Source organism: Triticum aestivum, chromosome 7A (genome assembly GCF_018294505.1).
Source record: "Triticum aestivum cultivar Chinese Spring chromosome 7A, IWGSC CS RefSeq v2.1, whole genome shotgun sequence".
NCBI classification, from domain to species: domain Eukaryota; kingdom Viridiplantae; phylum Streptophyta; class Magnoliopsida; order Poales; family Poaceae; genus Triticum; species Triticum aestivum.
In genome coordinates, this window is record NC_057812.1 from 66,048,529 (window position 1) to 66,109,476 (window position 60,948).

The window sequence follows — 60,948 nt, forward strand, 5'->3', positions numbered from 1 at the left end:
GAGGTCACCACGGAGCCATAGTCCATTGTGGTGAAGCTTCGTGGTTTTGTTGGGAGCCTCCGATTAAGTTGTGGAGATTGCCCCAACCTTGTTTGTAAAGGTTCGGTCGCCGCCTTCAAGGGCACCAATAGTGGAATCACGGCATCTCGCATTGTGTGAGGGCGTGAGGAGAATACGGTGGCCCTAGTGGCTTCTTGGGGAGCATCGTGCCTCCACACCGCTCCAACGGAGACGTACTTCCCCTCAAAGGGAAGGAACTTCGGTAACACATGCTCATCTTCATCGGATCCACTCTTGGTTATCTCTTACCTTTACTTGTGCAAGCTCTTTAGTGTTACTTCTCTTACTTGCTTGTTTGCTTGTTGGTATTGCATCATATAGGTTGCTCACCTAGTTGCACATCTAGACAACCTACTTTGATGCAAAGTTTAATTTGATAAAGAAAAGTTAAAAATTGGTAGTTGCCTATTCACCCCCCCTCTAGTCAACCATATCGATCCTTTCAATTGGTATCAGAGCCTCGTCTCTTTATTAAGGACTTTACCGTCCAAAGAGTATGGTTGATACCATAGACGGTGTGGAGGAACACTCCGATGTGAATCCGATCTCATCTACGGGCGATGGGGGAACCTCGGTCTCTCGTGAGGAGTTCAATGTGGCCTTGGAGACATTGAAAACCTCCATGATGACCGAGGTTGAAAGCATGTTTACTAAATTTCTTGAGGGGCTTAAACTTTCCACCGCACCGTTGAAAGTGGGTGATCCCACCAACAAGGTGACGGATGCTATCCCCGACAAGGGGGAAGCTAGTAGTGAAAAGGCTCCATCTTCTAGTGGTAAAAATGGCACCGGCATCTTTGCTCATGTGGAACCACCACTTGTTTATGGTGGACCGGTTCCTTCTACTCATTTGAATCATGCCAGTCCTCCCCCTAAGATTGTGAAAAATGAGGACTTTGATTCTTGGGTTTACCGCTTTAAACGTCATTTAAATCATGTGAACACTAACCTTTGGAGAATCATTGAAGAAGGTTTTTATCCGCATGATCCAAGCAACTTCACTCCTCGAGAAGCCGCGGATAATCAATTCAATGAGAATGCTCTCTTCATCATTCAAGATGCAATTCCACCCGAAGACCTACCTCATCTTCGTCCCTTCGCCTTGGCCAAAGATGCATGGCATTGTGTTGTCTCTCTCTACCGGGGAAGCGCAAGCATTCAACGCTCCAACTATGAAGTGGTGCAAGATGAGGCCGATGAGTTTGCTATGAAAGAAGATGAAGAACCTCGTGAGCTTTATCGGAGAGTAACCAAACTCGCGGTCTCACTACGAGATCACGGGAGCAAGGACACGGATGACAATTGGATCAAGCGCAAATTCCTCAAGGCAATGATGCCCTACCACAAGGCCATGTCCTCCGTCATTCGTCAAAGACCGGACTTCCACACTTTGACCTCAAGCGAAGTGTTGGATGAGTTTGTGGCCATGAACATTTTGGACAAGACCGCCGACAATGCGGTGCTCCGTTCTCAACGGGCAAAGAAGCCTAACCTTGCATTGAAGGCCAAGCTCACCGTTGAAGAAGAAGAAGAGGAAGAAGAGGAGAGCAACCCCGAAGATACGAAGTATGCATATCATGAACACATGGCACTTGCTTCAAGGCAATTTTGGAGCAAGAAAAACTCGAGGCCAAACTTTAGCAAAAACAACTCGAGTGGCACGAGGGGCAAGCAACGTGTAAGGACTTGCTACAATTGCGGCAACGTGAGTCATTTTGTTGCGGAATGCCCGTATGAGAAGAGGGAAGACAATGGTGGCAAGCTCATCCGAAAGGACAAGGCCAAGTCGTTCCCCAACAAGAACAACTTCACCAAGAAGACTCCTCCCAAGGCATTGGTTGTACAAGAAGAGTACAATGAGGATGATGACGATGATGAAGATGATGAGTCGGTTGCCATGGCCTCCGTTGCCATTGCGACGACTTCACGGGTGTCTCTCTTCGACTCACCCAATGAGAGCATCACCGCCAAGTGCCTCATGGCTAAAGCCACCAACAAGGTAACCCCCAATATCAAAACTACCATCATTAATCATCCTTCTCCGACGGATAGCATTAATGAACTTGAGGGAGCTAATGTGGAGGCTAACGAGTTTGAGGCCTTTATGGGCAAACTCAAGGGAAAATCCAAGAAGCACTTTGTTGCTCTCTTGGAACAACTTGGTGAAGCCAATGACATGATCGAGGCTCACGAAGACACCATCACTAAGATGGAAGGGCATAGTCGTGACTATGCCGATGAGATTTCGGATCTTTCCAATGCTCTTGAGGAAGAGCGTGGTCTTCGTTTGGCTCTTGAGGAGTCACACAACGTTGATCATGCTAAGTTAAAGAAAGATTATGATCATGTCCTCATAGTTTCTCATGTGCTAAACTCCGAGAAGGCCGAACTTGAGGTTGATCTTGCTAGACTCAAAGAGGAGTTTGATCTACTTGACAAGGCTCACAAGGTCTTGAAGGGTGCTCATGCTAGCCTCAAAGAGTCTCATGATCAACTTCAAGTAAAGCTAACCAAGGAAAAAGCCACTTTCCCTCGTATGATGTTAATTGATAATGCAAATGCTACTAACCCGTGTTGTGAGCATGTGCATCTCGTTGAGGAGAACGCTAAGCTAAAGGGGCAACTTGAGAGAGGTCTTGCGACTTGCATACAAGGCAAGAAGAACCTCAACGATCTCTTGATCAACCAAAAGGGAGTTGTGGCCAAGGAAGGGGTTGGGTACGTGCCCGACTCCAAGAACAAGAAGAAGAATGACAAGACCAAACGACCTCCTCCTCTCATGCAAACCTTTGTGAAGGAGGGAGAGAGTGCCTCCGAGGAGAAGAAGAAGAACAATGTCAAGAAGGGCAATGTCACCCCTCCCAACAAAGCCGGCGATTTTAATCCTTCTTATGTGTTATGCCGTGCTAGTGATGGGCATGTTTATGCCAAATTTGTTGGTTCTCCTCATGAATACATTGAATGGTCTATTTGGGTTCCAAAAACCCTTGTTACTAACATCAAAGGACCCATTACAAAATGGGTACCTAAAACCAAGCATTGATCTCTTGTAGGTGTTTGCTTCCGGTGGGGGATCATGGTTGCTCGATAGCGGAGCTACAAATCATATGACCGGAAGCAAGGACTTGGTGGTGGACGTGCACAAGGTTCCATCTATGCCCACCAATGTCGAGTGGGGTGACGCCTCATCTTCTAAGGTATTGGGACTTGGCAAGGTGGTCATCTCTCATGATCTCACGATCGAGAAGGTCATGCTTGTTGAGTCCCTTGCATACAATTTACTTTCCGTTCGTCAACTTGCAATCATGGGCTTTGCCACTTTCTTTGATATCGATACCGTGGCCCTCTTGTGGAGCAAGACTCTTAAAGTAGCTTTTGTTGGGCATGTCGAGAATGGTCTATATGTGATTAACTTTTCGGAGCGACCCACTAAGACCGCGACATGCCTAATGGCTAAAGTTGATGTGGGATGGCTTTGGCATCGCCGTTTAGCCCATGTCAATATGAGATCTTTGCAAAGTCTCCTCAAGGGGGACCATGTCTGTGGACTAACGAATGTTAGTTTTGCTAAAGATCGTGCTTGCAGTGCCTGTATCGAAGGAAAGCTACATGAGAAGGCTCACCCTCCCACGACTATCATTTATTCAAGAGGCCTTTGGAGCTCCTTCACATGGATCTCTTTGGGCCTCCATCCTTCGATAGTCTTGGAGGTAGGAAGTATTGCTTGGTGATTGTGGATGACTACTCAAGGTACACGTGGGTGTATTTCTTCAAGAGGAAGAGCGAGACCCAACAAACCGTCATTGACTTTGCAAATGAAGCACAACATCAACACAATGCAAAGATCTTGACAATAAGAAGTGACAACGGCACCGAGTTCAAGAACTACACCTTGGATGAGTTTCTTAGTGATGAGGGAATCAAGCATCAATATTCCGCACCCTACACCCCTCAACAAAACGGTGTTGCAGAGAGGAAGAACTGGACGTTGATGGATGCGGCAAGGACCATGATGCCGGAGTTCAAGTCTCCGTACAACTTTTGGGCCGAAGCCATCAACACCACGTGTCATGCATACAATCGGCTCTACCTCCGCAAGGGCTTGAACAAGACTCCATACGAGATACTCACCGGTAACAAGCCCAACCTCAAGTACTTCCGGGTATTCGGGTGTAAGTGTTTCATTCTCAAGAAAGGTGTTCGGTTGTCTAAATTTGAGGCTAGAGCTTATGAGAGCATATTTGTTGGCTATGCTACAAACTCTCATGCTTACCTTGTCCTCAATAAATCCACGGGACTTATTGAGGAGACGTGTAACATGGAGTTTGATGAGAATAACGGCTCGCAAGTGGAGCAAAGTGGCACTTGTGATGTATGTGATGAAATTCCTCCCCAAGCCATAAGAAGAATGGGTGTTGGCTTTATCCTACCCATTGAGGAACCCCTTTTGGCCGAAGGAGAAGGACAAAGCTCCACTCAAGTGGAGCCATCACCAACCCAAGGCCCACACGCTTCCGAAGTTCAACATGAAGGCCCTCATCTTCAAGAACATGACCAAGGGCAAGATCATGCTCAAGACGGTGTTGACACATCAAGTGATGCCCAAGGTCAAGTCCTCTCCTCCGAGCAAGTTCAAGAACAAGAACAAGCCCAAGACGATGCTCAAGATGATCAAGTGACCACTCCTCATCTCACCCTCGAGGAGGAATTAGAGCGTCGTGCCGCCAAGGTTGCTTCCAAGCTCTCCACCAAGGATCATCTCATGACGAATGTGCTTGGAAGCTAAAGAAAGGGGGTAAGCACTCGTAGACAATTAGCAAATTATTGTGAGCATCACGTGTTTGTCTCTTGTGTGGAACCCCACAAGGTCTATGAAGCGCTAGAAGATCCGGATTGGCTCAATGCCATGCATGAAGAACTCAACAACTTCAAGCGCAACAAAGTGTGGAGATTGGTGCCAAGACCGACCGGGAATCACAATGTCATAGGAACCAAGTGGATATTTAAGAACAAGCAAGATGCCCATGGGATTATTGATATGTCTCCAACGTATCTATAATTCTTGATTGCTCCATGCTATATTATCTACTGTTTTGGATGTTTATGGGCTTTATTATACACTTTTATATCATTTTTGGGACTAACCTATTAACCCAGAGCCCAGTGCCAGTTTCTGTTTTTACCCTATTTTAGGGTTTCGAAGAAAAGGAAAATCAAACGGAGTCCAATTGACCTGAAACTTCACGGAACTCATTTTTGGAAGGAAAGAAGCCTAGAAGACTTGGAGTGCACGTCGGGGGATCTGCAAGGAGGTCACGAGGCAGGGGGGCGCGCCCATCCCCCCTGGGCGCGCCCTCCACCCTCGTGAGCCCCTCGTGCCCCCCCTGACGTACTTCTTCCGCCTATATATCTCCATATACCCTAAAAACATCCGTGAACACAATAGATCGGGAGTTCCGCCTCCAGAAGCCTCTGTAGCCACCGAAAGCCAATCTAGACCCGTTCCGGCACCCTGCCGGAGGGGGCAATCCCTCTCCGGTGGCCATCTTCATCATCCCGGCGCTCTCCATGACGAGGAGGGAGTAGTTCACCCTCGGGGCTGAGGGTATGTACCAGTAGCTATGTGTTTGATCTCTCTCTCTCTCATGTTCATTGATTTGGCACGATCTTGATGTATCGCGAGCTTTGCTATTATATTTGGATCCTATGATGTTTCTTCCCCCCTCTACTCTCTTGTAATGGATTGATTTTCCCCTTTGAAGTTATCTTATCAGACTGAGTCTTTAAATATTTGAGAACACTTGATGTATGTCTTGCCGTGGATATCTGTGGTGACAATGGGATATCATGTGATTCACTTGATGTATGTTTTGGTGATCAACTTGCGGGCTCCGCCCATGAACCTATGCATAGGGGTTGGCACATGTTTTCGTCGTGATTCTCCGGTAGAAACTTTGGGGCACTCTTTGAGGTTCTATGTGTTGGTTGAATAGATGAATCTGAGATTGTGTGATGCATATCGTATAATCATACCCACGGATACTTGAGGTGACATTGGAGTATCTAGGTGACATTAGGGTTTTGGTTGATTTGTGTCTTAAGGTGTTATTCTGGTACGAACTCTAGGGCTGTTTGTGACACTTATAGGAATAGCCCAACGGATTGATTGGAAAGAATAACTTTGAGGTGGTTTCGTACCCTACCATAATCTCTTCGTTCGTTCTCCGCTATTAGTGACTTTGGAGTGACTCTTTGTTGCATGTTGAGGGATAGTTATGTGATCCAATTATGTTAGTATTGTTGAGGGAACTTACACTAGTGAAAGTATGAACCCTAGGCCTTGTTTCCTAGCATTGCAATACCGTTTACGCTCACTTTTATCATTAGTTACCTTGCTGTTTTTATATTTTCAGATTACAAATACCTATTATCTACTATCCATATACCACTTGTATCACCATCTCTTCGCCGAACTAGTGCACCTATACAATTTACCATTGTATTGGGTGTGTTGGGGACACAAGAGACTCTTTGTTATTTGGTTGCAGGGTTGCTTGAGAGAGACCATCTTCATCCTACGCCTCCTACGGATTGATAAACCTTAGGTCATCCACTTGAGGGAAATTTGCTACTGTCCTACAAACCTCTGCACTTGGAGGCCCAACAACGTCTACAAGAAGAAGGTTGTGTAGTAGACATCAAGCTCTTTTCTGGCGCCGTTGCCGGGGAGGTGAGTGCTTGAAGGTATATCTTTAGATCTTGCAATCGAGTCTTTTAGTTTCTTGTTTTATCACTAGTTTAGTTTATAAAAGAAAACTATAAAAAATGGAATTGAGTTTGTCTCATACGCTTCACCTTTTTAATATCTTTCGTGAGTATGATGGAAAGGATAATTGTGCTCAAGTGCTAGAAGAAGAAATCTATAAAATGTTTGGCACTAAGTATTTGAATGATGAGCATGATTGCAATGTTGTTAGTATGAATTCCTTGAATATCCATGATGCTAATGATATGCAAAGCCACAAGCTTGGGGAAGCTATGTTGGATGAAGATGATATTTTTTGCCCCCCAAGTTTTGATGAGCAAATTTATTATGATGAAAGCATGCCTCCTATCTATGATGATTATTGTGATGACACGTATGCTTTAAAGAATAATGATAACCATGAAACTTGTCATCTTGATCTTAATTTTCAATCACATGATAGTTATTTTTTTGAGTTTGCTCCCACTATTATTCATGAGAAGAATTTTGCTTGTGTGGAGAGTAGTAACTTTTCTATGCTTGTAGATCATGAAAAGAATGCTTTAGGTGCTGGTTATATTGTTGAATAAATTCATGATGCTACTGAAAATTATTATGAGGGAGGAACATATGCTTGTAGGAATTGCAATAATATCAAGTTTCCTCTCTATGTGCTTAAAATTTTGAAGTTATGCTTGTTTTACCTTCCTATGCAAGTTGATTATTGTTCCCATAAGTTGTTTGCTCACAAAATCCCTATGCATAGGAAGTGGGTTAGACTTAAATGTGCTAGTCATATTCTTCATGATGCTCTCTTTATGTTTCAATTCTTATCTTTTATGTGAGCATCATTAAAATCATCATGCCTAGCTAGGGGCGTTAAACGATAGCGCTTGTTGGGAGGCAACCCAACTTTATTTTTGTTCCTTACTTTTTGCTACTGTTTAGTAATAAATAATGCATCTAGCCTCTGTTTAGATGTAGTTTTATGTTTTAAATTAGTGTTTGTGCCAAGTAGAACCGTTGGGAAGACTTGGGGAAAGTCTTGTCGATCATGCTGTAAAAAACAGAAACTTGAGCGCTCACGAGAATTGCTGCCATTTTTTATTGGAGAGTGCTATTTAGTTAATTATTTTTTCATATGATTAATATATAAATTACTCAGTTCCAGCAATTTATTTGAGAATTTTATGAGTTCCAGAATTATACGTTTGATCCAGATTACTACAGACTGTTCTGTTCTTGACAGATTCTGTTTTTCGTGTGTTGTTTGCTTATTTTGATAAATCTATGGCTAGTAAAATAGTTTATAAACCATAGAGAAGTTGGAATACAGTAGGTATAACACCAATATAAATAAATAATGATTTCATTACAATACATTTAAGTGGTGATTTATTTTCTTATACTAATGGAGCTTATTAGTTTTCTGTTAAGTTTTGTGTTGTGAAGTTTTCAAGTTTTGGGTAAGGATTCGATGGACTATGGAATAAGGAGTGGAAAGAGCCTAAGCTTGGGGATGCCCAAGGCAACCCAAGGTAATATTCAAGTATAGCCAAGAGCCTAAGCTTGGGGATGCCCCGGAAGGCATCCCCTCTTTCGTCTTCGTTCATCGGTAACTTTACTTGGAGCTATATTTTTATTCACCACATGATATGTGTTTTGCTTGGAGCGTCAATTTATTTTGTTAGGATTTGCTTTCTGTTATTTACAACAATGTTTTGCATCTTTTAGTTCAATAAAAGTGGCATTGATAGCCTTTACTATGCCTATTTTAGAAGTCCACATATTGCTGTTTGAAAACAGAAAGTTTACCGCTGTTGCAATAATTCCCTAGAAAAGTCAGAATGTGATAAAATGTTGAAACATTTTGCATATTAAGCTCTGATAAATTTACTACAGTGGGAATTTTCTTTTATAATTTTTGGAGCTAGGGAAGTATGGATGTTGCTGCATTCTTTACAGACTGTCCTGTTTAGGCAGATTGCTGTTATGTTTGCATTGTTTGCATATGTTTGCTTCTTTAATGATTCTATTTGAGGATAGGACTATTAAATATGCAGAGGCATTTAGTATGCAATGTTGAATAATAATTTTAGTGATTTGCTACAGTAGAGTATGATAAGGTTTTTTCAATGGTTTATACTAACTTATCTCACGAGTCATTGTTGAGTTTTGTGTGGATGAAGCTTTTGAGATTTAGGGAGCCCGTGATATGAGAGGAATTAAGGAGACACAAAAGCTCAAGCTTGGGGATGCCCAAGGCACCCCAAGATAATATTTCAAGAAGTCTCAAGCGTCTAAGCTTGGGGATGCCCCGGTTGGCATCCCACCTTTCTTCTTCAACAACTATCAGTTAGTATCGGTTGATCCTAAGTTTTTGCTTCTTCACATGATGTTTGCTATTCTTAGATGTCATTTTATTTTGCTTTGCTTGTTGTTTGAATAAAATACCAAGATCTGAAATTATTAAATGTTAGAGAGTCTTCACATAGTTGCATAATTATTTGACCACTCATTGATCTTCACTTATATCTCTCGGAGTAGTTTGTCATTTGCTCTAGTGCTTCACTTATATCTTTTAGAGCACGGTGGTAGATTTGTTTTATAGAAACAATTGATCTCTCATGCTTCACTTAGATTATTTTGAGAGTCTTAAATAGCATGGTAATTTGCTTAAATAATCCTAATATGCTCGGTATACAAAAAGAATAATAAAATTCTCTTATGAGTGTGTTGAATACTATGAGAAGTTTGATACTTGATAATTGTTTTGAGATATGGAGATGGTGATATTAGAGTCATTCTAGTTGAGTAGTTGTGAATTTGAGAAATACTTGTGGTGAAGTTTGTGATTCCCATAGCATGCACGTATGGTGAACCGTTATGTGATGAAGTCGGAGCATGATGTATTTATTGATTGTCCTCCTTATGAGTGGCGGTCGGGGACGAGCGATGGTCTTTTCCTACCAATCTATCCCCCTAGGAGCATGCGTGTAATACTTTGCTTTGATAACTTGTAGATTTTTGCAATAAGTATATGAGTTCTTTATGACTAATGTTGAGTCCATGGATTATACGCACTCTCACCCTTCCACCATTGCTAGCCTCTCTAGTACCGCGCAACTTTCGCCGGTACCATAAACCCACCATTTACCTTCCTCAAAACAGCCACCATACCTACCTATTATGGCATTTCCATAACCATTCCAAGATATATTGCCATGCAACTTTTCACTGTTCTGTTTATTATGACACGCTCCATCATTGTCATATTGCTTTGCATGATCATGTAGTTGACATCGTATTTGTGGCAAAGCCACCGTTCATAATTCTTTCATACATGTCACTCATGAGTCGTTGCACATCCCGGTACACCACCGGAGGCATTCATATAGAGTCACATCTCGTTCTAAGTATCGAGTTGTAATTCTTGAGTTGTAAGTAAATAAAAGTGTGATGATCATCATTACTAGAGCATTGTCCCAGTAAGGAAAGGATGATGGAGATTATGATTCCCCCACAAGTTGGGATGAGACTCCGAACGAAAATAAAAAATATAAAAGAGGCCAAAGAAGCCCAAATAAAAAAAAGAGAAAAAATAGGCCATAAAAAAGAGAAGGCCCAAATAAAAAAATAAAAAATGAGAGAAAAAGAGAGAAGGGGCAATGCTACTATCCTTTTACCACACTTGTGCTTCAAAGTAGCACCATGATCTTCATGATAGAGAGTCTCCTATGTTGTCACTTTCATATACTAGTGGGAATCTTTCATTATAGAACTTGGCTTGTATATTCCAATGATGGGCTTCCTCAAAATGCCCTAGGTCTTCATGAGCAAGCAAGTTGGATGCACACCCACTAGTTTCTTCTGTTGAGCTTTCATATACTTATAGCTCTAGTGCATCCATTGCATGGCAATCCCTACTCACTCACATTGATATCTATCGATGGGCATCTCCATAGCCCATTGATATGCCTAGTCGATGTGAGACTATCTTCTCCTTTTTGTCTTCTCCACAACCACCATTCTATTCCACCTATAGTGCTATATCCATGGCTCACGCTCATATATTGCGTGAAGATTGAAAAAGTTTGAGAACATCAAAAGTATGAAACAATTGCTTGGCTTGTCATCGGGGTTGTGCATGATTTAAATAATTTGTGTGGTGAAGATGGAGCATAGCCAGACTATATGATTTTGTAGGGATAGCTTTCTTTGGCCATGTTATTTCGAGAAGACATAATTTCTTAGTTAGTATGCTTGAAGTATTATTATTTCTATGTCAATATGAACTTTTGTCTTGAATCTTTCGGATTTGAATATTCATGCCACAATTAAGAAGAATTACATTGAAATTATGCCAAGTAGCACTCCGCATCAAAAATTCTGTTTTTATCATTTACCTACTCGAGGACGAGCAAGAATTAAGCTTGGGGATGCTGATACGTCTCCAACGTATCTATAATTTTTGATTGCTCCATGCTATATTATCTACTATTTTGGATGTTTATGGGCTTTATTATACACTTATATATCATTTTTGGGACTAACCTATTAACCCAGAGCCCAATGCCAGTTTCTGTTTTTACCCTGTTTTAGGGTTTCGAAGAAAAGGAAAATCAAACGGAGTCCAATTGACCTGAAACTTCACGGAACTCATTTTTGGAAGGAAAGAAGCCCAGAAGACTTGGAGTGCATGTCGGGGGATCTGCGAGGAGGTCACAAGGCAGGGGGGCGCGCCCATCCCCCCTAGGCGCGCCCTCCACCCTCGTGAGCCCCTCATGCCCCCCTGATGTACTTCTTCCGCCTATATATCTCCATATACCCTAAAAACATCCGTGAACACAATAGATCGGGAGTTCCGCCACCAGAAGCCTCCGTAGCCACCGAAAGCCAATCTAGACCCGTTCCGGCACCCTGCCGGAGGGGGCAATCCCTCTTCGGTGGCCATCTTCATCATCTCGGCGCTCTCCATGACGAGGAGGGAGTAGTTCACCCTCGGGGCTGAGGGTATGTACCAGTAGCTATGTGTTTGATCTCTCTCTCTCTCTCTCTCTCTCGTGTTCATTGATTTGGCACGATCTTGATGTATCGTGAGCTTTGCTATTATATTTGGATCCTATGATGTTTCTTCCCCCCTCTACTCTCTTGTAATGGATTGAGTTTCCCCTTTGAAGTTATCTTATCGGATTGAGTCTTTAAAGATTTGAGAACACTTGATGTATGTCTTGCCATGGATATCTGTGGTGACAATTGGATATCATGTGATTCACTTGATGTATGTTTTGGTGATCAACTTGCGGGTTCCGCCCATGAACCTATGCATAGGGGTTGGCACATGTTTTCGTCGTGATTCTCCGGTAGAAACTTTGGGGCACTCTTTGAGGTTCTATGTGTTGGTTGAATAGATGAATCTGAGATTGTGTGATGCATATCGTATAATCATACCCACGGATACTTGAGGTGACATTGGAGTATCTAGGTGACATTAGGGTTTTGGTTGATTTGTGTCTTAAGGTGTTATTCTGGTACGAACTCTAGGGCTGTTTGTGACACCTATAGGAATAGCCCAACGGATTGATTGGAAAGAATAACTTTGAGGTGGTTTCGTACCCTACCATAATCTCTTCGTTCGTTCTCCGCTATTAGTGACTTTGGAGTGACTCTTTGTTGCATGTTGAGGGATAGTTATGTGATCCAATTATGTTAGTATTGTTGAGGGAACTTACACTAGTGAAAGTACGAACCCTAGGCCTTTTTTCCTATCATTGCAATACCGTTTACGCTCACTTTTATCATTAGTTACCTTGCTGTTTTTATATTTTCAGATTACAAATACTATTGTCTACTATCCATATACCACTTGTATCACCATCTCTTCGCCGAACTAGTGCACCTATACAATTTACCATTGTATTGGGTGTGTTGGGGACACAAGAGACTCTTTGTTATTTGGTTGCAGGGTTGCTTGAGAGAGACCATCTTCGTCCTACGCCTCCTACGGATTGATAAATCTTAGGTCATCCACTTGAGGGAAATTTGCTACTGTCCTACAAACCTATGCACTTGGAGGCCCAACAACGTCTACAAGAAGAAGGTTGTGTAGTAGACATCAATTATCATTCGCAACAAGGCTCGTTTGGTAGCACAAGGCTACTCCCAAGTCGAGGGTATCGACTACGGTGAAACCTTTGCTCCCGTTGCTCGTCTTGAATCCATTCGCATGTTGATTGCATATGCTTCTCATCATAACTTTAAGTTACAACAAATGGATGTGAAGAGTGCTTTTCTTAATGGTCCTATTAGTGAGTTGGTTTACGTCAAGCAACCCCCCGGGTTCGAGGATCCCTACTTTCCCGATCATGTGTATCAACTCGATAAGGCACTCTATGGCCTTAAACAATCCCCACGTGCGTGGTATGACCACCTTACCGAGTTGTTACAAGACCGTGGTTTTGAAGTTGGGCTAATCGACCCCACTCTTTTTACTAAGAAGGTCAAAGGGGAGTTGTTTGTGTGCCAATTATACATTGATGATATTATCTTTGGTTCTCCTAACAAAGCTTTCAATGAGGAATTTGCCGCTCTCATGACCTCAAAGTTCGAGATGTCCTCCATGGGAGAGTTGAAGTTCTTTCTAGGGTTCAAAGTGAAGCAAAGAAGAGAAGGAACCTTCATCAATCAATCCAAATACACTCAAGACATGCTCAAGAGATTCAAGCTAAGTGACGTCAAGCCTGTTGGGGAATGTAGTAATTTCAAAATTTTCCTACGCACACGCAAGATCATGGTGATGCATATCAACGAGGGGAGACTGTGATCTACGTACCCTTGTAGATCGACAACGGAAGCGTTTGGTTGATGTAGTCGTACGTCTTCACGGCCCGACCGATCAAGCACCGAAACTACGGCACCTCCGAGTTTTAGCACACGTTCAGCTCGATGACGATCCCCAGTCTCCGATCCAGCAAAGTGTCGGGGAAGAGTTCCGTCAGCACGACGGAGTGGTGACGATCTTGATGTACTACTGTCGCAGAGCTTTGCCTAAGCACTGCTACAATATTATCGAGGACTATGGTGGCAGGGGGCGCCGCACACGGCTAAGAATAAGATCACGTGGATCAACTTGTGTCTCTCTGGGGTTCCCCTGCCTCCGTATATAAAGGATCAAGTGAAGGAAATATGCCCTAGAGGCAATAATAAAGTTATTATTTATTTCCTTATATCATGATAAATGTTTATTATTCATGCTAGAATTGTATTAACCGGAAACATAATACATGTATGAATACATAGACAAACAAAGTGTCACTAGTATGCCTCTACTTGACTAGCTCATTAATCAAAGATGGTTATGTTTCCTAACCATGAACAAAGAGTTGTTATTTGATTAATGAGATCACATCATTAGGTGAATGATCTGATTGACATGACCCATTCCATTAGCTTAGCACCTGATCGTTTAGTATGTTGCTATTGCTTTCTTCATGACTTATACATGTTCCTATGACTATGAGATTATCCAACTCCCGTTTGCCGGAGGAACACTTTGTGTGCAACCAAACGTCACAACGTAAATGGGTGATTATAAAGGTGCTCTACAGGTGTCTCTAAAGGTAGATGTTGGGTTGGCGTATTTCGAGATTAGGATTTGTCACTCCGATTGTCGGAGAGGTATCTCTGGGCCCTCTCAGTAATGCACATCACAAGAGCCTTGCAAGCATTACAACTAATAAGTTAGTTGTGAGATGATGTATTACGGAACGAGTAAAGAGACTTGCCGGTAACGAGATTGAACTAGGTATTGGATACCGACGATCGAATCTCGGGCAAGTAACATACCGATGACAAAGGGAACAACGTATGTTGTTATGCGGTCTGACCGATAAAGATCTTCGTAGAATATGTAGGAGCCAATATGGGCATCCAGGTCCCGCTATTGGTTATTGACCGGAGATTTGTCTCAGTCATGTCTACATTGTTCTCGAACCGTAGGGTCCGCACGCTTAACGTTACGATGACAGTTATTATGAGTTTATGCATTTTGATGTACCGAAGTTAGTTCGGAGTCCCGGATGTGATCACAGACATGATGAGGAGTCTCGACATGGTCGAGACATAAAGATTGATATATTGGATGACTATATTCGGACACCGGAAGGGTTCCGGGGAAGTTTCGGATAAAACCGGAGCACCGGGGGGTTACCGGAACCCCCCGGGGGGTTAATGGGCCTTATGGGCCTAATGTGGAGAAGAGGAAGGGGCTGCCAGGGCAGGCCGCGCGCCCCCTCTCCCCCTAGTCCGAATTGGACAAGGAGGGAGGGGCGGCGCCCCCCTTTCCTTCTCTCCCTCCACCTCTCCTAGTTGGACAAGGAACGGGAGGGGAGTCCTACTCCCGGTAGGAGTAGGACTCCTCCTGCGCGCCTCCTCTAGGCCGGCCGCACCCCCCCCCTTGGATCCTTTATATACGGAGGCAGGGGGCACCCTAGAACACACAAGTTGATCCTCGTGATCGTTCCTTAGCCGTATGCGGTGCCCCCCTCCACCATATTCCACCTCGGTCATATCGTTGCAGTGCTTAGGCGAAGCCCTGCGTCGGTAGAACATCATCATCGTCACCATGTCGTTGTGCTGACGGAACTCATCGCCGAAGCTTTGCTGGATCGGAGCTCGGTGAGCATCATCGAGCTGTACATGTGCTAAGAACTTGGAGGTGCCAGAGTAACGGTGCTTGGATCGGTCGGATCGGAAGACGTGCGACTACTTCCTCTATGTTGCATCGATGCTTCTGTTGCGGTCTACGAGGGTACGTAGACAACACTCTCCCCTCTCGTTGCTATGCATCACCATGATCTTGCGTGTGCGTAGGAAATTTTTTGAAATTACTACGAAACCCAACATCAAGGGGGGGGTGCGGCCGGTGCACGAGTAGAATACAAGTAGAACACAAGTGAGTTGTGGGCGATATAAGTCATACTGCTTACCAGCATGTCATACTTTGGTTCGGCGGTATTGTTGGACGAAGCGGCCCAGACCAACATTACGCATACGCTTACGCGAGACCGGTTCTCCCGACGTGCTTTGCACAGAGGTGGCTTGCGGGTGCCAGTTTCTCCAACTTTACTTGAACCGAGTGTGGTTACGCCCGGTCCTTGCGAAGGTTAAAACAGCACCAACTTGACAAACTATCGTTGTGGTTTTGATGCGTAGGTAAGATTGATTCTTGCTTAAGCCCGTAGCAGCCACGTAAAACTTGCAACAACAAAGTAGAGGACGTCTAACTTGTTTTTGCAGGGCATGTTGTGATGTGATATGATCAAGACATGATGCTAAATTTGAGTGTATGAGATGATCATGTTTTGTAACCGAGTTATCGGCAACTGGCAGGAGCCATATGGTTGTCGCTTTATTGTATGCAATGCAATCGCGCTGTAATGCTTTACTTTATCACTAAGCGGTAGCGATAGTCATGGAAGCATAAGATTGGCGAGACGACAACGATGCTACGATGGAGATCAAGGTGTCGCACCGGTGATGATGGTGATCATGACGGTGCTTTGAAGATGGAGATCACAAGCACAAGATGATGATGGCCATATCATATCACTTATATTGATTGCATGTGATGTTTATCTTTTATGCATCTTATCTTGCTTTGATTGACGGTAGCATTATAAGATGATCTCTCACTAATTATCAAGAAGTGTTCTCCCTGAGTATGCACCGTTGCGAAAGTTCTTCGTGCTGAGACACCACGTGATGATCGGGTGTGATAGGCTCTACGTTCAAATACAACGGGTGCAAAACAGTTGCACACGCGGAATACTCAGGTTATACTTGACGAGCCAAGCATATACAGATATGGCCTCGGAACACGGAGACCGAAAGGTCGAGCGTGAATCATATAGTAGATATGATCAACATAATGATGTTCACCAATGAAACTACTCCATCTCACGTGATGATCGGACATGGTTTAGTTGATTTAGATCACGTAATCACTTAGAGGATTAGAGGGATGTCTATCTAAGTGGGAGTTCTTTTAGTAAATTAATTGAACCTAAATTTATCATGAAACTTAGTACCTGATAGTATCTTGCTTGTTTATGTTTGATTGTAGATAGATGGCTCGTGTTGTTGTTCCGTTGAATTTTAATGCGTTCCTTGAGAAAGCAAAGTTGAAAGATGATGGTAGCAATTACACGGACTGGGTCCGTAACTTGAGGATTATCCTCATTGCTGCACAGAAGAATTACGTCCTGGAAGCACCGCTGGGTGCCAGGCCTGCCGCTGGAGCAACACCAGATGTTATGAACGTCTGGCAGAGCAAAGCTGATGACTACTCGATAGTTCAGTGTGCATGTGCAGAGCAAAGCTGATTAACTTCAACTCCTGATTCTAAGCCGTAAAGCATGGCACACTGAACTATCGAGTAGTCATCAGCTTTGCTCTGCCAGACGTTCATAACATCTGGTGTTGCTCCTGCAGCAGGCCTGGCACCCAGCGGTGCTTCCAGGACATAATTCTTCTGTGCAGCAATGAGGATAATCCTCAAGTTACGGACCCAGTCCGTGTAATTGCTACCATCATCTTTCAACTTTGCTTTCTCAAGGAATGCATTAAAATTCAATGGAACAACAGCACGGGCCATCTATCTACAATCAAACATACATGAGCAAGATACTATCAGGTACTAAGTTCATGATAAATTTAAGTTCAATTAGTCAAATTACTTAAAGAACTCCCACTTAGATAGACATCCCTCTAATCCTCTAAGTGATCACGTGATCCAAATCAACTAAACCATGTCCGATCATCATGTGAGATGGAGTAGTTTCATTGGTGAACATCACTATGTTGATCATATCTACTATATGATTCACGCTCGACCTTTCAGTCTCCGTGTTCCGAGGCCATATCTGTATATGCCTGGCTCGTCAAGTATAACCTGAGTATTCCGCGTGTGCAACTGTTTTGCACCCGTTGTATTTGAACGTAGAGCCTATCACACCCGATCATCACGTGGTGTCTCAGCACGAAGAACTTTCGCAACGGTGCATACTCAGGGAGAACACTTCTTGATAATTTAGTGAGAGATCATCTTATAATGCTACCGTCAATCAAAGCAAGATAAGATGCATAAAAGATAAACATCACATGCAATCAATATAAGTGATATGATATGGCCATCATCATCTTGTGCCTGTGATCTCCATCTCCGAAGCACCGTCATGATCACCATCGTCACCGGTGCGACACCTTGATCTCCATCGCAGCATCGTTGTCGTCTCGCCAATTTTATGCTTCCACGACTATCGCTACCGCTTAGTGATAAAGTAAAGCATTACAGCGTGATTGCATTGCATACAATAAAGCGACAACTATATGGCTCCTGCCAGTTGCCGATAACTCGGTTACAAAACATGATCATCTCATACAATAAAATTTAGCATCATGTCTTGACCATATCACATCACAACATGCCCTGCAAAAACAAGTTAGACGTCCTCTACTTTGTTTGTTGCAAGTTTTACGTGGCTGCTACGGGCTTAAGCAAGAACCAACCTTACCTACGCATCAAAACTACAACGATAGTTTGTCAAGTTGATGCCGTTTAACCTTCGCAAGGACCGGGCGTAGCCACACTCGGTTCAACTAAAGTTGGAGAAACAGTCAACCGCAAGCCACCTATGTGCAAAGCACGTCGGGAGAACCGGTCTCGCGTAAGAGTACGCGTAATGTCGGTCCGGGCCGCTTCATCCAACAATACCGCCGAACCAAAGTATGACATGCTGGTAGGCAGTATGACTTATATCGCCCACAACTCACTTGTGTTCTACTCGTGCACATAACATCAAACCATAAAACCTAGGCTCGGATGCCACTGTTGGGGAACGTAGTAATTTCAAAATTTTCCTACGCACACGCAAGATCATGGTGATGCATATCAACGAGGGGAGAGTGTGATCTACGTACCCTTGTAGATCGACAACGGAAGCATTTGGTTGATGTAGTCGTACATCTTCACGGCCCGACCGATCAAGCACCGAAACTACGGCACCTCCGAGTTTTAGCACACGTTCAGCTCGATGACGATCCCCGGTCTCTGATCCAGCAAAGTGTCGGGGAAGAGTTCCGTCAGCACGACGGCGTGGTGACGATCTTGATGTACTACTGTTGCAGGGCTTCGCCTAAGCACTGCTACAATATTATCGAGGACTATGGTGGCAGGGGGCGCCGCACACGGCTAAGAATAAGATCACGTGGATCAACTTGTGTCTCTCTGGGGTTCCCCTGCCTCCGTATATAAAGGATCAAGGGAGGGTGCGGCCGGCCTAGGAGAGGCGCGCCAGCAGGAGTCCTACTCCCTCTAGGAGTAGGATTCCCCCCCCCCCCCAATCCTAGTTGGAATAGGATTCGCGGAGGGGGGAAACGAGAGAGGGGGGCCGGCCCCCTCTCCTTGTCCTATTCAGACCAAGGGAGGGGAGGGGCGCGTGGCCCATCTTGGGCTGCCCCTTCTCTTTTCCACTAAGGCCCACTAAGGCCCATATAGCTCCCAGGGGGTTCTGGTAACCTCCTGGTACTCCGGTAAAATCCCGATTTCACCCGGAACACTTCCGATATCCAAACATAGGCTTACAATATATCAATCTTTATGTCTCGACCATTTCAAGACTCCTCGTCATGTCCGTGATCACATCCGGTACTCCGAACAACCTTCGGTACATCAAAACATATAAACTCATAATATAACTGTCATCGAAACCTTAAGCGTGCGGACCCTACGGGTTCGAGAACAATGTAGACATGACCGAGACACGTCTCCGGTCAATAACCAATAGCGGGACCTGGATGCCCATATTGGCTCCTACATATTCTACGAAGATCTTTATCGGTCAGACCGCATAACAACATACGTTGTTCCCTTTGTCATCGGTATGTTACTTGCCCGAGATTCGATCGTCGGTATCCAATACCTAGTTCAATCTCATTACCGGCAAGTCTCTTTACTCGTTCCATAATACATCATCTCGCAACTAACTCATTAGTTGCATTGCTTGCAAGGCTTAAGTGATGTGCATTACCGAGAGGGCCCAGAGATACCTCTCCGACGATCGGAGTGACAAATCCTAATCTCGAAATACGTCAACCCAACATGTACCTTTGGAGACACCTGTAGAGCACATTTATAATCACCCAGTTACATTGTGACGTTTGGTAGCACACAAAGTGTTCCTACGGCACACGGGAGTTACATAATCTCATAGTCATAGGAACATGTATAAGTCATGAAGAAAGCAATAGCAACATACTAAACGATCGGGTGCTAAGCTAATGGAATGGGTCATGTCAATCAGATCATTCAACTAATGATGTGATCCCGTTAATCAAATGACAACTCTTTGTCCATGGTTAGGAAACATAACCATCTTTGATTAACGAGCTAGTCAAGTAGAGGCATACTAGTGACACTTTGTTTGTCTATGTATTCACACATGTATTATGTTTCCGGTTAATACAATTCTAGCATGAATAATAAACCTTTATCATGATATAAGGAAATAAATAATAACTTTATTATTGCCTCTAGGGCATATTTCCTTCAAAGCCGGCTTCCACTCCAATGCCCACCAAGTGCCAACTTGACTTAGATCCCAATGGTAAAGTGGTGGATCAAAAGGTATATCGTTCCATGATTGGATCCTTGCTTTACCTTTGTGCATCTAGACCAGACATCATGTTGAGTGTGGGAATTTGTGCACGGTTTCAAGCCGCACCTAAGGAAAGTCACTATGTGGCGGTCAAACGAATCTTTTGATATTTGGCTCATACCCCAAACTTTGGCTTATGGTACCCAAGAGGATCAAACTTCAAGCTTGTAGGGTACTCGGATTCCGATTGGGCGGGAGACAAAGTGGATAGGAAGTCCACTTCTGGAGGGTGCCAATTCCTTGGTTGCTCTTTGGTAAGTTGGTCTTCCAAAAAGCAAAGTTGTGTGTCTCTCTCGTCCACTGAGGCGGAGTATGTTGCCGCCGGTAGTTGTTGTGCACAACTCCTATGGATGAGGCAAACTTTAAAGGATTACGGTGTCACTTGTGACAAAGTGCCTCTTTGGTGTGACAATGAAAGTGCCATCAAGATCTCTCTCAACCCGGTGCAACACTTCAAGACGAAGCATATTGAGATTTGGTATCACTTCATCCGGGATCACATTAGGCGAGGAGAAATCGAGCTCAACTATGTCAACACTCATGACAACCTTGCAGATATTTTCACGAAGCCCTTGGATGAAGCAAGATTTCACGAGTTAAGGCATGAGCTAAATATCATTGATTCGAGCAATGTGGCTTGAACCCTTGCACACCCCACCATGCTCAATTTGTTGTCTAGTTTAGGTGTAGGCATGGACATAGGGGGAGTGTTGTTCTCTCAATGAACTCTCCCTCCCCCCATTATGCGTAAATTGATCAAGTCTTTCACTTTAGCCATTGTTGATGGTACTTATGTTTCAAAGACGAGTTTTGGTCATGGGCCCAAGGTTAAAATCTTCGTGGCACCATACCTCTTGACTCAAACATAGGTGGCCTCGGCCACCGCCCTCTTTTGAAGAGGTGTGTCTTGGTCGTTTGCTCGTGTGCTCTCCTTTCTTGCCGTTTGTGTCTTTCCTTCGAGCAAAAGCCTTGTTTGTTTGGTTTCCATGGCGTGCTGGGCGGTACTACCGCTGGTGGTGCGCGGTACTACCGCTCATAAGCGGTACTACCGCCCTCCAGCATGGTACTACCACTGAGGGATGGGACAGGGGGTTATATCGGGGCAGGGGGAGGTTTCCTCTCCCCCATACCCATTCCCCCCCCCCCCCCCCGCCCCCTCTTTCTTCTTCCTCTCTCCAGCCTCCACTCGTCGCGGGAGGGCTCCGGCGGATCTCCGTCTCCGGGGCGTCCCTCTCCATTTCCTTTGGTGGAGTCGATCCCCACCCCGTTCTCTTGCCATGGATGCCGGTATTGCCCCCGTTCCTTCTTTCCTTTTGTCTCATTTTCAGATCTTGTTTCTTAGGGGCAATGGTGGTTGCATCTCTAGATTTTTGGCTAAATCTAGGCTTGAGTTGGTTGGAGAAGGCAACTAGACTATCTCGATTAGAGTTTGGTAGGAATATTTTTGAATTTGGCAGGCCGGTAGTGCCGGATCTGACCACGGTAGTAGGAAAGCGTTGTTTCTCCGCCTTGTGCTATAGGAAACTGCTGTTTCTCCGCCTCGAGCAGTACTACCGCTCTCGTTGGAGCGGTACTATCGCTTGACCTCGAGCGGTACTACCGCTCTCTTTGGGGCGGTACTACCGCTTGAGCGGTACTACCGCGGGCATGTCACGGTACTATCGTTGCATGCCAAATTCCATCAAATTCCTACCTTACCTTGATTATTTTTGTTGTGTTTGTTGGCTTATGCTCGTTCTTTCTGGTTGTTTTGCGTGTTCTTGTGTTTGGCTCCAGGTGATGACCCTTCTGAGCATCAAGCTCGCCGTATCAACCCCGGGCGTGCAACATCAAAACGCTACCGCACCTCTGAGCCAGCCGGTGGTTCCTCAAGCACCCAATCGCCTCCAGAAAGCGCATCTGCAAGTGTTCCTCCACCTCCTCAGCAAATGAAGATATCCGCCAATAAGCCAAAAGGGAAGACTGTGACTGAGATGACCAACAAGGAGAAGCGTCGCCGCAACCCCTATGCGGTGGACCAAGAACCCACTTTGGTCAACCGCCCGTTCTGGAACCGTTTTCAGTTTGCCATCTACTTTGATGTGATCAAGGGCAAGAAGAATCTCTTTGTTGATGTTCGCTCCATTGACACTAATGCTATGGAGAAGGACCCGGAGTACTTTGGCGAAGCCCTTCAGATGTGCACTCAGCTGAACATTCTCAGGATCATGCAATTCAACAAGGATTTCGATGCGGATTTGGTGTCTCAATTCTATGCCACCGTCCATCTTGGGATGGATGTCGACAGGACTCTGACATGGATGACCAATGGCAAGCTGCTTTCCATTAAGTGGAAGGCTTTCATGGAGTTACTTGATGTGGTGGATCACGGGCTTGAGACTCCTGTCGGTTTCCGCCCTCACCGCAATGCTACGTCCACCCACAAGCAAGCCCTTTGGCCCTACTGCACTGTGAAAGTTCAACCAGTAACTAAGAAGAAGACCTATGAGCTGTCTCCGTATCTGGACATTCTTCATCGCATCTTCAATGAGACTCTCTTCCCTCGGATCGGGAATCTGGATATGGTCCACTCTTACCTCGTGGACATGCTCCTTTTCTGTCAGCATGAGAAGGAAGCAAGCAATGGAGAGAGCCTGGATATTTCTCATGTCATGTGGTCTGAACTTCTCTCTGCCGTGTCTGAGCGCAAGTGCCCGATATATGGTCCATTCATCATGAGGCTCATTGAGAGGGCCTGGGCACAGACCTATCCCAGAGTGTTGCTAGAGACTGGAGACTTGGTTTCTCATGAGATCAAGCATCTGAGGAAGAAGGACAATTGGGTCACCCCGGCGCCTCAAACAGGGGGTCTGTCTGCTGCTGCTGCTACTGCTGCCATGGAGATCGAGGGTGGGGCGGCCACTGATGATCACGAGGAGGATATTGGCCCCTCTAGTGCTGAACCCTCATGGGCGAAGAAGCTTAAAAACAAATTGAAAAAGCTTTTCTACATGGAGTCTCATTGTCAGTACATGACTCATGTGGCGAAGAAGCATGTCAGGATGCGCCACAAGGAGCTCATGCGTCAGTTGGGAGCGATAGTTGCCAGTGGTTATGAGGGTCAGATCACTAAAGAGGAGGAGTGGATTCATCAGCACTGCCCTTGGACCGACTCCGACGCCGAGCAGTTTTCGACCAACGACGGAGATGCAGACGATCACGCTGAGATTTGATGTTTCGAGATCCTCAGCTTGCCATCACCTGGAGTTGTAGCGTCGCTATTTTCCCTTTTTGGTGTCTCGCTGCCAAAGGGGGAGAGAGTGTAGGGATATGTGCCGTGCTTTGTGTTTGTCATCTTGTGTTTTCTTGTGTGTTCTCTTGGTGTCTTTGTTTGGTTTGGTTCGGTGCCCATGAGTCCTAAGTTCTAGACATATGGTGTGAGACATATGCTCCCTATCGCTACCTTATTACTTATGTCTATTCGGTACTGTAGTTTATTATGAGTTGCATGCTTGTCCTGTTATATTCTCTTCTCTCATATATCGTGTGCTTAGAATTGTTGGACTATAAAATATAGGGGGAGTGTTGATCCGGATGTGTGTGTCTTGCTTTCCGAATGCTCCTCTAACCAGGTGCACACATTCTGGGGGAGCCCGTCTATATTTTGTAGTTCTTAGTTTTCTTTCTTTTATTTCTTTTCCTTGCGCAAATCCCTAGTTGTCATCAATCCACCAAAAAGGGGGAGATTGTTACGGCATATCTCTCTCAAGGTAGTTTTGGTGATTGATGACAACATGTTTGCGGACTAATCTTGTGCTTTGAATAGTTCACAGATTCTCCCCTGGCACGAGACGTTTTCTTCCCCTCGGAGTGTCTTTCAAGAAGGTGTAGCTCTTTCGTTTCTCTCTCGGTGGACTAGTTGCATAGAGGGCACCATACTATCAAGAGGGGGTCCGCTGGGGTATTGCATGGGTGGAATCAACACGTACACATCAGCTTCTCACCCTCCGAGCTTTTCCATTCCATTGAAGAGATCTCTCCTCTCTCTTCCTTGTCCTGTCTGGGTCCCTGCGGTAGTACCGCGCCACCCAGCGGTAGTACCGCTGAGGAGCCACAAGCGGCAGTACCGCTCCACAGCGGTAGTATCGCCCGTGTCTCCACAGCAGTAGTACCGCTGGGGTGCCTGGCACCACCACCTCGTCCTCAGCCTCATTGGAGAGATTCTCTCTCTCTCTCTTCAGTGTCCCAGCGGTAGTACCGCACTACCAGCGGTAGTACGGCCGAAGGGTCACAAGCGGCAGTACCGCTCCACAACGGTAGTACCGCCCGTGACCCCGCTGCCGTAGTACCGCTGGGTTGTCTGGCTCCTACCGCCTCGACTCGAGGGGTCTTTTTCTTGTGTCGGGTTTTGCGGCACTAGTTGCGGTTGTAGAGGTGGTAGTACCGTTTCAGGAGCGGTAGTACCGCCCCTACCACCGCGGTAGTACCGCGTTGGGTCCTATTCCCTACTAGTCTCCTCTGCGCGGCAGTGCCGCTGGCTGGTGCGGCAGTACCGCTGACCTAGCGGTAGTACCGCCCCCTCTTAGCGGTAGTACCGCCCTGTGCGGGGCTGGTTGGTGGGGGCAACGGTTGGATTGTTGCCCCCACTATAAAAGGGAGTCCCCTTCTTCTCTTTGACCTACCTCTTCCTCCCCCAAGCTCCATTTATTGCTCAAGCTCCATTAAATGCTCCAAGCTCCATTTTTGCCCGATCTATCTCTCTAGCCAATCAAACTTGTTGATTTGCTCGGGAGTGGTTGAGAAGGCCCCGATCTACACTTCCACCAAGGGATTTTCGATTCCCCCACTCATCCCTAGCGGATCTTGTTACTCTTGGGTGTTTGAGCACCCTAGACGGTTGAGTTCACCACGGAGCCATAGTCCATTGTGGTGAAGCTTCGTGGTTTTGTTGGGAGCCTCCGATTAAGTTGTGGAGATTGCCCCAACCTTGTTTGTAAAGGTTCGGTCGCCGCCTTCAAGGGCACCAATAGTGGAATCACGGCATCTCGCATTGTGTGAGGGCGTGAGGAGAATACGGTGGCCCTAGTGGCTTCTTGGGGAGCATCGTGCCTCCACACCGCTCCAACGGAGACGTACTTCCCCTCAAAGGGAAGGAACTTCGGTAACACATCATTGTCTTCACCGGATCCACTCTTGGTTATCTCTTACCTTTACTTGTGCAAGCTCTTTAGTGTTACTTCTCTTGCTTGCTTGTTTGCTTGTTGGTATTGCATCATATAGGTTGCTCACTTAGTTGCACATCTAGACAACCTACTTTGATGCAAAGTTTAATTTGATAAAGAAAAGTTAAAAATTGGTACTTTCCTATTCACCCCCCCCCTCTAGTCAGCCATATCGATCCTTTCAGCCCTCTCGGCCTCCGCTCCACCCGCCCCGTTAGCCCACACACCCGCTGCCCCACGCCCCTGTAAAACAAAAAGGAAAGAAAAGAAAATAAAGATAAAAAAGTATATAGGAAAATAATAATTAAAATAATTATTTAACTTAATTAACCATGTTAATTAATCCTAATTAACTCTGTTTAGTTAGACAAATTAACGAATTAAACTAATTAACTTTGTTTATTTAATTAGTGTCATTGACAACCGGGGCCCACTATTACTGTTCACTTTGACTAGTCAAAGCTGACTGGATAGTTAACCAAATCAATTGGCCCCACCTGCCATATGTTGGATGGGTACACTTCTGGGTGTACCTAGCCTTTTGTTATTTAATATATATTTTTATATAAATATAAATCCAGGAAATTGGAAAATCATTTAAAATTTTGAAAATTAATATAAAATAAATCGTAGCTCAGATGGAAAAACTTTGTATACGAAAGTTGCTCAGAGCGACGAGACAAATCCGAATACGCAATCCGTTCGTCCGTCACACATCCCTAGCATAGCGAACACGCAACTTTCCCCCTCCGATCCGTCTGTCCGAAAACGCGAAACACCGGGAATACTTTCCCGGATGTTTCCCCCTTTGCCAGTAGCACCTAGTACTGTGTTAGGTCACCCCTAGCACCACGTATTGCCATGGTATGCTTTGTGATGCTTTGATTGTTCTGTTATTTATTGTGTTCCCCCTTCGTTACTTCTTTCCGGTAGACCCCGAGACCGCGGTTGAACCAGTGATTGACTACTTCGCCTTCGAGGTTCCGTGTCTGTCTGCAGAGCAACCAGGCAAGCCCCCCTTTGATCAACCCGATATTGCCTATTCTTCTCTCTACTACTTGCATTAGAGTAGTGTAGCATGTTACTGCTTTCCGATAATCCTATCCTGATGCATAGCCTGTCTTTGCTACTACTGTTATTACCTTTACCTGCAATCCTAAATGCTTAGTATAGGATGCTAGTATTCTATCAATGGCCCTACATTCTTGTCCGTCTGCCATGCTATATTATCAGGCCGTGATCACTCAGGAGGTGATCACGGGTAAATACTTATATACATAATATGTGAAACCTATGGTGACTAAAGTCGGGTCGGCTCGTAGAGTACCCGCAAGTGATTTCGATGTGGGGGCTGAAGGGGCAGGTGGTTCCATCCAGGTAGTGGTGGGCCTGGTTTCCCGACGGCCCCTGACTATTACTTTGTGGCGGAGCGACAGGGCAGGTTGAGACCACCCAGGAGAGAGGTGGGCCTGGCCCTGGTCGGCGTTCGCGGTTACTTCAAAATAACATGCTTAACGAGATCTTGGTGTTTGATCTGAGTCTGGCCACTGGCCTATACGCACTAACCAACTACGCAGGAACAATTATGGGCACTCGATGTCGTGGTATCAGCCGAAGCCTTCTTGACGTCAGCAACTGAGCGGCGCGCGCCGGGTTGGACCGCGTAATGCAACTTCCTTTGTAATGGAGGTTTCTAGGTCTGCTCACCGGCCGCCCTCGCAACGTGCAGGTGTGCGATGGGCCCAGACCCCTGCACGCATAGGATTTAGACCGGCGTGCCGACCTCTCTATTGTGCCTAGGTGGGGCTGCGACGTGTTGATCTTCTGAGGTCGGACATGACCCAGGAAAGTGTGCCCGACCAAAGGGGATCGAGCGTGTTGGGTTATATGGTGCACCCCTGTAGGGAAGTTTATCTATTCGAATAGCCGTGTCCCTCGGTAAAAGGACGACCCGGAGTTGTACCTTGACCTTATGACAACTAGAACCGGATACTTAATAAAACACACCCTTTCAAGTGCCATATACAACCCGGTGATCGCTCTCTCACAGGGCGACAAGGAGAGGGTCGCTGGGTAGGATTATGCTATAAGATGATACTTGGTTAACTTACCATCTACTCTCATCTACTTCTTCAAGATGGAGGCTGCCAGAAGCATAGTCTTCGATAGGACTAGCTATCACCCTCTTATTCTGGCATTCTGCAGTTCAGTCCACAGATACTACCCATTTCATTGATACCAATGCATATGTAGTTTAGATCCTTGCTTGCGAGTACTTTGGATGAGTACTCACGGTTGCTTAATTTGCTATTTCTTTTTCCCCCTTTCCCGGTTATTGCGATCATATGATGGAGTCCAGGAGCCATAGGATCCTGAGGATAATTCTAAGTGGAGTTCGACTTCGAGGAGTAGTTTAGGAGGGTCCCAGGCAGGAGGCCTTGCCTTTTCGATGTTGCTACTTTTGTGCTAGCCTTCTTAAGGCTAACTTGTTTAACTTATATCTGTACTCAGATATTGTTGCTTCCGCTGACTCATCTATGATCGAGCTCTTGTATTCGAGCCCTCGAGGCCCCTGGCTTGTAATATAAAGCTTGTATTATTTTAATTTGTGTCTAGAGTTGTGTTGTGATATCTTCCCGTGAGTCTTGGATCTTGACCGTACACATTTGCGTGTATGATGTATGGTCAAATCGAGGGCGTCACACCGTGGTCGCAGCCAAAGTGGTATCCGTTATACCCCTTGTTGCAACTATCCGCTACGAAGGGTGAAGGGGCATGTCATGTCACCCAACTCCACAACCACATAGTTAGCCAACAGTAATAACCTTCCGTCTAGACTCGTCATACGTTGGATGGTCGACTTCACCCAACGCCAAAAAGATTATCAACATGAACATGCAAAGAGGATATTAAATCCTAATATCAAACATCCTTTTACACACTAGCGTTCATCCATACCCTGGGAACAAAGGGTCTACTCACACATGGAAACAACAATCATCAAATAAATGGTAAATGGATACATGGATGAATAGATCAACCGATACACCGAAGGATCCATTAGGGTTTTTGGTGTTGCAAATGATAAGGATGTGGACGATGATGATGATGATGATGATGATGATGATGATGATGGCGATGATGAAGATGATGATGATGACTGTGTTCCCCTCGCGATGGGAAGGATCTCTTCCTTCTTCTTGTTGATCCCCTTGCCAAATGAGCTTCGACGGCTAGGGTTCTACCTTCGAGATGAGTTTCTGGAGGCTCTGAACGCCTGATCCCTGATCCACTCCGACGGGGTGAAAATAGTTGATCTTTCAGAGGTGGCGTCGCACCAAACGACCACTCATGCGAGCGCTAGCGGGCGCATGGAACTCCGTCATTCGTTCTGGAAGCGCAACGACGACGGTTTCTTCAGCCTTCTTTTATGGAAAGTGTTTATCACCTTTAATACGTGATTTCGCTGCCATTTTGAGGGATTTTCTCCAATAAATGAATATTGCTCCATAAACCTTAACCTGAGGGATTATCAACAAAAAGAAGTGCGCAAACGCAGTAAAATTCCATAAAGTCTACCTAGTAGGCACAAAATAACGGTGAAATAGGTCTAATAATTTGGACTCGTCAGTGGGGTCACTCACCCGCAGTATGCGGGTGATATCATGATTATAGTAGAGGGCTCTAACCTAAACATCGATAACCTGAAGTTTCTCCTCTTGTGTTTCGAAGAAATGTCTATGCTGGAGATTAATGTTGACAAGAGGAGGTGGCCGTCATGGGATATTCTGAGGCCGAGCAGTAGTGGATCGTGGACAACCTGAATTGGTGGTTGGCCACCTTCCCCATAGTGTATTTGGGGATGCGACATTCTAACTCGAAGGTTCTTCTTAGCGCATTCGACCCTCTTATGGGGAAGGTCGCTGCGCGGGCCAAACCGCGGCATGGATGGTGTACCTTCAAGGGAAGTAAGACTATATTGATTGATTCTAATCTCTACAGCTTCCCCATGTATATGATGGGGATGTATATTCTTCTGGAGGGAGTGCATAGTTTCGTTTTATAAGGACCTCTCCCAGTTCTTCTGGCAAGTGATGAACGACTGACAGAAGTACCACATGGTGAAGTGGGCAGACATTTTCCTGCCCAAGGAACTGGGTGGGTTGGGCATCCTTGCCTCCCGTCGTATGAACATCGCCCTCATGCTTTAGGTGAGTCTGGCAGATCATCCGTGGGGAGGGGGCGTTATGGCTACAGCTTCTTCAGGCATAGTATCGTCAGGGCATGCCACTTCTAGCTTGCAATCGCATGGAGGGCTCCCAATTTTGGAAATCGACCTAGAAGATTAAGCATGAGATTCGCATGGGGTTGTCCTTCTCTATTGGCAATGACAAAGGGGTCATGTTTTGGTTAGATCAATGGGTGGACAGAACCTCTCTTTGCAAGCAGTTCCAAACCTGTTTGGCATCTGCGTGGATCCCATGTGCCTAGGAACCTAGGGGGAGTGGCCAAGATGACAAAGAAGTTCAAGGTCATCATGGCAAAGAAAGAGGAGGCGGCTGCCAAATGCAATGACATGAAGGAGGAGAAGAAAGCATATGGGGTTGACATGTTCATGGTGATTCAAAACAAAATCTTAAGCTCGAGGAGCAAGAGATTGCTATCGGGACTGAAGCCGAGGTGCAAAAGATGGTGTTGGTGAAGACGGCGGCTTGAATCCCGATGTAGTGAAATTCATTGAAGAGTATGGTGCTAGCATGTACAAACGCTTTGCGCAAAAGGAGTGTAAAAATTAGGCCGAAACTTGAGGTCTTTGACATGAATAGCTGGATTGAGGGCTTTTCGGATTGATGGGCGTATAAAACTTGATGAACATCTGGTGCTTTTGGTAGTAGTTGCATTTGTTTGTAATTATTTTAATTGTATGGTTGAATTGCTATTGGTCTAGATAAAATTTGTCAAAGGGAGGAGGCCAGACAAGGATGAACATTTGGTGACTCTGATTGGATGGCCTTCGCCCCGCGGGGTGTCCACGGACATGTATCTGCAAAGATATTTGGTGATGTCAATTAGATGGTCTGTGTTGGAGATGCGTTCGTGCGCTATGAAGGAAGACTCGTGATTTGATATTGATTTTCTAGGATGATGTGGGTGTGCTCTGTTTGTTTATCCCAGCATGCTTCATCTTTATCCATGTATGAATCTTCATCACCGGAGCGTGATCCCTAGGGACACTAGGGGCTTCAGTAGGTTTGTCACCTTACATCATTAAATCAAATCTGGCTTTTTTCTACACCGTTAATCAATTCAATATTATATTCAACCATATGCAAAGAACATCCTACATTGATCCAATAAAGGATCCAAATAGGGCTAAATTTTGATTTTAAGAAGATATCAAATATACTCTCTCTGGTCCTTTTTACTCCACATATTATAAGATTTGTCTAAACTCAAACTTCGTAAAGTTTGACCATATTTATAAAAACATATCAACATCTACAATATTAAAGTTATAAAACACTAATGATATTGATTTCGTATTGTGTGTGTTGTTAGTTTTTTCTATAAAGTTGATCAAACTTTACAAAATCATATATACAGAGTAAAAAGGGCCGGAGGGAGTATTTAAGAGAGTGATCTCCACTATTTCTAATTAGCTCAACATGTGTTCTTCCACATCATCCTTTGTAGCATATCTTTCTCTAGCCAGATCCTCCATTTTGTCGTCCTTGCTCTTGAGAGTTGAGACAGGTTCTGGTTGTACCCTCATATCAGTGTACCCTTTATTCTTACGTCCATTTTTATGTCAAAGTTCGTGTAAGCAAACTTCTCTTTTTAGTTTCTTCCAAATAAAAGAGCATTTGAACTCGAAACTTTGCAGATCAACATCACACAAATACTACCATGTGCAGAAATGTTTTTGGTGTTTTTTTGGCACAATATAATTATTAAAAAATGATAGAACTTGTTCGAAATATAGAAGTTAACAAATTTATCTTTCTTGAAAAATCGTAAAAAAATATACATGGAGTGGCAGTTGTGTATATTTGACCAGCAAAATTTCAATGTCAAAATGTTGTCCTGTTTGGAAGAGAGAGACAATGAAGAGAAATTTCTATATAAGGATAGCACGAATCTTGACGCAAACTAGACCGAATGGTCTAGATAGAGGGTATGGTGGTATTGTGGTACAACAAATGCACACTCGCCTTGTCCAATTTCTCTGGATGTGAAGCTCCAACTGCAGCTAGTTCAACTTTGTCCCAAAGGATTCACATGTATCCTGGCTCAGTTCGCAGGTCACTTGTTCCTCATCGTCATCTAAACCGGCATCTCTGTTGTTAACATTGACATCTTCGCTCATCAACGACATCAGTTTGAGATCCCAGCACCTCATTGTTGTCTTTGATCATTTGCTCTGCAGCACCGCATGCTGCCTCTTCACCTCCAACTCTTGCATATGTTTCTCTTCGAGAGCCAATTGGGACACTCAATCGGATCTTGAGAATTGTGGGAGACAGTTCTCATCACCTCAACATTTCTTTGGTGGCATGAACTAGTTGCCAACTTGCCATGCATGCCATCTTGTGTTCATGTCTTCATATTTTGCTTTAGAGACAGGCTACCCACGTCCTTCTAAACATCGAGTACATGCTTTCTAGCAGAAGTACGCTGAACCTGAGTTTGGTAGAAATCAGTTTCTCTCCACGAGAGAACCTTCGGCAGAGTTTGTTGTGTTGCATAGGCGTTCATCGGACGACACAAACCCACACCGATACTATCTCACTCTAGCCCCGGCCGGCTGGCCAGAATCAATCGACAGCATCTGCATCTCGATGTCAATCAAATAATTAACTTGCGTGGCAGGAGATGCATGAGCGCTGTACGTGCGCGTGCTCCACGAGGCCACCATAATAACGCGTGCTCCACGAGTAGTACCATCCAGCAGTGACCAATTTCCAACATAAAATGATGTTGCTGTAAAAAGACTCCCGCTTCCTCCCTGTCCTGCCACTTGGTTACGTGTATATATAGGCCGGCCATGCCAACCATGCATGGCGTACGCTGGACTAGATCTCACGGTCACCACCCCTGGAGCACGCACGGTGGCAGCCTAGCTAAAGGAGTGTGAGTGACAGCCGACGCATAGGCATGGGGATGGCGCATGTCGCCGTCCTGGCGGCGGTGCTGGCCATGGCGGCAACGGCGAGCGCCTCGCCGGAGGCGGGGGTCCAGCCGCTGTCCAAGATCGCCATCCACAAGGCCACCGTCGAGCTGCACGGCTCCGCGTACGTGCGCGCGAGTGCGCTGCTGCTCGGCGACGGCGACCAGCAGGTTTGTATGTAAAGCTAACTGTTTAGCTAGTTTATGGGTTGGATCTTACATCCAGGAGGACAAAGCAAGCAAAATATTTTGAGATACAAAGGACATGTTATATTGTTATACAGAGTGAACCTGGATAGATACTTTGTGATGGCGCTTGGGTATGAATAAAGTTTCAAATGTTCTATCTCAACCAAGATATAAAAACTAAAGAATACCTAAGCAACTCAAAATTTTGAGCTGCCTCTCACAGGAAGGAGACACTACAATTAATGGTCACTGTGAATAATGTAATCTCTTCCGATCCCAAGATGCACACAGAGCCAGATACTTTGTGATGGTTCTTGGATATCTGAATAAAGTGTGGAATGTTCTATCTGAGCCAAGATAATAAAAACAAGATAAAATGTAAGCAACTCAGAATTTTGAGCTGCCTGTGACAGGAAGGAGACACTGCAACGGTCACTGTGGAATACGGCTGGCAAAACCCCGCCACCGACGACTGGATCGCCGTCTTCTCCCCCTCCGATTTCATGTAACTATGATCGCACCTCCTTGGCACCATATCATATATCGACCGATGTATATGACGGATTTGCTATCGTGTGTCTCTGACTCGTGTACGCATGCAGCTCGGGCTCGTGCCCTAACCCACGGAGGTACCCCACCGAGCCGCTGCTCTGCACGGCGCCTATCAAGGTCCGTCGATTAGCTGACCAAGAAATTTTCTTGAGATTTCATCACCTCACCATGATTGAGCTGAATCGATCTCTGTGTGTGTGGTGTGACTTGTGAGTGCAGTATCAGTACGCCAACTTCTCGGCGAACTACCTCTACTGGGGCAAGGGCACCATCCAGTTCCAGCTCATCAACCAGCGCTCCGACTTCTCCTTCGCCCTCTTCACCGGCGGCCTCGAAAACGTACGCAACCACAGCTAGCTAGTTCCATGGTTGTACCTTGCATGTGTCCCTGTCACGATCTCAACTGCTAGCCCTACGTGAACGCCGTGCCTTCAATTTTTTGCAGCCGAAGCTGGTGGGGTTGACGAAGCTGTCGCCGTTCAAGAACCCCAAGGCGCCGGTGTTCCCGCGGCTGGCGCAGGGCAAGACCCACGACGAGATGGCCGTGACCTGGACCAGCGGCTACGACGTCGGCGACGCCTACCCTTTCGTGGAGTGGGGCATGGTCACCTCCGGCACCGGCGCCGGGAACCCCACCCGCTCCCCCGCCGGCACGCTAACCTTCAACCGCGGCAGCATGTGCGGCGCGCCGGCGCGGACGATCGGGTGGAGGGACCCGGGGTTCATCCACACGGCGTTCATGCGGGGCCTGTGGCCCAACAAGGAGTACTTCTACAAGATCGGGCACGAGCTCCCCGACGGGACGGTGGTGTGGGGCAAGCCCTACACCTTCCGGGCGCCGCCGACGCCGGGGCAGAGCTCGCTGCAGCGCGTCATCGTCTTCGGCGACATGGGGAAGGCGGAGAGGGACGGGTCGAACGAGTACGCCAACTACCAGCCGGGGTCGCTCAACACGACGGACGCGCTGGTTAGAGACCTGGACAACTTCGACATGGTCTTCCACATCGGCGACCTGCCCTACGCCAACGGCTACATCTCGCAGTGGGACCAGTTCACCGCGCAGGTCGCCCCCATCAGCGCCCGGAAGCCCTACATGATCGCCAGCGGCAACCACGAGCGGGACTGGCCCGACACCGGCGGCTTCTTCGACGTCGAGGACTCCGGCGGCGAGTGCGGCGTGCTCGCCGAGACCATGTACTACTACCCGGCCGAGAACCGAGCAAACTTCTGGTACGTACAAAAAATCGAATCATACGTAGCAAAGCTCATAGCTATACTAGGAAACCACAGGTGATGGGTTTCAGACGAACTGAATGGCGAAATGGGTTGTGAATTACAATCGTCTCAAGGTACAAGGTGGACTACGGGATGTTCCGGTTCTGCGTGGCGGACTCGGAGCACGACTGGCGGGAGGGGACGCCGCAGCACAAGTTCATTGAGGAGTGCCTCTCCACGGTGGACCGGAAGCACCAGCCATGGCTCATCTTCACGGCGCACCGTGTGCTCGGATACTCCTCCAACAAGTGGTACGCTGAGCAGGGCTCCTTCGAGGAGCCCGAGGGGCGGGAGAGCCTGCAGAAGCTGTGGCAGCGGCACCGCGTCGACCTTGCCATCTTCGGCCACGTGCACAACTACGAGCGCACCTGCCCGCTCTACCAGAACCAGTGCGTCACCGGCGAGCGGAGCCGCTACTCGGGCACCATGAACGGGACCATCTTCGTGGTGGCGGGCGGCGGCGGCAGCCACCTCAACGGCTACACCAGCGCCGTCCCCAAGTGGAGCGTGTTCAGGGATAGAGACTACGGCTTCACCAAGCTCACGGCCTTCAACCACTCCTCGCTTCTGTTTGAGTACAAGAGGAGCAGTGATGGCAAGGTGTATGACAACTTCACCATCCACAGGGACTACCGCGACGTGCTCGGCTGCGTGCACGACAGTTGCTTCCCCACCACCCTTGCTACCTGATGGCTCGGTCCAGCCATCATGGAGCCAACCGGCGACTAATAAAGATAGTTGGTCCTGTATTTTCTGAATGTCCCAGGTGTGCGCCTATTGTGCTCTCTGTTCTTCGCAGTATGTTGCGCTGGAGTGTGGAGGTTTTTTGTTGTTGTTGCTGCTGTTGAACTGCACTGCCAGACGCTTGTGTTCCCAGAGATTATGTTGTTTTAAGAACTGTGCTAACGACCAGTCATTGCGATCGTCATCATCCCACGCTCGCTTTCACTGATTTTTTTCCTTCTCTCAAGAACCATAGATGGAAATAATAAATCGCTAGTGGTTTTTTTTGGTTTTTTGTTGCATAATATGAGAAGAAAATAAAAGTGCTTGAAATAGGATTTGAACCTAGGTCTATGCAATAGCGGTTGAGCCTAATGACCAACTAAACCAACTTTTGTTGTTGTTTATTGTAGACAAACAATGCTATCTGAACCTTTCTTATTTCTGCCATATCAAAAAAAATAAAGTTTGGCTTGGTAACTTTGGCATGACCAGCGTGATAACTATGGTATGAGCAACATGATAAGGCTGGTAACTACAGTACGAGAAGGTTAAGGCATGGGGAAGTATGGCAATTTAACACGGGAATTACTGGTGAAAATGTTTCAAAAACTTTTCCCCCTTGGATGAAAGATAACATGGTGTTTAAAACGTAAGATATTAGTTATCAAGTCTGTGATATCATGCTTTTTACACAGAAATTCCCGGGTGTATGTTTTTCAACAAATAAATCTGGTCAAAAATTACAGTGGCATTTCTATGGGAGTTATCAACTTTGTATGTGTCTGTTACCATGCTATTTACATAGAAATTACCAGGGTTGCCCCCCCCCCTCCCCCCTTGCCACAGTCGCCACATTTACCAGGATCGGGTACATAAGTTATTAGGTCTATCATGTATGAGTTATCATGTTTTTTGCACAAAAGTTACCGTGGCATGTTTCAGCGACTTGCCCCACCCCCATCCTCGCCGACCAAGTTATCAGGACCGGGGTACATAAGTTATTTGGTCTGCCATGTTTGAGTTATCATGTTATTTGCACAGAAGTTACCGTGGTATGTTCCAACGACTCCCCCCACCCCCACCCTCGCCGAAGTTATCGACAAAGTTTCTAGGACCGGGGCACATAAGTTATCGGGTCTATGAAATGTGACTTACCATGTTGTTCACACGAAAGTTACCGGAGGATATTTCATCACCCCCCGGGGGGGTCGGTAAAGTTAGCAGGAACCGGGTACATAAGTTAGCAAGTCTGTGATGTGTGAGTTACCGCTATTCACAGAAAACACACCCCGTGGGGGAGGGGGGAGTTATATTTCATCAACTCTTTCTCCATTCTTTCCAAAGTTAACATGGTGTTCGTATGTACATGAGTTATCGAGAGTATGTTTAGAGCAAAAAAAAATCTGGGGTCACAATTACCATGTTGTTCAATAAATTACCGGATGTATGCTTTTCAACAACTTTTTTTCCCGGGTCAAGAAAGTTATCGCGTCTAGGCTCGGTAACTTATCAGGTCTGCTATATGTATATACCAAGTTATTTACACATGAGTTACCGAAGGTGTTTTTCCAACAAAAAAATAGTAGGCTCAAAAAGTTACCATGTTTCAGCTAATTAAGTTACCAGCTAAGCGCTGCGTATATTACCATGCTCGGGATAGATGGCAAGAACCACTAAATTTGGAGCAAATCTCGCCCAACCCAGCAAATTACGATTTCATTTTGTCGAACTAGTTCACTCAACTAGAAACATGTAAAACCAAGACAAACAACATTAGTTAGCGGGTTGGTCTGTGCGTGCTGAAACTTTCAAGGGGTTGTGGGCTCGAGTCCTAGTACTCGCAAATTATTTATTTTTCATTTTTTCCATCGAAACCAGCATCCACCAGAAACGGGATAAGTGGGAGGTGGAGATCACGGGCGGGATAAGCGGGATGTGGGAGATAACGTGATTAGCGGGAAACAGTGGACGCAAGAAAGAACAGATCGGAAGGCGTGGTCAATCGTAGGATTCAGATCCAACGGCGCGCGATTCGTGCGGATTTGTTTCAAACTGACAGTCGACAGGAATTTAGCATTCTCGTTTAATAAAAGCCGGGCTGACATAGCCTATTTCTCCTTGTGTTCCCGGTGTTGTTGAACTGCACTGCATATCCCCACCTATATTTATTTGTTTGAAATGCACCTGTCTTTGCACTAGCTACTCATTCAAATTAATTTGTTGTTACTAATTTATTATTTTCCCTGCCCAGGCATCTTCTAGCAAAACCAAGCTAATTTTTTTAAATAATACATTTTTTATTAATTTACATAAATATTACGCCCAAAAAATAATTTTTAAAAATAATACACTGTCGGCCCGCAGCAGGCCGAGTGGACCTAGTCGGCGATCCTATCAGCTTGCAGCTGGCCGATTGGCCTATCGGCCACCAGTTCAGGTCCAGTCGGTCAGTAGTGGGCCGACAGGGCTAATTGGCCTGCTGTGGGCCAACAGGGACTAATTGGCCTGCTGTGGGCCGACATGGACTAATTGGCATGCTGTGGGCCGACAGATGCATGCCACCACTTTTGTCCCGAACGATCCCCAGATTTTTTTTATAAACTATGACGTATTTCGCGCAACCCTTTCCTTTAATATTTTCCCGCCATATGTTCGCGTCAACTCTTTCCCGCCACCCGTTTCCCGCCATATGTTTGTGCCAACTCTTTCCCGCCACCCGTTTCCCGCCATACCGCAGTCGTTCTTTCCCGCCATTTTCTCATCCCTACCTATAAAACCTCCTTCAGACAGAGGAGGATAAGCATTCCAGTGTAGTGTAGTTGAGATGTCCCATTATCCTTTCGATCGTAGTTTTCACCCTGAGATGAGCAGGACTCTTCTGAGGCTAGCTACCGATTTCAGGATGGACAATAGGATAGTTCCATGGGACGAACTCACCGGTAGTGACACCATAATGAATGAGTTGGCTCACGAATTACGTATGTCTGGGTGGCCTGAAAGGACCTATGAGGAGGTACGTATAGAACTTCTTAGGTTGCATGCAAGGTGGAAGAAGATAGTGGAGCCGGAGAGTGAAACTTTCAAAAGGACTGCAGAAAAGCATCCATTTTTATGGACTGAGGAGAGCTAGGACGAAGATGATATATTAATGCCGCCGCTTCCGTGTTCTGCATCGTCAAAGAGCAAGCGTTTTGCATCGTCCAAGGGCAAGAGTACTGCATCCTCGAAGGGCAAGAGTTCTGCATCGTCCAAGGGTAAGAGTTCTGCATCCTTGAAGGGCAAGAGTTCTGCATCGACGGAGGATGACGATGATGACTTCATGTAGTTTTTATGATGTATGTTGTAAGTTTAGTCGTACGTACCGTTAATTTAGATGTAGTTCTATCTAGTTGTTTATACTGTCTTGTTGTACGAGCATTATGTTCTATCTAAATATGATGTTGTAGTTCGGATAACAGAGTACTAAAATAGAGTAGGCATATGTCTCATACATAAGTACATAGTCATTTGTCTCATACATAGAATAGACATCAGTCTCATACATAAGTAGATGGTCATGTCTCTACTGATAGATGGAAGCGTCAGTGACGACGTCTGGCCTGGCGGGGAGGCGGATCTGAAAGCGGCGACCATCCCAACCTGTTAGGTGGCCTAATGTTACGAGGAGGAATTTCAGACTCTCCCTGGTCATGCTGTGTATCCTGTGTGGGGCCTGGTGGAGGAGTCGAATACATGTTCATCCACTGGGTGTGCTGCGACATCTGAGCATGTATGTTTTCCTCGGGATGTTGATCACTCCCCCACATATCATGTGATGCTGACATAGACGCATGATATCCGTAGGCTCCTACACGATGAAACGTTTAGTCATGAAGAATGAGGTCGCCTCAATTAATATTGAAAACAATAAAAATGAAGACACTTACCTGCTGGTTGTGACGGCTGCTTTGGCTCAAACACGAAGCTCGACGAAGGACCGTGTTGCTGTGGCTGTGGAGAAAGCACGAAGCTCGACGTGGGGCCATAGTGTTGTGGTTGCTGCCACGTTGAACTGCCAGGTTGGTCAGGACGGGGTGGCCTGGTTGACGGCTGATGTGCTAGACGTGGACGTGGTTGATGTCGGTACATGGAGTGACGCGGTTGCTGCTGCTGGTGCTGAACAATGTCGGTTCTCCGGGTGCACGTGATAGCCTCGTACACAGTCCGTATCTTGTTCTGAATTCGTTCCAATAAGGGTTGTAGCACTGGACGGTGTTGAAGAAGAGGTCCAGACGACAGTGATCGTCCAAAGGTGGTCACGTCCTCGTAGAGTTCGTGTGTCAAAGTAGCCTGCAAATTTTCATGACGATTAATAATGTATGTCTCTTGCACGTCAAAGTATGTGACAACATTACTTAAAGAAAATATATCTTACCATGTACTGCCTAGAGCCCGAAGTGTCATAGCTCGGGTACATATCCAACGGAGTAGGATCCGGTATCTCCTCTGGGTGGGAGTGGTCAACGATGTGTAACCGTGTTCCGGTCATGTAGCGCCGCAAATAGAGATTGAATTCATTGAGCTCAAAATTGTGATTGTCGTGCCATAGATGTGTGTTTGCTGTCTCCCATTCTATAACATACGGCTCTAGTCTAACTAGCCAGTCAACAGTTGTCCTGGTCATGCCCTTCCTTGTCGTCCTAAAATTGTGGTGTGTGTTCAACAATTACCTAAAGCTTCAAATGGAGTATTATGAAAGATAATGCAACATTGAAAAACTAGTTAATACCTGTGGATGTGTGCTGGCACCGGGTTCTCTATAGGGAGAGGCAGTTCCAACTGCAGAAGACCAAATTGCCTCATAACCTCTGTTGTGCCATCTCCTTGACGAAGACATCGAAGATGATCTTTGATTTTGTCATCCAGTAATCTCGGTCCCTTGTGCATAGCACAGACAGACCACCAGGGTATCTCGCTTGTATGGCTGCTTCCGTGTAGGGCTGCCAGATGACCCCGGTGTACGCATCGAACTGCTCGTTCAATGTTGTGTATGCCTTCCTGGTCTGATCACTAGCAAAGCGTCTCTGCAGAAAACAAAAGTTAGTAGCCGCTAGCATTGAACTATCTCTTGTGCAGAAAAAAGTTGTATTAAACTATAACACGGTGCATACCTCGCGACGTGTCCAACACAGACCGAAAGTAGGCGTGTCGATGCCGTCAGCATCAAACATGGCGTCTATAGGCTCACGAACACGTACATCTGGTCGCCCTATAGAGAACCTCTCCCACGACCATAGCTGTAGGAATAGAGGGCATCCAAGAAGGGCTGGCTTTCTCGATGTAAGCTGGCAACCGTTGCACATACCTCGGTATGTAGCCGCTAAGACCGCCGAACCCCAACTCCTCTGTCTGATCTGATCCGTCGTCTGAGCGCTCGCTATCTCGAGTGCCATAGGGATGTAGAGCACGCTAATAGTGGTGACATGGTTCTCTGTGAACATCACCTTGCCGAAAAGCCACATCAAGTAGGCCTCCAGGCTCCGAGTGATCTGTTCCGCAGTCAACGGCGCCCGGAAGTTTTGGATCTGCATTAAGCAAAGAGAAAGTTTTAGTTAGCCGCAGTTATTTTCTGTAAAACCATATGCACGATAACTTGAAGATAAGAGGTTGGGGAAATTACCCGAAAATTGAGCAACTACTCATACTTAGGTTCGTGATGCTCCCATACCGGATCCGGAGCATCCGGAAAAACACCATGAAAACGTTGTGTAAGGGCTCGCTCCCAACCAGCCGGTGCGTCCAACGGTCCTATGGCATGACCTGCCAACGGTAGTCCGAGCAAAAGTGACACATCCTCCAGAGTAGGAGCCATCTCTCCCCATTGAAAGTGAAACGTGTGGGTCTCTGGCCTCCAACGGTCCACTAAGCAGCTCAGCAAGGACCCGTCGATGGAGATGCGTTTCTCACCCGGGATAGACTCAACCAGACGTGCGAAAGGTAAAAGGCCGGCCCATTTCAACCTTCATCAGAGAACATTTCAGTTAGTGTCTCCCATTAATATGCATGTTAGTGTGCAAATTAATAAAATATGTACCGCTGAAGCCATCCTGGGTGTATCATCCAGTTTTCCTTAGGAGTGCGAGTGACCAGAGGCTCAAGCTTGCGCTTATACCATATCACACCACGATGACCCCTATCAATGTCCCCATTCAGCAACCACATTCCCGACATTCCTGCACATAAAAAAATCAGAATATAGTGCCACACTTAATAAAAATTCAGAACATAGCGCCACACTAAATACAAATTCAAAACATAGTGTCACACTTAATAAAAATTCAAAACATGGTGCCACATTTAATACAAATTCAGAACATAGTGTCACACCTAATACAAATTCAGAACATAGTGCCACACTTAATACAAATTCAGAACATAATGCCACACCTAATACAAATTCAGAACATAATGCCACACCTAATACAAATTCAGAACATAGTGCCACACTTAATACAAATTCAGAACATAGTGCCACACTTAATACAAATTCAGAACATACTACTGCTAGCTTAGCTCCTTCCTCTCGCCCTTACTCCTCTACTACCTCTACCCCCTCTTCTTCCCCGGTTGCCTCATCCATGCCCAGTGACGAAAGTGGGACAATTAGTGTCCCTATGGCCAAATTCATTGCATAGAATGCATTGCCTAGTCGGACCTCCTGCTTCAGATTCATCCATATCATTCCGGATGCGCTAACACTGCCGTCTACCTCTACTTGTACGCATATGCTCTGGGTTTGGAATGTAATGCCTTTCAGCGGGGTTGACGCTGTTGAAATTACCCATTGATCGAAAACCCATCAGCTCACCTATCCAGGTATTGAGGACAGACTCTTTCAGAAAAAATGGAGACACAAACGATATTGCGTCCATTTCAAGCTGCCCACAAGCAGCAAGTACATGTGAGCAAGGTAGGTGAAGCAATTTCGGTTTGTTGCATGTGCACTCACACGTTGGCCAGGCTTCATTACCAATTTTCACCTCATGCGTCCTCAACTCATTTGCACATCCGAATTTGTTGTTGGCTAAGCGAACCTCAAACCTTCTTTCTTGATTACCGATGGCGACTACAGTGTGTGATCTAGCTTTTTGCATCTTGTTGTCCATGTACTTCGTGACTCTTTCACAGTACCGTGTATTCGGGTTGTTGAAGATATGTTGCTCTGATTTTTGACGTCTATCTCTGAAATACTTGACGGTGCCATAGAAAATACCCTCAATGATGGCTGTAAGTGGCAATGCCTGGTTTCCTCTGAGGACAAAGTTGTATGTTTCTGCGAGGTTTGTTGTCATGACACTGTATCGTGCTCCATGTGTGTCATGTAGCAAAGACCACCTCTCTAGAGGCTCATGATCTATCCACTGCTCGAAGGTTTTAATCGACCTCCCAAGCCTTCTCCTAGTACCAGGTGGGTCAAAGCCTGGCAGGTCACATAGCCCAACAGGCTCCTCCTCCACGGCCGTTGTTCCTGTTGCCAACTGTGTAGCTACTGCTTCAACATGTGCCCTCACCGCTGCATCTCTTGCAGCTTTCCTGTCCCTCACGTGTCTCTGCGTGCACACATTAAGTCTGTCGCGTATCAAATTGTACTTTCATAGCTGGTTCTGCTTGCAGAGTTTTTTGAACAGATTCATCAGGTTCTTATTTCTAAACTGCGAGAAGAAATTAGCCCCCAGATGGCGCATGCACCAACGGCTCTGCAAGTCCTACCATGGAACTTGTTCCTCAGGGCCTGGGTTTGTCAGTGTCCTTATCGCACTGAGTATACCTGCATGCCTGTCATGAAGGATGCACACATTGGGCTTCTCCTTCACAACTGATATTTTCAACTGCCTGAAGAACCATGTCCAACTTTCAATGTTCTCACTCTCCACAAAAGCAAATGCGAGTGGGACGACTTGATTTTGGCCGTCTTGACCTATGGCTGTCAGGATCTGACCCTTGTACTTGCCTGTGAGAAAAGTACCGTCAACACATATCACCGGTCGGCAATGCCTGAAAGCTTCGATGCATACACCGAAAGAGAAGAAGAGACGATGCAGCACCCTCACAGTTGGGAACTCTGGCATGAACATGTCTTGGATATCGATATAGGTGCCTGGATTCCGCTGCTGCAGGGTGTGGAGGAGCTGGACAACAGAGTCATATGCATCAAAATAAGAACCAAATCTCCTCTCAAGCGCCGCATGCTTAGCCCTCCAAGCCTTGCCATAAGAAATTCTGTACTTGAACCTGGCGAAGACTTTTGTCTGGACTGCCTTCACTTCCATAGCTTTGCCCTGCACTATCTCATCGTAAAACAACCGAGCAATAAGCGTCGATGAAAGGTTGGCATGATCCTGAGGGATGCAGGGAATAAGACAACTGTGATTAACTAAGTCACTTATCACCCAACTTGTGCCATACTTAGGGAGAAAGCCGTGCACCCTGGCGGGACAATCTGCGTTCTTGCATACCATTGTCAGGAATTTCTGACTGGACACCTGAGCTGTGAAAACCCTTTGCGTGGACATTGCCCAGTTAATTATTGCATCTTTCAGGGCTTGCTTGTTCGGATACATAGCACCCGTCGCAATATTGTTCTGGTGATATTGCCAGGCTGAATCATGTCCATCATTCACGGTCATTGCAGATGAGAAGTCATGATTCCACGATGCAGGATTCGGGACCTCCTCTGCATTTTCTTCTTCATCTGACTCGTCAGAATCATCGGCATGACCCCTTTCAACATCGGTGTCTTCTTCTTCCATCTGGTCCTGCATGTGCCCATCTACCTCGTCAGCGTCCACCTCGCCATTGTAATCACCATCGGCATTTCCTCCTTCTACCTGACTACTCTGCCCTGGTTCATAACCATAAGCATTTCCTCCTACCTGACTGCTCTGTCCTTGTTCGTAACCATCATCTCCAGCATTTGACATAGATAACTGCCTCCCTACACTGCTATGACCAGGATCGTAGCCACCCTCGCCTTCATGTGCAGTGACCTCCTTCACGACGGGAAGCACTAAAGCAACAGGATTGCATCCCCTTCGTTCACAACCTTGTAACCACCGCACCCATTCGGGGTCTCGCTCTATCGGCCTCAAATAAAAGTAAATTATTGAACTTGACCGTGTCCACAATGCATGAACACCGACGGTGTGTGTTTCAGTATCAAGACCTAAACTTGCCGCAATCCATTCTTTCAACTGACTGACAGACCATGTTTGAGGTGCGCTCATTGGCACATCTATGTGAGTAAATTCACTCAGATCTGCTCCCATCTCAGTTGTTTGGACAGTACCAGGACCATAGCAAAATCTGAAGTTCACTACATCGGACATCGCGGCTCACCTATTTTTTTCAACAACGAAATACAGGTATTAAGCAACAACTTAATATACCCCCACTAACAAATATTAGACATGTCTATATATTAGCTAGCTATATATTACAGAATATTAATGGAGCAACTAATACTACCGGAGCAACTACAAATTTTTACACAACTAATTAGTTAACATCTAAATATATTTACGTATACTACCGGAGCAACAACTAATTTTTACACAACTAATTAGTTAACATCTAAATATATTTACGTATACTACCGGAGCAACTAACAATAATCACACACCTAATTTATTTCACATCGAAACATATTAACAAATACTACCGGAGCACCTACGAAAAATAAAATGTTGGTTGAAATATACCCTTGAAGCGTGCGTGCGAACGACGAACGTCGGCCTTCAATCACCGGAATCGGAGCGGGAAACTCCACCAAACTGCCGGAGCTTCACCTCCACCGCCTCCACCACACTGCCCCAACTTCTCCACCACCACCTCCACCTGCACCGCCGCAACAAGCTCCACCAATGAGCTGGAAAAAAACTCCACCTAAATGCTCACCACGACCGCCACGAGCTACCCCATCAGTAGATCGAGGTCTCTTTTGGTTGCCCTCACTGAGTAGAATCCATTCACGGTGCCAAATCCGCAAATAAATGGTTCATTTAGGTGTAGAAATTGAGGGCATTTTGGTGTACAGAGAGGAGAAGGAAAGAACAGAAGAAGAAGAACGCTCGCGTGCGTGGGAGGAGGAAGAAGACGCAGGGAGCCTGCTGCCGCGCGAGGTGGGTCCACACCCTGTCGGCCCGCAGCTGGCCGATCGGCCCGCAATAAGCCGACAGGGGCTCGCCCCCTGACAGCCGCGCCGACAGCTCCCTCTCACCCCCCTCGCGACGTGGCCTGCCCAATCCACGCGCGACACGTCGCAGGCTGGCCAGCTGTCGGCCTGCTACTGGCCGAGTGCACCCAATCGGCCTGCTGTGGGCCGACTAGGCCCAGTCGGTCCGCAGCAGGCCGACGGTGTATTATTTCTAAAATTCTTTTTTTAAGCATAATATTTGTGCAAATTAATAAAAAAATGTATTATTTAAAAAAATTTAGCCAAAACCAACCTTAAGCGCCATAAAAGATCGTTACTACATCACGAGGAGAAGAGCATCCTATATATGCCTGGGTATGCAAATATAGGATGCAAATGAATGAAACAAGGTTGGCGTCTAGCATCCATTAAGAGCTTCAGGATTGACAGTTTTATGAGTAATTACCACCCTGCCAAGCTTATTTATAATTTGAGTATAAAAGCTCTTGTAAACCTTTTTGATGCCTTGTATAAAAACAATATTGATTTCCCTACAAAAGGATGTATGATCTGAGTTGATGACGACTGGTTGTGCATCCATATTAATTACTGCGCAAACCGAACCTCGTGCAGAAACCCAAAAGCTTCATCAGTTCAGCTGTCACCTACTGCGTATTTGTTTACGCAGTAGGTTCAGCACCAAACTGAAATAGTACTGCTAAAATCCTTAATAATTTGCGGCATGAGTGCGGTTGTTGAGCAAACGAGCTGGCATGCTTTGTCCTCACTGTTGTCTTCAAGCTAGCATGGGCCTGGTGGGGCATTGATTAAACTGCTACATCGATCAGCTCAGGACCCACCAACTCTCCGTTGCTGCTTGATTGCTTCTTTGGCTACATACACCCGTAGCTGCTTGGTCGATTCACATTGAGCACTGTCATCTCAGATCCACACAGAAACAACAGGGATGGAGGCGACGGTGCTGAGCGTGGGCAAATCGGCGGTGAGCGGAGCTCTTAGGTATGCCCAATCTGCCGTTGCAGAGGAGGTGGCGCTGCAGCTGGGAGTGCAGCGCGACCAGGCCTTCATCAGGGACGAGCTCGAGATGATGCAATCTTTCCTAATGGTTGCTCACGACGAGCGAGACGACAACAGATTGGTCAGGACCTGGGTGAAGCAGGTCCGCGACATGGGCTACGACGTGGAGGACTGCCTCCAGGACTTTGCCGTTCGCCTCGAGGAGCCATCCTGCTGGTGGCGCATCCTGAGGACCCTGCTTGACCGGCGCCATGTGGCCGTGCAGATGAAGGACCTCCGAGCCAAGGTCGAAGATGTCAGCCAGAGGAACCTGCGCTACCACCTCATCAGGGGCCCTGCCGCTGGCCCAAAGTCCATGGCTGCCGTCGCCGAGCAGTACTCTGCAGGCAGCAAGGCCAGTGCTACAATGTTTGGCATCGAGGAAGCAAGGCATACCATGAAGCCGAGGGTAGATCTCGCCCAACTCATCAACAAGGAGCCGGGCAGGGATCATAGAGTGATAGCGGTGTGGGGAGCAGGTGGTGTTCTTGGTCAAGCTTCCGTGATAAGGAGCGTGTATGTTGATTCAGATAAGTTTGAATGTCGTGCCTGGATCAAGCTTACACATCCTTTCGACCCGATCGTATTCATGCAAAGCATTATGAGGCAGTTCTATGGATATTCTTCTTCTTTTCCAGAATTACCAGCTGAGGGACAGAGTTGTCAAGAAAGAGGGGGCACTATAGGGGCTGAAGTTCTCAAGAAGATGCTGATGATGAAGCGAGAAGATTTGGTTGATGAGTTCAATGAGCATGTGAACAACAAGAGTTACTTGATTGTTCTTAACGACCTGTGTAGCCTAGAAGACTGGGACTGGATTAGAACTTACTTTCCTGTCAACGGTAATGGTAACCGGATCAGTGTGGCCGCACAGCAATTTGAAGTTGCAAACTTATGTGTCGGTACAAAATGCCAGGTCTCAGAGCTTAAACAATTAGCTACTGACCAAACTCTCTATGCTTTCTACCACAAGGTAATATATATTCAATGTTCAAAAACCATCAAATTCATGTTAATTACATAATTTCTTGTCTAAATTATTTTCTGGTGATTGACTGTTTGCTTGTGCTTAGGGCCCTACAGATGGAACAGACTCAATGAAGCCAGAACCGAGCTCAAACATGGCCAGTGCCGCTACTAACAGATCTACATCGCCCGATCGTGAGATAGCTGATGATCAAGATAAAGATGGTGCCCGCGGGAAGGACGAGGCCAGTGGGAGCCTCACTTGCATCACGACGATTACTGCTGCTTTGGAGGGATCTCAGGTTTTGGAAGGGAGACAGAAAAATGTCACATCCTCCGATTAATTACAGATCCAGCCAGCTGCAGCAAAGAACTTCAAGTGATATCAGTGTGGGGAATGGGTGGTGTGGGGAAAACTGCTCTGGTCAAGGAAATCTATCAAAGCCAAGAACTAGCTGGAGCGTTCGAGAAGCGGGCCTGTGTCACGGTCATGAGCCCTTTCGATAAGGTTCAGCTCTTGAGGAGCTTAGCTATGCAGCTAGTGGTGGTAGAACCTCCTGAAGATTATGAAACGATATGCTCATTGGGCAGCAGAGCCAAAACACCATTGTTTTGGTCGATTCAAAAGCTCAAGAATGAGATGGAAAGTATTCTGAAAGAAAAGAAGTGCTTGATTGCTTTTGATGACTTGTCATCAACCACTGAATGGGACATGATATGGTCTAGCTTACCTCAAATGGGAAATGCAAGCCGGATCTTAGTCACCACAAGGGAAGAAAATGTTGCCAATTATTGTTCAAAGGAACAAGAAAATGTATGCAAGCTTCAAGTTCTAGATAGGGAGCATGCACTCGGCCTCTTCATGAAAAAGGTGAGTCCTGAACTCCTGATAATTCTACAGTTGTTGATTTGAAATTTACATTAAAGCCAATAAATATTGTGCGTTGAACTTAGAAATATGTGCTCGCTTCAAATTAAGCTGTAAAATAAATTGTGCCATCTGTTTGTAGTACATATACATTCTGCTGATTGCACAGTTTGACCTTCCTAGGTTGACCTTTGCCAAGCAAGTAGTTAAAATACATGCGGGTTTCTAACTATATGTAACGCACAGCGTTGTTACCGTTGCATCTGTATTTAAAAACACATATGGTTATGTGTGCTCCGTCCATCCCGTTCCTTCTCGCCGGCCGCCATCGCCAGAAGACGCTGCCGGGTCAAGCCCGGACGGCGGCGATGGGACTTCTCTGCCCGTAGTTTGGATCCATGGGTTCTGGGTCGGTGGTGGCACGATGCTTGGTGCGCGCACCGACAGAGGAGTTGCAGCAGCGAGAATGGTGTTAGGTTGGGCGATGAGAAGGTCGGGCCCTGTCCAGTGAGCAGCTGGTGGCCGGAGCCGCACCGATGGCAAGGAATGCTCCTCTGTGCAACGAACAATTTGAATTAGCAGTTGATGCAGGCGGTGGTTGACGACGCAACCTTTGAACGCCGTTCCCTTCCTGCATTCATTGCTGTTGGACAAAACCTTCTCACGGTTTGGGTGCTGCCAGCGATCATATGGTGGTCGATGTTGATGGTTGTTGCGTCATTGATCGCTTTGGCATGATTTTTGGAGGTCATGTATTAATTTCAAAAAAAAATTAATATTCTAGCTGTGTGCAACATTGGTGTATTCACTAGCTCTCGACATTGTGTTGTTGCAGAGGTAGGGCATACTTGGTACGGTAATCCACTTCTGAGCCCAGGGTCAGCTGCACCCACCCTGACAAAAAAATCAAAACAAATACTAGAAAAATTCAAAAAAATTGTGTGGTAGATAATTTGATGCATGAGGTTCGCTCCAATTTTCAAATCACTTGGACATCTAAGCAGCTCTCAACAAAAAAGACAAATTCAGGGTTTGTAAAAATGTTTACTGTTCACGCACTGTTCTAACCCGATTTATCTTTTTTGCTGAGAGCTGCTCAGATGTCCAAATGATCTAAAAATTGAAGCGAACCTCACGCATCAAATTATCTACCACACAAAAAATATTAGAATTTTTTGAATTTTTCTAGTATTTATTTTGATCTTTTTTCTGACCGGGTGGAGATGAACCTGGGCACCGAAATGCCGCACTCTGGTACGGTGTATCATTTTGATATTAACATATTGCAATTTGTCGGGAAAAAAACTCTCTCCAAGCGGCTGAAACCCACAGCCGAAGAATCTCCTCCCGCCTTTATCTTTTGTAAGCACAATATATTTTCAACCATGAAACATAGAAATTGTGAGTTTGTTACTGTAAAATGTACATATGACAAACTATTGACCACATTTACTTCAACAAAAAAATAAGAAGATTATTTCATGTACTGCCTATGTATCAAAATGTAAGAGGTTTTTGAGTCTCAATCTAAACCAAAAAAGACTTACATTTTGATACATAGGCGGTACAATTTATTTGTAGAGTATTAAATACTTGTTTATGTATAAATTTCAGGTATTTAAGGAGAAGGAACATTTGCATCGGCAATATCCTGAGTTGATTGAACAAGCAGAGCAACTTCTGAAGAAATGCGACGGCCTTCCTCTTGCAATAATCGCCATAGGTGGCTTCTTGGCAAATCAACCAAAAACTGCCATGGAGTGGAGAAAACTGAATCAGAACCTTAGTACTCAGTTGGAGATGAATCCAGAGCTCGACACAATAAGAACGGTCCTTCTCAAAAGCTATGATGGTTTACCCTATCATCTCAAGGCTTGTTTCTTGTATCTGGCAATCTTCCCCGAAGACTATAAGATTAGTCTAACACGTTTGTTGCAGCGGTGGGTCGCAGAGGGCTACTCAAGAGAGGTGAATGGAAAGTCTTCGTATGAAATAGCAGAGAGTTACTTCAGGGACCTCGTAAGCAGGAGCATGATCCTACCAACCCGGCGATCAGGTCATAGTAGCAATGAAATGGGCTCTTGCCAGCTCCATGATATCATCCGTGAGATTGGCATCTCAAAATCAGTGGAAGAAAATCTTGTTTTCAGGTTGGAGGAAGGTTGCAGCTTAAACAGCCAACACAGAACACGTCACCTCTCTGTAAGCAACAATTGGAAGGGAGACCAGAATGAATTTGAGAGCACGGTAGACCTGTCTCGTGTTCGATCAATAACAATCTTTGGGAAGTGGAGACCATTCTTCATCTCCAACAAGATGAGGTTGCTGCGAGTGCTGGACTTGGAAGGCACTTCAGATCTGGTTGATCATCATCTCATGCACATTGGGAAGCTTATCCACTTGAGATACCTTTCCTTGAGAGAATGTTATGGAATTTATCACCTGCCAGGTTCTTTGGGTAACCTGAGGCAACTTCAGACACTAGACATCACAGGTACAAACATAATCAAACTGCCTAAGACGGTCATAAAGCTCCGGAAGCTACAGCACGTTCGTGCCAGGGGCGTTGGGAGCAACGATGATTGTACGTATGGAGAGTATCCAGAAGAGGTGCCGAAGATAATGAGGAACAAGCTATGCATCCTGACCTGCTCCTCGGTGGGGTTCTGCGTGGCATGTTGCGCGCCTCACCTTCTGAAGGAGTGCATGGGTATTGATGGGGACATCAACAGGCGTGATGTCTGCACCGCATGCTGCTGCTCCTATCTGCCGATGCAGGTGAAACGCCGGAGCAGACGCGGTGTTAGAGTGCCCAGAGGGATCCACAGGCTCAAAGCCCTGCACACGCTGGGTGTGGTCAACGTCTCAAAGAAGGCTACTCTGAGAGAGGTAGCGAGGCTCACCGGGCTGCGCAAGCTGGGAGTGACCGGCGTTGATGAGAGCAACAGCGGAGAGCTATGTTTGGCCCTGGCCAATCTCAGCTGTCTAGAGTCGCTGCTAGTGCAGTCGGAGGGTAAGCCGGGTTTATTTGGCTGCTTGAATGGCTTGTCCTCACCTCCGGAAAACCTTGAAAGCCTGAAGCTGTATGGCAATCTGGAATGTTTGCCAACATGGATCGACGATGGGCTAAAAAATCTGACAAAGCTCAACCTGCGGAGTTCCAGGATATCGGGCCATGATACTGCCATAAAAGTCCTTGGGAGTCTACCAAACCTAGCGATCCTGCGTCTGCGCAAAGAGTCGTTTGAGGGTGAAGAGGTCCATCTTCATTTCCGTCGGGGCGCATTCCAGACCCTAATGGTGCTGGAGCTGAGTTCCCCAGGTAAGCTCAAATCTGTGAGGTTTCAAAAGGGAGCAACCCCTAAGCTTGAGCTGCTGCAATATAAGTATTCTGATCAGCCTGAGGAAGATGTTGTTTCAAAAGAAAACGATGACGATCAGTTTAAAGAAGCCCCTAGAGTTGGGTTGTTTTCTGGGCTAGCATCTCTGGGAAGCCTCAAGGAATTTCTGCTCATGGGTGGCAACTACAAGGGCGACTTCGTGAAAAATTTACGATCCCAACTTGAGTCGAACCCGAAACAGCCTCTTCTCAAGATGGACTGAGCTGAGCCACTGCATGTCTTGTTTGATGTTTCTGTTGCTGCCCACTTGTTTTGAACTGACAATCTGCCGCTGAACTGTTTTGGGTTTTTTGATATACTCCTCCCTGACTTCACAACTATTTGTCGAGGACACTTTGATTGTACCCCAAAATAGTTTACATATCAGTTCGCCTCTGAACTTCTTAACTACATCGAATTGTTTCCCTCCTTATAGCTAGTCTGCAGGTTTCTTATTGTGGTCTTGCTGATACGGATAGTGGTATAGCATCAAGGGCATTGCATGCATGTTTTGCTTGCCATGAGAGCTCCTGCTGGTAGACTCATTTCAACTGAACAGTTGTGAACCATCCCTTCACTCTAACACAAGAGTGAGGCAAATAGGAAGGTGACTCTGCTCCTCCTGATCTCCGCCGATGAGGCAGTTGGTCCCCTCTCCCTCTGCTTGCCGCTGCGGCGGCAGGAGGGAGGGGGGAGAGTAGTCCTCTGCTTTGGCCTCATAGTTAGGGTCAAGGTCGGTGTGTCATGTGACGGCGCTCCGGTGGTAGTGGCGGCAACGTGTAGAATAAGTCTCCTGCGACTCTAGATCCACCTCACGGTGTCCATGGCGGAGGCAGCGACAAGGAGTTCTCATGGGGTTTGTCTTCCGTCATTCCTCTAGGGCGGCGGGTCTAGAGTTTTCAGGTGTTGCCGCGTGCCAGTGTATGTTATCTTCTGATTCCAACCCTGTTGCTGCGGCGTCTCCTTCACCACAGTGGTGGAGTTTGTGAAGATTATTTCAGGAGCATGGCCAGTGGTTATCATCCTGGTTGGCAACAATGCTGGCATGTGGGAGGTGTTTGCTTCGCTAGAACTGGGCAAGCGTCTGTTGGAGGGCTGATCTGGCGTCTTTCTCCAACGAGGTCGGAGTGGTGCGATGGATCTGGGATCCAAGAAACCCAGAGACAATCCCAGGTCACTGGCGTTCGCGTCGGTCCTCTCATCAACTCAGAAAGCCTAATGGTGTGTTCTGGCTCCGATGGATTCACCTCAGCATCACTGGTTTTTAGACAATAGAACGTTGGGCATCTGCAAGGACCTCCAAGGACTCAACTTTTTTCCCCTTTTCTAGGGGTGTTTTCTGGCAAGTGACACGCCAGAGCCCACACAGTATTACGGTGCCCAGAGGGATCCACAGACTCGAAAGAGATGCACACACTGGGTGTCATTAATGTCTCGAGGAGGAAGGCCACTCTCCGAGAGGTAGCGAGTCTCACCGGGCTGCACAAGCTGGGAGTGACAGACGTCAATGACAGCGACAGTGGAGAGCTATATTCGGCCCTTTATAGTCTCAGCTCCCTAGAAACATTGTAGGTGCAGTCTGAGGGGAAGCCTGGTTTATTTGGCTGCTTGGATGGTCTGTCTACGCCTCTGAAAAACCTTGAGAGCCTGAAGCTGTACGGCAATCTGGTCAGATTGCCAGCATGGATCAATGGTGGGCTCAAAAACCTGGCCAAGCTCAAGCTGCGGAGCTCCATGATATCAGATCATGGTGCCACCATACAAGTCCTTGGGAGCCTACCAAACCTAGCCATCCTGCGTCTGCGGAAAGATTCGTTTGAGGTAGAAGAGGTCAACCTCCTTTCCTTGGGGTGAATCAGTCCTGAGCCTAATGGTGCTGGAGCTGAGTTCCCCAGGTAAGCTCAAACCCACGGAATTTCTAAAGGGAGAGACCCCTAAGCTTGAGCTACTGCAGTATTAAGATCAGCCTGATCACGATCAGGAGGATCTTGTCTCAAAAAGGAAATGATTATCAGTTTGAAGAGGCTTCCAACGTTTGGTCATTTGCTGGGCTAGCATCTCCGGGGAGGCTAAAGTTGTGCTAGAGGGTGGCAACTGTGAGCGTGACTTCGTGCAGAACCTGCGATCTGAGTCGAATCCGAATCGGTCTGCTCTCAAGATGGACTGAGGTAAACTCTGGAAACTCTGATTCTGCTCACCTGTTTGGCCGTTTGATCCTTAAGATCAGTTAAGGTCATTTCACCTAGTATTCCTGTAGGAGTGCACTGGATGAGAGACTAGTAGAAGGAAACTATTCATATTAATGCATCTTAGCGTATACAGAATAAGAGTTAATTTATACCTAAATTTCCGTAATTCACTCCCATTTCCCAGAGTAATATATAAGAAATTGAATGATTCCACTAATTTTTGCATGCATGCCTCCACTTCCACAATAATATCTAGCTTTCAAAAAATTAATACCAGCATAGCATTTCATTTATTCATTTATACCCCAACCATTGCTGGAGTATACTCAGTGGTTAGATTTCACTACATTCATGATTTCCATCCTTGATAACCAACATAGTAACAGAAAGTCAATCATACTGTTTACCTTAATAACATTGAGAAAGTCTTTCCAAAGCGCATTTTGGATACTGGAATGGAAGTAATATGTTTCACCATGTAAAAGCTCTACAGCTGGTTATCTGCACATGTTTGCATAACAACTTAATTAGTTACTTTATTACAGGATCTACATGACAAAGAAGAGCTAAGGAGTAGCCGTAAGAACTTACAGTTTGGTCAGAATTAGTCGTGGGTCAATCAAGTTCCTTAACAGTATAATAGTTTCTCCACATGACAAAATCTGATCAAACCTAGACTACTGCATAACAAATCAGAATGGCCCTTTTCCTGTCCATGAATTTCTTTTTAAGACATAGGCAATTCATCTCTTTCTTGAGCCATTGAATGGACTGAATGTATCACAGCAGGTCAAAACTATGTACAGCACAATTGCACGAAGCTGAGCTTTAAATATATGAAATGCTGTCTGTTGCCAAGTTTTTGTTTTCTATCTACAGCCATGGCTATTATGAGGTGCATGAACAAGGACGAAAGCATTGCCACCACACTCATGTCAAGTTAGAGGAACATAACCTTCCAATTTTAAATGGAAATAAATGTTATTCAATGCTGCATAAATATCTTCTGACTGAACATGTGAAACATCTGCCACCAAAAACTCATGAAATTTTCCATCCACTTCAATAGAACTATATCCAGGATTCTTCTTTACCCCTCTATCTCTCATCAACATCCTCAGCATCTTCACCTGATCCCATTTACTTTTATTTGCATATATTTGGCACATAAGTACATAGATTCCACTGTCCAATGGATCGAGTTTTACTAGCTTATCTGCAGCGCATTCACCAATCTCTACATTGCCCTGCACTCTGCATGCATTCAAAAGAGCACCCCAACCGGCCTCACCAGCTTCCATTGGCATACCATTTGCAACTTCAAGTGCCTCTTCAAGAAGTCCACTTTTCCCCAAAAGATCGATCATGCATGCATAGTGTTCTGCTTTGGGTTCAATCTGATAGCCCATTTTCATTTCTTTAAAATACCGACGCCCTTCTGAAACCAACCCACTATGACTGCATGCAGAAAGTAGCCCAAGGAATGTGATCTCATCAGGCAGAATACCTGTTCCTTTCAACTGCTCAAAGAGATGAAGGACTTCTTCAGACTGACCGTGCACAGCATGGGCCATGACCATCGAATTCCAACTCACTACATTTCTCTCTCCCATCTCAGCAAATAACCTTGATGCTGCATCCAAATCTCCACATTTTGCATACATATCAATGAATGCATTGCATAAATTTACGGTAAGTACAGCCTTGCCACTGACAATGTAGTTATCATATATCCACCTACCAAGATCCAGGCAACCCAACTGAGCACACGCCGGAAGCACACTCACAAGGGTAGCGTTAATCGGCTCAACATTTTCTTCAATCATCTTTTTAAACAACCTCACTGCTTCCTCAGGCTGATTTGCCTGCGAGTAAGCAGCGATGATGCAACTCCAAGAAACTGCGTTCCTCCTAGGCATATCCTCAAACAGCTGAGCTGCACTCTCCAGGTGACCACACTTTGCATAAACGTTAACCATGGTCGTCCAGGAGTACACATCCTTGGCCGCCATGCCGTTGAAAACCTCCCTGGCAGAGGGCACGCACCCGAATTTCCCAAACATGTCGATCAGCGCATTCGCCAAGCTAACACTTCCACCCACACCACCCTCTGCAACATAACTATGCACCCTCCTTCCCAGCGCTAGCAGTCCCATCTGCCCAATCGCCGACAGCGCCGCAACCAGCGTCACCTCATTCGGCTGCTGGCCCCCGGCCACCACCATCCTGCAAAACACGTGCCAGGCATCGTCAGCCATCCCTCTCCGCGCGTACCCGTCCACCATGGTCGTCCAGGAGACGACGTCCCTCTCGGACATTTCGTCGAACACCCTCCGCGCACGCGCCAACGACCCGTGGTCCGCGTAGAGGTGCACCAGCGCGTTCCCGACGAGCACGCTCCGGCCGACGAACCCCCACTTGAGGGCGACGCAGTGGACGCCCTCCCCGCCCGCGGACGACGGCCCGTGCTCGGCGGCCGCGGCGGCCTTGAGCGCGAAGACGAGCGTGCGCGCGTCGGCGGGGAGGGCTTGGCGGACCACGCGGCGGAAGAGCGCGAGGGCGCGGCGCGGGAGGCGGGCGCGGAGGAAGGCGCGCATCATGGTGGCGAGCATGTAGGCGTTAGGGCCGGGGGCGGGGGCGCGGGCGAGGATGGCGGCGGCGTGGCCGACGCGGGGCGGCGTGGAGAGGGCGCAGAAGGCGAGGAGGCGGGACGCCGGGAAGCGGCCCGCGGCGAGGCCGGAGACGGTGAGCAGCGCGTGCAGCTGGAGGAAGCGCGGGAAGGAGGCGCAGGACTCGAGAAGGGCGAGCAGCGGGTGGGTCACCACCAGGTTGCGGTTCGTGTTCCACGCCGGCCGGGGCGGCGGCGCCGCCCCTGTGCCCGGGGAAGGCGGAGGAGGCCGCGCGGGCGGAGCGTGGTGGGGCATCACGGCCTCGCGGGAGCCCGAAGTTTTTTGTGGGTTTCGCCGGCGGTGGGGAAGAGGCCGTCGCCGGAGCTACCTCGGCGGGTGGGTGGGCGAGGTTGAGTAGGGGAGGGGAGGAGACGCCATTTTGGGGAGCGGTACAACGGCGGGAGTCGCCGCGACCTCCTTGCGAGGGGAGACGGTTATGGGCTTCAATTCCAATTCTAGCTCAAGCTGGAAATGGAATTCCAATTTAGGTGGAAATGGGCTTCAGTTCAGCTGGAATTCCAATCTAGCTCAGCTCTCCTTTTTTTCAGCTGGAAATGGGCTTCAATTCCAATATAGCTCCAAACAGCAGCCTCCCCTTCTTGTATTGGTTACCAACTCTATTTTTGCGAAGAAGTGTGGTTAGATGGTTAGAGGGACAGTGGTATGCTCAGCCTACGAGGGTTCAAGTCTGGATTTTCGGCGATGTGCTTTCAGTGGGAGGAGATGTTTCTGTCGACGACATGGCGCCTACGATGACTTCGTAAATTTCAATATGACATGCCGACTCAGTCTCTCGGAGGTGCTCATAGGGATAGGGTGTGCGTGTGTGCGTTCATAGGGGTAAGTGTATCTATGAGCGCTTGCGTCTGTACTGATGCTCAAAAAGAAGTGATTACCGACTTGCTGTTATGCCCAAAAGAAATCACTGCTTGTTGCTGCGGTAGCCCTTAAATAATCACATTATGCCCAAAAGAAATCACTACTTGTTGCTGCGGTAGCCCTTAAATAATCACAGTACATGCTGCTTTTTCTCAACAGCAACAAAAGAACAGATATTGTAGTAGTATTTGGTTTGTGTAACAGACTATACAACACACTGGCCTTGTCTCAGCCTTCCCTTCAAACAGGAGCGGAGCACGACGTCGCACCATTGTGCAAGCCCTGGATAGGCACCACCATCACCAAGCAGCAAAACATATGACACATACAGATTGCAAGCAATGCTGAAAGGAAGTTTTTGCTTGGAACCAGCTGCTCAGGAGTTTATCATTGCAAGTGTTTAGACACAGCACATGACCAAACAGATACAAACATAGGTCTCGAGCAAATGCTGAAAGATGCATGTGCTTGATAGAACCGTTTACTGAGGAATTAGCACCAGGACGGTCCTGGAATTTGGTGCCTGACAGTACAGCTTCAGGGCACTTCAGCACTGATAATGTATCATGGGAGCAAATCATCAACAAGAAACAAAATTCAGCGGATCACGGTTCTCATACCCTGAGTTACAAAAACACATGTATCATGGGAATTGCGGTGGCAAAACTTATTTATTGTGAATGCGACCTCCTCCCGAAGGCCACAATTAGCTTCTGCAGCTCTTCAGCACTGATAAACTGCTGAATGCTGGTCTACAAGCTGTGGAGAAGCATTTTAGAACACTGCTTCTCCAGCAAATCCATGGCACGTATCATTTTGCCCCCGGCTTTTGGTTATCAGTACCTGCGTCTTTTCCGGACACAGCGGCCGTCGCTGCGGCTGTCATGGCTGCAGCCGCCGCGCCAACCTTCACGCCGCCTGCAGCTTTCATCGCCCCGGCGATCTTTGCGAATGCAGCTACACCGCCTACTAGGGCAGCACGCAGGGCTACCATTGGCCTAATCTCCATGGTATGTTCCTGGAGCAGTTAATGCAGAAATGAGCGATTTCAGCACAGCTAAATGCAACCAAATTGCGCTTGTAAAAGGCATTCCAAGGAAGTTAGATGTGACTGTATTTTCATTCTGTTACACAGGTAAAAGAACAGAAATGATTGTACAGTCTACATGGTGTACACTTTCAGTTACAATGTCATTTCTCTGTATGTCATTTATGTGGTTTTAGCATAGAAAAGGTACGCATGGCCTCTTAAAACACCTACAGGTCCTTTGAATGGCTAAATGAACTCACAACATAACCAGACATGCAGAACTAACACAACCACTGCCTAGAAAGATTTATCTCACTTTTAGCCTAAAGATTATGTCTGAGCCTCATGTGGACTTGTGAAGTATATTCCGGTGGGATAAACAGTTATGTCAAACGCACCAAGCACCCACTTAGATTGATACAAATCTGCTACCAGACATCATGCAAATAAAACTTAACAAAAACACATGCTCGACAGGGTAGTGCCACAACTTCTGAATGCATCATTCTCACAGGTGCATCAAATCATTCGGATATATCAATCTCATTAGAACTGGCCCGTGTAAACTAGCCAGGGGTGGATCTGGATGCTATGCCGGCGGTGCACCGGCGCATCCAGAAATTGTGGGGGTCAGGTGGGTTTTGACTAATCGCTGGATGAGGACAAGCACATACCTCAAACCCCGAAGAGTGCGGCAGGGGCGGAGACGGCGGGAACGCGATGTGACGACGAGGGCAGCCGGGAGCGGCGATGGGCGCGAGTACGAGGGCGCGGGTGGGGTGAGGGGTGGGGGGCGGGCTGAAGGGACGGCGGTGGGGGCGGGCTGAAGGGTCGGCGGTGGCTGGCGCTAAGGCACGGTGCGGCGGCGGCCGTAGGGGAGGCGACGGCGGATCAGAAGAGATCTTTGGGTCGGGAGGTCAGCAGGAGGAAGAGGAAAGAAGGGTGCGGGGAGGGAGAGGACGGGCTTGTGGTGTGTGTGGATTGAAGAGTTGATTTTCTTTTTCGGGATATTCAGAGGGGCTCTTGGGCATATGCTTCCGCGTGTAAAAACAAACCGGGTTTTTATGCAATTTTTTGTCGATGGCTTACCAAGCTGACCACTTGGTAACCGGGTTTTTATCCGTTTTGTCATTAATTGTCTGATGATTGCACTATTCTATTTTGTCACTGAAGATTCGACTACTTATAAATGATATTATTTCGTTAAGATTGCGCTAAAAATGTCACTCGGTATTACTATTGTTCGGTTAAAGGGCATTGAGCGAGGTGAAGTGATCAAGATACCCCTGGACCCCACTTGCAAATGTTCTCTCCACAAGTCATTTTAACATGTGGATTCTAGTTTTCAACCTACAGAGAATAAAAACTAGAAGCAAAAATAGCTTTGCGCAGGTGATCAAAATCCCATGGGATGTTATTTTTCATCTAATTAGGAACCGTGGCTTATAGAAGAGCGTTGACGAGTGGAGTACAAGGGTATTTTGTTCACTTCATCACGATCAATGGATTTTGATCGAGCGTTTATGGTGTTGATTGGCATTTTTAGCACACACATAAACAGAATAGATGTCATTGTTTACATATTTGGAGCTATTCCCACTCATAAGAAGTTGAATCTTCTAATGGCAAAATTGAGTAGGCGGTGTCTGGCACTAAGGCACGGTGGGGCGGCGGCCGTAGGGAAGGCGGTGGCAGATCAGAGGAGATCTTTGGGTCAGCCGGGTCAGGAGGTCAGCAGGAAAGGTGCGGGGAGAAGAAGATGCTTGTGTTTGGATGGGGAGTTGATCTTTGCCGGATCTTCAAAGCGGCTCGTTGGCATATGCTTCCGCATGTAAAACTAAGTTTATAATTATTTTAAAAGGGGAGAAAGGGTTTACATGCATATGTTGTTTTTATGGCTATATGCGAGATTTCATAAGATGAAACCAATGTTGTGCCTTTTGCTAAAAAGGTATGTTTTGCCATGTTCTTTTTAGAGCATTGAATTTTGTACTATTCTTTGCTCGCACATTTTTCTCTTTTTGCAAGAAAATTTACAGAGCATGCACGGACTCAATCTGGATGTTTATCCCATTAGCTTCGCTCCTTT

The 60,948-nt window shown here is 46.4% G+C and overlaps 4 protein-coding genes and 2 long non-coding RNA genes across 7 annotated transcripts; 2 read left to right on the forward strand and 4 right to left on the reverse strand.

Annotated features, from left to right (window-relative positions):
- The first annotated feature begins 32,776 nt into the window (after nt 1-32,776).
- On the forward strand, nt 32,777-35,835 carry LOC123150394 (nucleotide pyrophosphatase/phosphodiesterase). The gene is made up of 6 exons (XM_044570251.1): nt 32,777-33,059; nt 33,491-33,582; nt 33,680-33,746; nt 33,849-33,968; nt 34,075-34,859; nt 34,979-35,835. Exons 1-6 carry the CDS (start codon nt 32,877-32,879, stop codon nt 35,592-35,594), a joined length of 1,863 nt encoding a protein of 620 aa, XP_044426186.1. The 5' UTR covers nt 32,777-32,876; the 3' UTR covers nt 35,595-35,835.
- A 3,253-nt stretch (nt 35,836-39,088) lies between these two features.
- Nucleotides 39,089-40,548, reverse strand: LOC123154506 (uncharacterized). The gene is made up of 4 exons (XM_044573220.1): nt 40,399-40,548; nt 40,045-40,309; nt 39,557-39,959; nt 39,089-39,477 (listed from the first exon to the last, which is right to left on the reverse strand). The coding sequence occupies exons 1-4, from the start codon at nt 40,470-40,472 to the stop codon at nt 39,212-39,214; spliced, it is 1,008 nt and encodes a 335-aa protein (XP_044429155.1). The 5' UTR covers nt 40,473-40,548; the 3' UTR covers nt 39,089-39,211.
- A 399-nt stretch (nt 40,549-40,947) lies between these two features.
- Nucleotides 40,948-46,591, reverse strand: LOC123148181 (uncharacterized). Its single transcript, XR_006473676.1, has 4 exons — nt 45,368-46,591; nt 41,704-41,842; nt 41,290-41,629; nt 40,948-41,194 (listed from the first exon to the last, which is right to left on the reverse strand). It is a non-coding gene; the product is annotated as an uncharacterized lncRNA (long non-coding RNA).
- An 11-nt stretch (nt 46,592-46,602) lies between these two features.
- On the forward strand, nt 46,603-52,407 carry LOC123148180 (disease resistance protein Pik-2). The gene is made up of 4 exons (XM_044567546.1): nt 46,603-47,851; nt 47,952-48,093; nt 48,195-48,715; nt 50,327-52,407. The coding sequence occupies exons 1-4, from the start codon at nt 46,769-46,771 to the stop codon at nt 52,313-52,315; spliced, it is 3,735 nt and encodes a 1,244-aa protein (XP_044423481.1). The 5' UTR covers nt 46,603-46,768; the 3' UTR covers nt 52,316-52,407.
- Nucleotides 49,970-57,528, reverse strand: LOC123148178 (pentatricopeptide repeat-containing protein At2g22410, mitochondrial). 2 transcript variants are annotated; one of them, XM_044567544.1, is made up of 3 exons: nt 54,873-57,528; nt 54,689-54,782; nt 49,970-50,462 (listed from the first exon to the last, which is right to left on the reverse strand). In XM_044567544.1, the coding sequence occupies exon 1, from the start codon at nt 57,203-57,205 to the stop codon at nt 55,217-55,219; it is 1,989 nt and encodes a 662-aa protein (XP_044423479.1). In that variant the 5' UTR covers nt 57,206-57,528; the 3' UTR covers nt 49,970-50,462; nt 54,689-54,782; nt 54,873-55,216. The 2 variants fall into 2 exon arrangements, with proteins under 2 accessions (XP_044423479.1, XP_044423480.1); XM_044567545.1 differs by lacking the exon at nt 49,970-50,462 and adding an exon at nt 52,670-54,343.
- Nucleotides 57,529-58,161: 633 nt separating this feature from the next.
- On the reverse strand, nt 58,162-59,859 carry LOC123148182 (uncharacterized). The gene is made up of 2 exons (XR_006473677.1): nt 59,534-59,859; nt 58,162-58,847 (listed from the first exon to the last, which is right to left on the reverse strand). It is a non-coding gene; the product is annotated as an uncharacterized lncRNA (long non-coding RNA).
- Between the last annotated feature and the right edge of the window lie 1,089 nt (nt 59,860-60,948).

Excerpts from the sequence above, each read along its gene's own strand:
- LOC123154506 (XM_044573220.1), bottom strand. The coding sequence starts at position 40,472 with ATGAGGCAATTTGGTCTTCTGCAGTTGGAACTGCCTCTCCCTATAGAG. Across the intron at positions 40,310-40,398 it reads GTGCCAGCACACATCCACAG|GACGACAAGGAAGGGCATGA; the intron begins GTATTAACTAGT and ends CCACAATTTTAG. Across the intron at positions 39,478-39,556 it reads GCAGCCGTCACAACCAGCAG|GAGCCTACGGATATCATGCG; the intron begins GTAAGTGTCTTC and ends TTCATCGTGTAG.
- LOC123150394 (XM_044570251.1), top strand. The coding sequence starts at position 32,877 with ATGGGGATGGCGCATGTCGCCGTCCTGGCGGCGGTGCTGGCCATGGCG. Across the intron at positions 33,747-33,848 it reads TCTGCACGGCGCCTATCAAG|TATCAGTACGCCAACTTCTC; the intron begins GTCCGTCGATTA and ends TTGTGAGTGCAG. Across the intron at positions 33,969-34,074 it reads TCACCGGCGGCCTCGAAAAC|CCGAAGCTGGTGGGGTTGAC; the intron begins GTACGCAACCAC and ends AATTTTTTGCAG.
- LOC123148178 (XM_044567544.1), bottom strand. The coding sequence starts at position 57,205 with ATGCCCCACCACGCTCCGCCCGCGCGGCCTCCTCCGCCTTCCCCGGGC.
- LOC123148180 (XM_044567546.1), top strand. The coding sequence starts at position 46,769 with ATGGAGGCGACGGTGCTGAGCGTGGGCAAATCGGCGGTGAGCGGAGCT. Across the intron at positions 48,094-48,194 it reads CCGCGGGAAGGACGAGGCCA|ATCCAGCCAGCTGCAGCAAA; the intron begins GTGGGAGCCTCA and ends GATTAATTACAG. Across the intron at positions 48,716-50,326 it reads TCGGCCTCTTCATGAAAAAG|GTATTTAAGGAGAAGGAACA; the intron begins GTGAGTCCTGAA and ends TATAAATTTCAG.